The sequence below is a fragment of the Mauremys reevesii genome, linkage group 2 (genome assembly GCF_016161935.1).
Source record: "Mauremys reevesii isolate NIE-2019 linkage group 2, ASM1616193v1, whole genome shotgun sequence".
Lineage (NCBI taxonomy): Eukaryota > Metazoa > Chordata > Testudines > Geoemydidae > Mauremys > Mauremys reevesii.
The window spans coordinates 126,327,817-126,399,905 of record NC_052624.1 but is presented as its reverse complement, the minus strand read 5'-3'; positions in this window follow the sequence as shown (position 1 = coordinate 126,399,905).

Below are 72,089 nucleotides of genomic sequence, written 5' to 3'. Positions count from 1 at the left end.
GGGTGTCTAATTGCAGTTTAGACATACCCTCTATTGCCTTTGCTCCAATTGATCTGAAAGAAGGACACACATTGTAAGCTGTGAATAACTTTACTTAGGAAGTCAGTAAAATTTAGATGTAATGGCTCTAATTAGAAAGAGAAATCAAGAACAAATTTAAATTGTGTGTTCTTCACAGTGTGGGAATGGATATTTATCAATAAAATTCTAGGAGATTTCTTTCCTTAACAGAAAAAAAGAAACAGTCTTTATCTGAAAAGAAATGATCTTACGCTTAGCATCATCACATTATCAGTCTCTGTCTCTTTCCTATCACTGCAGGGGGGTGGAGTGAGAAGTGAGGAAATGCTGTAGGACTAAGGTTTATGCAAAGTCAAATAGTTCTCTCGCAGCTTAATCCTGTAATATCCTCTCACACAATTACTACACCAAAACAATACTTCAAACACTTTGGCCTGAATATATAAAAGAGGTTAGTTTTTCGCTCATGTGATTTCCCATGCAGTGAAAGATGAAAGGAAGGATTTATGTACCACGTGGTGGCAGATAGGCCTAAAGCTCCACGCATGCTTCATGGTTATGCTGAAAGAATTGTTAGCATATAGGCAAGATTCCCAAGAAGCTATGCAAAAATTATGCTGAGAAAAGAGAATGGAACATAAGAATATAAGACCAGCCATACTGGGTCAGATCAAAGGTCTATCTAGCCCAGTATCCTGTCTTCCTACAGTGGCCAATGCCAGGTGCCCCAGAGGGAATGAACAGAACAGCTAATCATCAAGTGATCCATCCACTGTTGCCCATTCTCAGCTTCTGGCAAACAGAGAAGGGACACCATCCATGCCTATCCTGGCTAATAGCCATTGATGGACCTATCCTCTATGAATTTATCTAGTTCTTTTTTGAAGCCTGTTATAGAGTTGGCATTCACAACATCTATGGCAAACAGTTCCACAGATTGACTGTGAATTGTTTGAAGAAATACTTCCTTTTGTTTGTTTTAAAGCTGCTGCCTATTAATTTCAGCTGGTGAACCCTAGTTCTTGTGTTATAACACTTCCTTATTTACTTTCTCCACATCAGTAATGATTTTATAGACGTCTATCATATCCCCATTTCTTTTTCAAGCTAAAAAGACACAATTTTATTAATCTCTCCTCATATTTACTTGTAAGGAATTTACTAGTAAGTAGAAGTCATATTGCTTGTAGAACAAAAATATGTTTAAGAACATGGCATACTTTTATAAACTATTATTAAGGTTGTTTTTATGCTTGTGTGACATTCCTCAGGGTACAATCTGGACTGTTGAACAGCTGTGTCCCCTCAATTCTCCAAACTGGGCTGCTTTTTACACTGCTCTGCTGCAAGAACAGCCACACCTGGCCTCTTCACACACAGCCTCTAGCATGCAAAATCACTCCAATGTATGTTACATTAATGCTCTCCTAGTCCTAGCATTGTTCCTCAGAAATGGGAATCATGTACTGCCCAGCACCCTACTGGATAATACAAGCTCATAGAAAGTTCATCATTTCATCAAGGAAAATGATATGCACCAGCCTTGTTATCCCAAATGGGGTTTTCCCCACCCTTTAATCCAAACACATTGGTTAGATAAAACAGTGCAAGAAGTTTATTAACTACAGAAAGAAAAGAAAGATTTTAAGTGACTACAGGTAATGAGATATAAAAGTCAGGACTGGTCACAAAAGAAATAAAAAGATAAAACACAAGCTAATTACCTAACAACTATCTGAGTGAACTTAAAAGCAAAAGGGTTTTCTAACTATAACTGTACAGAAGTCTTATAGGCTGAAAAGCCTCCCAGTTCAGTTCTTAGAGAATTGTTAATGTCATGAGAAGAGATGAAGGAGGAGAGTGAAGTTAAGTGTTTTTCCCCCTCTTTATAATTTGATTTCTTGTGCTAGAAACATCCTTGCTGAGTCATGGTGGCAAAACAGTCTCTTGTGGACATGAGGTTTGAACCATTCTGGTGATGAAATGTAAATTTCTTGTTCGTGCCTTCCCTCTGTCAGAGAATAGTCACTTAACTAAGTGATAGTCCACTTGTCTGTGTTGATATCTGTCTGGATTTGAAGGGTATAGTGGAATATGACATTTGCTGTTGATTGGATAACATTAGTTACATAATTAACCATGAGACATAGAAAGAGATTAACAAATGATCTATAAAAACCTTTAGAGTTGTATATCAATCCGGGACTGAGCGAGCTGTGGACTGGACCCTGGATTAGTGAGTACCACCTTTCTGTTTGTGATGATTAATCCTGGATGTATAATCATTGATTAATAAAAACCAGATGGACTTAACTTTTGATGTCTCATCGATTAATAATGGAAATAGAACTCATTATTACATTCTAATACACAGAGCCACAGTAATGGCGAAGATGAGCATATTCCACCCATAAAATCTCCTGAAAGGAAAGGAAATTAATTTGTCAAATTACAGTATGCAGGAATTGAACTGTGGGTAGAGATGGAGGGGAATGGGAAAATAAACACACATTTCTGGATGAAGAGAGAAACATAAAGGTTTCCTTCAAAATTTTCAACCTAAACATATACATAAAGACTAGGTAAAATAATCCAATTCTGAATTTAAATCTTAAATCATGTTTTGAAATGATTACATCTGGCATTGTCGGTTGGAATTCACTGAATTCACTGAAAGGAAAAAAAGACTAGAATGAGAAGCAGCAGTGGCAGTAAAAACTTTGATGATTGTCAGGGACACTATAGGAAGCGCATGAGCAAACTAAGTTAGGTGGAAAGCTGGTATAATTTGAGACACAGGCTATTGCAACAGATTAGACTGTGTTATAAAAAGTTTCTGGATATTTTATTTTTAAAATCAGAATAAATCAGTGGCAGCACTTCAAATGAATGGACTTTACGAGCCAGGAGTAAGGTTATGAGAAAATATAGGCCCAAACTAAAATCCTATATTCAAACCCTCTTGAACTTTGAGGGAATTTGAATGTAGATCTAGATTTGCTGCTGTGACCTCTTTCTGTAATCAGTTCAACCAACACCCTTGAACCAAATGCCTATGAACTTTGTGAAAGTTCAGGAACTGGTGTGACCTCTGCAACTGAAGCCCTTCTCTTATAGTGAGTAGAAGAGATATTAATCATGCAAACAGAACTTCCTAAATATAGGCCAGACAAAAGCTTGAATTGTGTATTCATGTGAGAGATGTCTAAGAGGAAAATGTTACTGGACTTAATAGTGAATGTTATACTTAAATCTGAACATACATGCATGCTGAATTATATTTCATGACTGAGAGAAAAAGTTTGTTCTCAGATTTGCACATGGGATTTTGAGACACTACAGTAGGAGTATATCCAAAGTCAGAATTTGCCCTAAAGCTGTATTTCTTTTTTCTGATTTATATTGACTATTTACAGTGTGGGTATCTTTCATAACTGATAAATAAGGCTAAGTTTTAGTCACAGGTATTTTTAGTAAAAGTCATGGACAGGTCACAGGCAGTAAACAAAAATTCATACTCTATACCCCTGACTAAATCTTGGGGGAGGAGGGTAGCACGGGGTTCCGCAGGTGATCGTAGGGGCAGCCGGGGGGGGGGGTTCTGTGGGTGCTCAGGGGGTCTACTCAGGGGGCGTGACCTGGGGGGTGCCACGGCTGCTGAAGGGGGGGGGGTGGAGATCAGCGCATGGCCCGGGACCCCCGCTGGTGCAGGGGGGGTGGGACTGCTGGGGCTGGCAGGCTCCCTGTCTGGCTCCGTGCTTCCCTGAAAGCAGCAACATCCCTCAGCTTCTAGGCAGGGGCACAGCCAAGCTGCTCTTTTCTGCCCTGAGTGCCTGCTCTGCTGCTCCCATTGGCTGGGAATCGCGCCTAATGGGGGCTGCGGGAGCGGTGCCTGCAGGCAGAGGCAACATGCAGAGCCCTCCGGCTACACCTCTGCCTAGGAGCCAAGGGATGTTGCCGCTTCTGGGGAGCTCCCCCCGCACCACAGGTAAGTGCCACCTAGAGTCCTCACCTCCTCCCACACCCCAACCTCAAGCCCTGAGTCCCCTCCCACACCTAAACTCCTGCTGCTGCTGGAGGAGTGCAGGGCGGTGGCCCAAGACTGCCTCAGCAGTGGCTGGTGAGGCTGGCCCAGAGGCTGCCCAAGCTCCTCAGGCAGCCCCCGGGCGAACTGCACTGGCAACTGCAGAAGTCACTGAGGTCCCGGGTAGTCACAGAATCCATGACCTCCATGACAAACTTGCAGCCTTACTGATAAATACTATTCTTGGTTCCTATTAGTCCTTTCCATCTCACCTACTAAGTTACAGAAGTAATAAAGTTGATTAAATATGTATTGCAATGTAAATAACAAGTCATTTCATAGTAATTTTGTGCTAAAATTATTGCAAGTCATGGTAAATGCCTGAACTCATATTACCATGCTGTCTCCTGTTATTTGTGCAATTAAATCATGATACTGCAATGTGATGAGGCCTCTTAATTCCCATTGGCTTCAGCACCTCATAGGGCCAGACCCTTAATTTGCAACATTGCATTTGCTATCTAATCCAAAACATGAAATTAGAATATGAAATGTTCCTGTCTTATTAGGTTTTCTTCCTCATGCACTTGACTGCTTCAAGGCATTTCGCTGATGAAATGAGAGTGTGTGGGCTGTGGTTTACATCAACAGAGTAAAATATTAACTTTCTTTTGAGATTATGTGAACTGTAAAGATTGAAGCTTCAGTTCTTTTATCTGTGTTATATCCCTTAAAGTGGCAGTTGGAACTACAGTAAACACATAATTAAATAAAATAATTTAATTGCAGAAATTTTAGCATTCAGAAGTGCCAGTTGAAAATAAACTGTAAACAAATCTAAATTCTCACAACTCCTCTCTCATCCTTTGTTTGTCTTCTCCATTTAAATCACGAGCTTTTGAAGTTTGGAGTTTTCTCACCATGTGCTTGTGCACTACATAGAACAATGGGTCCCCAATCTCTCGTGAATCGGCTAGGTTTTGGGGCCTGTAGGCACTATAGTAATGCAAGTGACAGTAATTTTATCTCGAACCGTAATAACACTCAAGGGAGGAGGAAGGGGAACCAGAGTCACAGCAAAATAAAGTGCCTTGTCCAAGATAATAGAGCAGATCAATAGCAGAGCTGGGAATTGAATGCAACCCTTCTGATTTGTCAGCCCAGTGCTATTTTTCCTGCATGGGGGCTCAAGTGAGCACACTTATGAATCTTCTCAGCGCAAACAAGACACTATTATTTTAACAACTGTTGAGAATCAGGACCACATGTTTATTTATATAATTTCCTTTCAGATTGGGAGCTATAGTAAGAGAACTGAAAGAAACACATGGCAGAGTGATGAGCATGGCATAAAAGCCTAGGCACATAGGTAGATGGAGTCATGTGGAGTGTTTAAACAACAATAGCAGCATGAAACAAAGAGCTTCTGAGGAATTTGTAATTTGACAGCTCAAGCACAAGCTATTTGAAAGACACAAACAGACAATAAAATGTGTGTACCATGCTCAATCAAATTTGTAAGCTACATTTTGAGACTAGAACTAGGCATATACAATAAATAAACTCATTCCTACTGTCTTGTGCCCATCAGTCAGGAAGAGGAGACATAATGACTCTTTCATGAATGAGTTGAGACCAAGAATTGTTTTGAATAATTAATACATTCGTGACAATTGCAATCCATTCACAATTTGCAAACAGGAAAAAAGAGTTAAAATTCACTTAATAAATTATGAAATATGAAGTATTAGCCAAGCTGCAATAAAGACACAGTTTCAAGAATCCTTCTCATGTACTGGATTTTTTTTACTTGGCCTGTGCTGCAGGGGAAAATATTAATCACATGATGTTGGTTGGCGGGAACCAAATAATAAGTGTTCCAGATAGTATAAATATAAGTCAGGTGACTATGGAAAAAATATCTGCCAACATTCATGTCATTCAGATTCAGCCATCCTATCCCTGCCTTTAGGTTCCCTCCTACCTAGTCAGAAAGAAAATAGAACTTGCTGATGGAACTGCAGGGCCACTTTAAGGTGGTGGGATATAATTGGTTAAATAACCATGTTACAATATGTTAGGATTGGTTAGTTAAATTTCAGTAAAATGATTGGTTAAGGTATAGCTAAGCAGAACTCAAGTTTTACTATATAGTCTGCAGTCAATCAGGAAGTAAGGGGGGGAATGGGAACAGGAACTGGGGGGTGGGGGAATTGGGATCATGTTTTGCTAAGGGGGGGAAATGGGAATGGGAACAGGAACAGGGACACAGACAAAGCTCTGTGGTGTCAGAGTTGGGAAGGGGGACACTAAGGAAGGAAACTGGAATCATGCTTGCTGGAAGTTCACCCCAATGAACATCAAATTGTTTGCACCTGCAGACTTCGGGTATTGTTGCTCTCTGTTCATGCGAAAAGGATCAGGGAAGTGAGAGGGTGAAGGAATAAGCCCCCTAACAATGGTTTTGAAAGATTTTCAAGATTTTAAAAAATTCCACATTCTGAGGAAATGGAGACCTTCGGACTAAAAGAGACAGACACCCCCTAACCTGCAGCAAAGCCCAAAGCCTTGTACTTACCTAGGACATGGGATATCTGGGTTAAGTGCCTGTTCTGCCTGACTCAATTTTTAATTTTCCACCAAAAAAATTAAAGGAAAAATTCTCAACCTCTCATCTTATAAGTTTAATAATACCTGCAAGTGCAGATCTGATTCTATTGTACAGATGGAGACAACAGCTCAGATACAAATATTTCATTTGGCCCTTGAACCAAGCTGAACTTTGAAGTCTGGTTTACTAGTCACAGCTCCTTACACCTCTGCCCTCTGAAAGACAGCATTGCTTCTATTGCTGCTGCCTCTTTGTCCTCTGCTGTTCTCAACTGAACAAGCTCCAGTATTTTAAAAAAACACCTCAGTTTGAAAAATTAGTCGAGCAACGTAGCAAACAGGGGACTGCAAACAGGGGAGTTTGAGAGAGGGAGTCATAATATAATCACTATAGTTAGGAAGTAAAAACTATTTCCCCATGCTAATTTTTCCCCTACTGTTACTCACACCTTCTTGTCAACTGTTGGAAATGGACCATCCTGATTATCACTACAATTTTTTTTCTCCTGCTGATAATAGCCCACCTAAATTGATTACTCTCATTACAGTTAGTATGGTAACACCCATTTTTTCATGTTCTCTGTGTATATATATCTTCCTACTGTATTTTCCACTGCATGCATCCAATAAAGTGGGGTTTAGCCCATTAAAGTTTATGCTCAAATAAATTTGTTAGTCTCTAAGGTGCCACAAGTACTCCTCATTCTTTTTGCTGATACGGACTAACACAGCTACCACTCTGAAACCTTAGACAAGTTAGATGTCTTCAAATCACCAGGGCCTGATGAAATGCATCCTAGAAGACTCAAAGAGCTGACTGAGGAGATATTTGAGCCATTAGCAATTATCTTTGAAAAGTCATGGGAGACAAGAGACATTCCAAAAGACTGGAAAAGGGCAAATATAGTGCCCATCTACAAAAAGAGAAATAAGGACAACCCAGGGAATTACAGACCTGTCAGCTTACCTTCTGTACCCGAAAAGATAATGGAGAAAATAATTAAGCAATCAATTTGCAAACACCTAGAAGATAAGGTGATAAATAACAGTCAGCATGGATTTGTCAAGAACAAATCATGTCAAACCAAACTGATAGCTTTCTTTGACAGGGTAACAAGCTTGTGGATAGGGGCGAAGTGGTAGATGTGATATAGCTTGACTTTAGTAAGGCTTTTGATACTGTCGCACAGGACCTTCTCATAAACAAACTAGGGAAATACAACCTAGATGCAGCTACTATAAGGTGGGTGCAGAACTTGTTGGAAAACTGTTCCAGGAGAGTAGTTATCAGTGGTTCACAGTTAAGCTGAAAGGGCATATCAAGTAGAGTCCTGCAGGGATCAGTTCTGGGTCCAGTTCTGTTCAATATCTTCATCAATAATTTAGATAATGGCATAGAGAGTACACTTATAAAGTTTGCAGACGATACCAAGCCAGGAGTAGTTGCAAGTGCTTTGGAGGATAGGATTAAAATTCAAAATGCTCTGGAGAAATGGTCTGAAGTAAATAGGATGAAATTCAATAAGGACAAATGCAAAGTACTCCACTTAGGAAGGAACAATCAGATGCACACATACAAAATGGGAAATGACTGCCTAGGAAGGAGTACTGCGGAAAGGGATCTGGGAGTCATAGTGGATCACAAACTAAATATGAGTCAACAGTATAACGCTGTTGCAAAAAAAGCAAACATCATTCTGGGATGTATTAGCAGGAGTATTGTAAACAAGACACAAGAAGTAATTCTTCCACTCTACTCCGTGCTGATTAGGCCTCAACTGCAATATTGTGTCCATTTCTGGGTGCTACATTTCAGGAAGATGTGGAAAATTGGAGAAAGTCCAGAGACGAGCAACAAAAATGATTAAAGGTCTAGAAAACATGACCTATGAGGGAAGACTGAAAAAATTGGGTTTGTTTAGTCTGGAGAAGAGAAGACTGAGAGGGGACATGATGACGGTTTTCAAGTACATAAAAGGTTGTTACAAGGAAGAGGGAGAAAAATTGTTCTCCTTAATCACTGAGGATAGGAAAAGAAGCAATGGGCTTGAATTGCAGCAAGGGCGGTTTAGGTTGGACATTAGGAAAAACTTCCTGACTGTCAGAGTGGTTAAGCATTGGAATAAATTGCCTAGGGAGGTTGTGGAATGTCCATCATTGGGGATTTTTAAGAGCAGGTTGGACAAACACCTGTCACGGATGGCCTAGATAATACTTAGTCCTGTACTAGATGACCTCTCGAGGTCCATTCCAGTTCTATGATTCTATAACCTGGGTAGCAGTGACCATGAGATGGTCGAGTTCAGGATCCTGACAAGAAGAAAGTGTTGGAAAACTGAGCAGGCTTAATGAACTAGATAGGATGGTAAGGGACGCGGAACAACCTATGTCAGCTTTTTGCTTATTGGCTTGTTTTGGCTCTTAGGTATATCCAGCTGTGTTCTCATATATGCTTCCAGATATATAGAACAAAGGGTCAACAACTGTATCTTGTTACCCCTTCAAAATGATAAATGTATTCTTAATAGATGTATTTTGTTTCCTTCATTAAATTGATATATGTATCCTGTGTACCCAATTAAGCTTTAATTGGCCCTTATGAATGTATGTACATGTTCAATGGGTCAGCAAAATGACGTAAAAGGATGTAAACTGAGTTGTTTGTTACTGGTTATAAAAGAAGGCTGCTTGGCCATGAGATGTGTGTCTCCCCTCTGGCACTAGCCGATGAGAACACCTGCTCGGCCGACCGATCAATAAAGGGAGTGGTACTCGTCTCCTTGTCCTCCGTGCCTCCTTGGTGTAATTAGGTAAGCTCCGGGGGGAAACGAGCCCTATTTGGCTAACAAAAGGAGAGCAGCAGCAGAATATGGACTTCAGAAAAGCAGACTTTGACTCCTTCAGGGAACTGACAGGCAGGATCCCCTGGAAGGCTAATATGAGGGGAAAAGGAGTCCAGGAGAGCTGGATGTATTTTAAAGAAGCCTTATTGAGGGTGCAGGAACAAACCATCCCAAAGTGCAAAAAGCATAGCAAATATGGCAAGTGACCAGTTTGGCTTAACAGAAGTCTTTGGGGAGCGTAAACACAACAAGGAAGCTTACAAGAAGAGGAAACTTGGACAGATGACTAGGGAGGAGTATAAAAATATTGCTCGTTAATGCAGAGGTGTAATCATGAAGGCCAAAGCACAATTGGAGTTGCAGCCAGCAAGGGATGTGAAGGGTAACAAGAAGGGTTTCTACAGATATGTTAGCACTAAGAAGAAGGTCAGGGAAAGTGTGGGACCCTTAATGAAAATGGGAGGCAACCGAGTGACAGATGATATGGAAGAAGCTGAAGTAGTCAATGCTTTTTTTGCCTCAGTCTTCACAGACAAGGTCAGGTCCCAGACTGCTGCACTGGGCAGCACAGTGGCAAGGACATGAGCAGCCCTCAGTGGTGAACGAACAGGTTAAGGACTATTTAGAAAAGCTGGACATACACAAGTCCACGGGGCCAGTTGCAATGCATCCAAGGGTGCTGATGGAGTTGGTTGATGTGATTGCAGAGCCATTGGCCATTATTTTTGAAAACTCGTGGCGATCAGGGGAGGTCCTGGACAATTGGAAAAAGGCAAATATAGTGCCCATCTTTTAAAAAAGGGAAGAAGGAGAATCCAGGGAACCACAGGCCAGTCAGCCTCACCTCAGTCCCTGGCAAAATTGTGGAGCAGGTCCTCAAGGAATCCATTTTGAAGCACTTGGAGAAGAGGAAGATGATCAGGAACAGTCAACATGGATTCACCCAGGGCAAGTCATGCCTGACCAACCTGATTGCCTTCTATGATGAGATAACTGGCTCTGTGGATATGGGGAAAGGGATGGATGTGATATATCTTGATTTTAGCAAAGCTCTTGATACGGTCTCCCACAGCATTCTTGCCAGCAAGTTAAAAAAAGTGTGGATTGGATGAATGGACTATAATGTGGATAGAAAGCTGGCTAGATCGTCAGGCTCAATGGGTAATGACCAAAGGCTCAATGTCTCATTGGCAGCCAGAATCAAGCAGTCCTGGGGCTAGTTTTGTTCAACATCTTCATTAATGATCTGGATGATGGGATGGATTCCACCCTCAGCAAGTTTGCAGATAACACTAAGCTGAGGGGAGAGTTAGATACGCTGGAGAGTAGAGATAGCTTCCAGAGTGACCTAGACAAATTGATTGATGGCTAAAAGAAATCTGATGAGGTTCAACAAGGACAAGTGCAGAGTCCTGCACTTAGGATGGAATAACCCTATGCACTGCTACAGGCTGCGGGCCAACTGGCTAAGTGGCAGTTCTGCAGAAGGCTAACGGCATATTGGGCTGCATTAGTAGGAGCATTGTCAGCAGATTGAGGGAAGTGATTATTCCCTTCTATTCGGCACTGGGAAAGCCACATCTGGAGTATTGCATCCAGTTTTGGGCTCCCCATTACAGAAGGGAGACACTAAGGAAGGAAACTGGAATCATGCTTACTGGAAGTTCACCCCAATAAACATCAAATTGTTTGCACCTGAATTGAAAATATTTATTTTTAGAAGATGCTGCTTTACATCCTCTTTTTTTAACAGAAGGTAATATTGCTGTTCCATCCACAGCATCACAATGGGAAATGAGGAGCTCTCAGAATCATTAATGTTAATTTTTAAAAAATCTTGGAAAACTAGGGAAATTTCATAGGACTGGCACTGGCAAATGTAGTTCCAATATTTAGAAAGGATAAAGAGGATTACTCCAGGAATTATAAACTGGTTAGCCTGATGTTGGTCCTGGATAAAATAGTGGATAGGTTAATTCAGGACTATATTAGCAAAGAATTAAGAGTCTAAAAATATAATTAATGCCAGTCAGCTTGATTCAATGGAAGATAGGTCTTATCAACCAATCCTGTTGTTCTTTGTGGACAAGATTACAGGTCCAGTTGATAAAGGCAACTGTGTTGATATAAGAACAGGAGTACTTGTGGCACCTTAGACACTAATAAATTTATCTGAGCATAGCTTTCATGGGCTACAGCCCACTTCATTGGATCCGATGAAGTGGGCTGTAGCCCACGAAGGCTTATGCTCATATAAATGTGTTAGTCTCTAAGGTGCCACAAGTACTCCTGTTATTTTTGCAGATACAGACTAACACGGCTGCTATTCTGAAACCTGTGTTGATATAGTATAGTTGGATTTCTCCAAGTCATTTGACTTAGTATCACAAGACATTTTAATTTAAAAACTTGCATTACATGGAAATAACAGGGCATAGATTAGACGGATTAAAAATTGTCTCACTGACAGATCTCAAAATGTAGGTGTTAAGAGGGAGAAATCAATGTGCAGGGCTGTTTCCATCAGGGTCCCTGTCAGGGTTCCCTCCCAACTCTGAACTCTGGGGTACAGATGTGGGGACCCACATGAAAGACACCCTAAGCTTATATTCTACCATTTTAGGTTAAAAAGTTCCCCAAGGCACAAATCCTTCCTTGTCCTTGGATGCGTACTGCTGCCACCACCAAGTGAGTTAGACAAAGATTCAGGAAAATAACCACTTGGAGTTCCTGTTTCCCCAAAATATCCCCCATGCCCCTTCACCCCCTTTCCTGGGAAGGCTGGAGGGTGAGCAAGGTGAGCACAGACCAGACCCTAAAAAATTCTTTAAAAAAACAGAACTTTATTATAAAGAAAAAATAAAAGAAGCACCTCTGTAAAATCAGGATGGAAGGTAATTTTACAGGGTTATCACAACACAGAGGATTTCCCCTCTGGGCAAAACTTTATAGTTACAAAAACCAGGATAAACCTCCCTCTTAGCACTGGGAAAATTCACAAACTAAAACAAAAGATAAGCTAATGCATTTCCTTGCTATTACTTACTATTTCTGTAAAATTAGATGCTTAGTTCAGATATGGCTTAGGGAGATGTATTTTCCCTGCCCTGGTTCCTCGTTGACCCGGAGAGAAGAAAGAAACCCAAAACAAAAACCCTTCCCTCACAGATTTGAAAGTATCTTCTTCCCTTATTGGTCCTTTTGGTCAGGTGCCAACCAGATTATTTGAGCTTTTTAACCCTTTACAGGTAAAGGAGGGATTAACCCTTTACAGGGTAAAGAGGGATTTTATGCTACCCTTAGCTGTATGTTTATGACAACCCCATGGTTCTTAAGTAAACTCTATTCAATATTTTATCAACATTCTAGAGGGTGCTATAAAATTTTTGCTTGTGGAGTTTGAGGATTACACAATAATTGGTGGAGCAGTAAAAAAGGAGGACAGATTACTGTTACAGAGTGCTCTGATTTATCTGCAGATATCGTCACAATGTGTTTTAATACAGCCAAATGTAAGTACCTACAAGTTGGGAGACTGTCTTGAAAAGAAGTGATGCAGAGAAGGACTTAGGGGTCATCATTGATGATTGCTTCAACATGAGCTCTCAGTGCAATGCTGTGACAAAAAAAAGCTAATCCGATCCTTGGATGTATAAAAAGGGGAATATCACATGGAAATGACACCATTAGTAAGATCTTTACTGGAACACTATGTCCAGCTCTGGTTTCCACACTTCAAGAATGATATGGAAATACTGGAGAGAGTTGAAAGGAGGGTCAAATAATGATCCAGGGAGCGGGAAATAAGCCTTATGATGTGAGGCTTAAGGAGCTCAACTTATTCTGCTTCTCAAAGAGAAGGTTGAGAGTTGCCTTGATCACTGTGTATAGGTACTTACACCTTGAAAAGATATCTGATAGTGGTGCTGGTGAGGGGTGCTTTTCAGTCTTTCTGACACAGGCATAATAAGATCCAATTGCTGGAAGCTGAAGCTAGATAATTTCAGCTTTGAAATAAAATGCAATTACCTAGTAGTAAGAGTAATTAACAATCAGAACTATTGATAGGCAGCCTATCAGGGGAGGTTGTAGACTCACCATTACTTGGATTGTTTAAAATGAGATTAGAGATCTTTCTAAAATATATGCTTTAATTCAGGTTCTGGGAGAAATTCTATAGCAGGTTTGTGTGCTGGGAGTTGGAATGAAGAGTCATAGTGGTCCCCTCTGGCCTTGGGATCTGTGAATTTATGAAACCCACTGTTCGTTCCCTTCCTTCACGGGCCATGGGGAAAACAGGAAGTTCTGCATTGCCCTCAACATGCTCATAACACTTGCAGCTCTTCATTAACACCATGACTATAATTAAATCTAATATTTCAGGATGTCAGCCAGTTGCCTAGGACGGTCAGGAAGGATTTTCTCTCAGTGTATAATTGGCCAGATATATCCAGAGGAAAGTTTCACTTTCCTCTGAAACATCAAAATTGGCTACAGTCTGAGATGGGACAGTGAACTGGATAGACCAGTGTTCTGAGGTGGTACAGAGAATCCACTTTCTAGAAGGCTGGCTGGTGTGTCTTGCTCCCCTGCTCAGGGTCCTACTGATTGTCAGAGTTGGAGTTGGGAAGGAATTTTCTCCCAGGTCAGATTGGCAGGAACCTTCCTTTTTGTTTGTTTTTCCTTCCTCTGCAGCATGAGGTGTGTTTGAGCTGCTAGAATCATCTGGGCATATCTCACCTACTCAATGCCCTGCCATTACAGAATCCTCAGGCATTGGTGGCATCTCAGCCTCTTCTGATCTCTGCCTGTGTCACACAACAGTTTAATCTCCTGAGGACAGAAGTGCTTTAATCTAACACAAATTACTGGACTCAGCGGGGTGAAATGTAATGGCCTGTGATATACAGGAGGACAGACTGGTTGATCTTCCTTCTTGTCTTAAACTCTACAAAATCTTTTAATTCAGAAACTGTGGAAAAGAGGTGTCTAAATTCTTTTCTTTAGCCACTATCCAGAGAAGTTTAATTTGAAACTAACTACCAGTTTTGCTCTTTCAAATACTTTCGAAATTATTCCCTCACTACAAGAGACAAGCTGTACCGGGAAATCATAATCAGCAATCAAATTTCAGGTTACCTTGTAATCTGAGGCCTGAAAACTATGTGAGCTTTGCTGTTCTATTTATAAAAAAGAGTCCCGAGTTGAGATCCCTTTTTTAGCACATACTACAATTATAATTCCATGATTTTGACATTTCCACCCTGTGTGGAAATAGAGAACCAATTTTCTGGAGTTTTTGTGCTAAGATTCAGAGAATTGTGCATTCAGAAGCAGTACAAAATGTTATTTGTTGATTGATTGGGGAAGTGGGAAATGACTGTTTAGTACAGGTCACAAGGAGTTAGTCTGCAGCTCTTGTTAATGTTACAGGGGAGACATGGCTAAATTCCAGTGCACTGTTCTGAAAATGTATCCTCTGCTTTCTAAAATACACATAGTTAGCTGTATCATCTTTGTTTCTGGATATTATTTTGACAGTATTATACAAACTGAAAGCTATTTTGTCACACCTGTTTGAGAGCTAATAATTTCATTTTGCTCAATATGTTACCAGCATGTTGTCTGAAGTACTTTAATCAAGTACTTGATGCATACGCGGTAAAGGAAATTAGGGTTTGGGCAACTCAGTTTAGTCAAATTTCTCAGTTACTCCAGCACTGAAGATTCAAAACTTCCTGTGCACTGATTTGGGAAACTTTTGAAGTTTTTATTTAATATAGGCAGTCAGAACTTGGTGGGACTGACAGGGACTTTGGGTGCTGGATGGGGAAATCATTCCAAAAAGGCAAATTTCAACTGAATATTTCCATTATGGCTTTCTAAAAATTAGACCTCTTGTACAATACATAGTACTAAAGAAAACGATACACTAATAATCTTGAAATGTACATAAATATATCATTGCATATATATACACACACACACACACACACACACACACACACACACACACACACACCCCAAGTAACAGGTTGCAGTTATTTATTGTGCATTGTAGTTAGGGATTATAGTGGATCACAAACTAAATATGAGTCAACAATGTAACACCATTGCAAAAAAAGCAAACATCATTCTGGGATGATGGAATGTTGTAAGTAAGACACAAAAAGTAATTCTTCCACTGCTCAGGCCTCAACTTGAATACTGAGCCCAGTTCTGAGTACACTTTGGGAAAGATGTGGATAAATTGGAGAAAGTCCATAGAAGAGCAACAAAAATGATTAAAGATGTAGAGAACATGATATATGAGGAAAGATTGAAAAAACTGGGTTAGTTTCATTAGGAGAAGAGAAGACTCAGGGGGGGGACTTGATAACAGTCTTCAAGTACATAAACAGCTGTTATAAAGGGGGTGATAAATTGTTCTGCTTATCCACTGAGGAAAGGACAAGAAGTAATAGCCTTATATTGCAGCAAGGGAGATTTAGGTGAGACACTGAAAAAAGACTTTCTAACTGACAACTATTACGTAGGGAGGTTGTGGAATATTTGTTACTGGAGGTTTTTAGGGGCATGTTAGACAAACATCTTTCAGGGGTCTGGACTAGATGACCTACCAAGATCTCTTCCAGCCCTACATTTCTATGATTCTATTTTTATGTAGGTTTATCATCCCTTGTTGGGCAGAGTTTGCCCTATGTTCCAAAGTTCTCTAATGCTTATGAATAAATGAATACAGGACACATAAACATTGCCCCGCCACTGCGGGTGTCCTCCAGGAGCTTGTCAACCATTACTTCTTGGTGGACGTCTGGTGTGACCACCACCTGGACGACGTCTCAACGTTTACCTTCGTCTGAGTGGAGGCCCATCAGTTGCACCACTCCCGGTTGGACCACATTTACTTCTCATGCTGCCACCTTTCACAGACCCACTCCTCCAGCATCCGGCCGGCCCCATTCTCAGATCACCACCTAGCAACCATGACGGCCTCAATCTGCCCAGAGAGGCTGGGGCTGGGCTATTGGAACTTTAATAACAGCTTGTTGGAGGATGTGGGCTTCATGGTGTCCTTCTGGGAGCTTTGGCTGGCCTGGCAAGGGCAGAGGCACGCCTTTCCCTTGGCGCAGCTGTGCTGGGATGTGGGGAAGGTGTGTGCCCGGCTCTTCTGCCGTGACTATACCCAGGGCACCAGCCAACGGAGGGATGTGGCGATAGAGCAGTTGGAACAGGAGGTCTTAGAGCTGGAGAGGTGTCTGGCTGCCAGCCTCAAGAAGCCATCCCTCTGCGCAGCGTGCCAGGAGAAGTGGGAGGAGCTCCGGGCCCTCAAGGACCATCAGGCCCGGGGTGCTTTTGTTTGATCCCGCATCCACCTCCTTCGGGAGATGGATCACGGCTCCCGCTTCTTCTACGCCCTGGAGAAAAATGAGGGGGGGCAAGAAGCACATCACCTGCCTCCTGGCAGAGGACGGCACCCCCCTCACGGATCCAGCAAAGATGTGCAGGAGGGCCAGGGCCTTTTACGCAGGCCTTCTCTCCCCAAATCTGACTGATCCTGACGCTTTCAGAGTGCTCTGGGATGGACTCCAGATGGTCAGTGTACACGACCAAGACCGGCTAGAGCTGCCTCTCACTCTGGCTGAGTTCTCGGAAGCCCACTCCGCATGCCCACCAATAAATCTCCAGGCATGGATGGGCTGACCGTGGAGTTCTACCGTGTGTTCTGGGATGTCCTTGGCCTGGACCTTGTCACTGTCTGGCAGAGTCCTTGGAGAGCGGGGTCCTCCCCTTGTTCAGGCGAGCCGTGCTTGCCTTGCTCCCAAAGAAGGGAGACCCCCATGACCTTCGGATTTGGCATCCCATCTCACTCCTCAGCATGGACTACAAAGTTGTAGCGAAGGCCATCTCGCTGCAGCTGGGGTCTGTGCTGGCTGATGTGGTCCACCCTGACCAGACCTACACCATCCCAGGCCATACCATCTTTGATAATCTGTATTTGGTCCGGACTCTTTTGGAGCTCGGGTGTCGGGATGGTCTGTCGTTCATCCTTCTGTCCCTGGATCAGGAGAAGGCATTCAACAGGGTGGACCATGGGTATCTCCTGGGCACTCTGCGAGCGTTCGGCTTCAGACCCCAGTTTGTGGGTTTTCTGCAGGTGCTGTACGCCTCCGTGGAGTGTCTGGTCAGGGTCAACTGGACCTTGACCGAGCCAGTCAGCTTCGGGCAGGGAGTATGGCAGGGGTGCCCCCTCTCAGGCCAGCTGTACGCTCTGACGATCAAGCCCTTCCTCTGTCTCCTCCGCTGGAGGCTGACAGGGTTGGTGCTGTGGGAGCCAGAGCTGCGACTGGTCCTGTTGGCGTACGCCAATGACATGCTCCTCGTGGTCCAGGACCCAGGTGACTTGGTGTGGGTGGAGGCTTGCCAGGCCGTCTACTTGGAAGCCTCCTCCACCCAGGTCAACTGGGTCAAGAGCTCTGGCCTAGTGGTCAGGGACGGGTGCCAGGCGAGTTCCCTCCCACCCATGCTTCAGGCCATCTGGTGGAGCGTGGGTCCGCTGCTCTATCTTGGCATTTACCTTTCTGCCGTGCATCTGTCTCCACTGGAGAACTGGCAAGGTTTAGAGGACAGGATGGTAGAGCGGCTCTGGAGATGGATAGGACTACTCCGGTGCCTCTCACTCTGAGGGAGGGCACTGGTGCTCAGTCAGCTAGTCCTGTCCATGCTCTGGGACGGGCTCAACACCCTGGCCTGGCCGCGGATTTCCTGGTCATCCTCCAGAAGTCAGTTCTGGAGTTCTTTTGGCCAGGATTGCACTGGGTTTCTGCAGGGGTCCTCCACCTACCCCTGGGGGAGGGAGGACAGGGCCTGAAGTGCCTACACACTCAGGTCCACGTCTTCCTCCTCCAGGCCCTGCAGAGGCTCCTTTATGGTTCCGGTAGTCTGGCGTGGAGCATACTGGCACACACCTTCCTGCGCCACTTCCGAGGGCTCTGATATGACAGGCAGCTCCTTTATCTCCATCGGAGCAGTCTTCCGCGAGACCTCTTTGGGCTGCCGGTTGTTGTCAGACACTACCGGTATGGTGCTCTGCTCTATTCAAGTTGATAACAGTTGGCTGAGTGTGTGTGTTCCCTCTGTGTGCTGCCCCAGCTCTGCCCAGATCCCTGACACAGCAGACCCCTAAGAGAACCTCCAAGGACCACAGGTACGAAGGCACCCAGCCAGGTTTAATGCTGAACGAGAAACAGTCTCTAGCTCCCCGCATTAGATACCTACAGTTATGCTAGTACATATGTGCTCCCTGAAAATGGACCGGCTCGGTCAGTGGTGGGACTTTCCATTGCCCCCAAAGGGATGCATTCTTATACACAGGTACAAACAAGTTACACATCACTCCTGACATATTGAGGTACAATCCCTCTACGTAGCAAGGTGCCGCCTCTCACCTTGTACATGTTGGTTCGAACAAAACAACTCTATCCGTCATATTACCCTTTTGGCCCTGTCTTTGGGATGGGTCAACCTGTTCCTTGTTATCTGTGTTGAATGCACAAGTATGCAAATGTTCTGGTACCATAAATCTCTAGTATCCAATACATTGTAGGTATGTGTTTATGCAACATCAGCCCTTTCCTTGCCAGCTTCTGTGAGCAGGGCCTGCCTCTGGCTCACAGCTTAACTTTGCTTTATGTTAGCAAAGTCTTGACCATTACTTTAGTCCAGGCCTTAGGCCTCTTCCCAGGCCTCTGAAACCAAGGGTTTATGTTTCAGGGCCTCATCTTACTATGCTAGTCTTCTACCAGGATCTCCTCCAGACCTGGAAACTGGTTTCAGCCACCAGGTCCGTGGCGGCTGCTGAGGGGGCGGATCTCCTCACGGAGCCCCTGCTATACAGCCCCCAGCTCCGTGTGCAGGTGGCGGAGTCCCCCTTGGTGCGCCACAGGTTGGTCCTAGCAGAAGTCACCAGAGTTAGAGATCTCCTGGACTACGACCGGGGAGACTGGCTGGATCCTCTGACTCTCGCTCGGTGCATGGGGCTCTCCAGACCTTGTACTCCCTGGTGTGTACTTCAAGAGGTGAGGGCCGCTTTACCACCCACTGCTCGGGTCTTCCTTGACTGGATCCTGCTAGAGGGTGCCCACCCTCCACCCCAGGCCCTCTGGACCTTTTCATCGGGCCCCAGCCCCATGGACCTGTCAGGCCATCCCACCCCTTTATCGTGAGCCAGCTGCACGAGTTGCAGCTGGTTCAGTTCCAGACCGCACCACGAAAACATTTGTACACACTCGTGCTCCACACCCTTCATGTCCTCACCCTCGCTTCCCGCCCCGTCATGAAATGGCGGGACCTTCTGCCACCTCTGGAGGGTAAGGAGCCTTGGTGGGCCAGCCTATATTCCACCCTGGTCCTGAGGCCCACCGGGGATGTCAGCTGGCAGATCCTTCATGGAGCAGTAAGCACGGGCATGTACTTGGAGCAGTTCACTCCCCTCCTGGACACTGCCCCTTTTTGCGGCATGAGGGAGACCCTGGCGCACCTATACCCGGAATGCACCAGGTTACAGCCCCTATTCTGGCTCCTTTGGGATATATTATTACATTTTTGGTTGCACTTTCCCCCCTCACTTGTTCATCTACGCATTCCCCATCCGTGGCCCCACTAAGTCATAGGACCTCCTTGTCAATCTCCTCTTGGCCCTGGCCAAAATGGCCATCTACAAAACCAGGGAGAGGAGGTTGGCCGACAGAGTTTCCTGCAACTATGGGGCCTATTTCTGCTCCTCCGTCTGTTCATGCATCCAGGCAGAGTTCCTCTGGGTGGCATCCGCTGGTTCTCTTGACAGCTTTGAGGAGCAGTGGATAATGTCTGGGGTTCTCTCCTCGGTGTCCGTCAGGTTCCCTTTGTTTAGCCCTGTGACCTCACTCCCATTCCTGTTATCTCACTAGTTGTCCCCAGCAATTATTTGGTATCACAGACCTGTGGATCCTCCCCTTAGGCTCCGCCAGCCCACTTCCTGGATACCAACAGGACTACTCTGCTGTATCCCACTGGCCTGGGTCTACCACATTACATTATAAATACATACATAAAATATTCATTCTGTGGTGAGCCAAAAACTTATCCTATTCACCATCACCATCCATCTGGCATCCATCTTAGACCATCTTTCAGCATTAAAACAAAAAGTGTTCCAAAGGCATTCTTTTAGTGTAACACATATATTGTACCTTCTCAGTCTTTCCTGGAGCAGATCCCTCCACTTTGATTCATTTTACATTTTATTCTGGTTAATTTGTTTTATTTATTATTTTACTGTGCTTTATACATGTATACAAAATAGTTGTGATTTTTTTTACAGCACTCCATAATGGATGATGTGTCTAAGTCCCCTAGACTCTGTTGAGACATCTCAACAATGTATTTAATATATACTTCAGGAGACACTTTTTCTTTCATCTTCCTCTGAAAGATCAGAGATTTTACCACCGTGGGAGACAGGATACCACATGGGACCAGTGATCTGAGGTGGTACAAAGAATCCTGTATCTTAGGTGCCTGGGTGGTAGGTCATGCTCTTATGGTCAGAGTTAAACTGATCACCAGATTTAGGGTCAGGAAGAATTTTTCCCCCTACTTCAGATTGACAGGGACCTTGAGCTTTTTGTCCTGCTCCATAGGATGGGGTCAAGTATCAAAGGGGTAGCCGTGTTAGTTTGTATCCACAAAAACAGCAAGGAGTCCAGTGGCACCTTAGAGACTAACAGATTTATTTGGGCATAAACTTTCATGAGTAAAAAGCCCACTTCAGATGCATGGAGTGAATATTACAGATACAGGCATAGATATACTGGCACATAAAGAGAAGGGAGTTACCTTACGAGCGGAGAACCAGTGTTGACAAGGCCAATTCAGTCAGGGTGGATGTGGTCCACTTGTAAGGTAACTCTCTTCTCTTCAAGTGCCAGTATATTTATGCCTGTATCTTTTCACTCCATGCATTTGAAGAAGTGGGTTTTTTACCCACAAAAGCTTATGCCCAAATAAATCTGTTAGACTTTAAGGTGCCACTGGACTCCTCGTTGTTTTCATAGGATGGGGTGTAGTTCGTTTGCTGGGCTCACCTGGACATCTCATCTAATCAATTCCCAGTCATTACATGGGCCTCAGGCTTTGGAGGCACATTGGTCTCTCCTGTTCTCTGGATGTGACACAGTTTAGTATACCATAAACTGAAATGTTTTGATCTAAACTAAACTCCACTGGAACTATTTGAAAGATTAATCAAAAGACTAATCAAAATTGACACGCTCCCATGGAACATTTAGCTTCCAACTAATCAGTATTTTCTGACAGAAAAATGTTCTGTTGGAATATTTCCAACCAGCTCTACTTATCATAATCTATAACACCTTTGAATGATGTGCTTATACAAATCTGTGACATACTTTTCATGTCTGTGACATGCTTGTAACATCTGTTAATCATTAACCTTCTATAAACTACTTATAAATATAACTTTAATATGAAGTGTGACCATAATGGTTTGGAGAAAGAACAGACTGGGTGGCTACACTCGTTGGCTGTGTCCCTTTGAGTAACTCATTATTTTCTGTAAGGATGGCTCAAATCTGCATAGAAAATGTGGACAATTTACATGTAGATAACAAGATACTCTGTGGGTGATGTTAGCAGCTGCTAATAAAAAATGTTAATGAATTATCAGTTCCTTGTCTGTAGGTAACATGCAGACAGAAACTGAACATAAAATGATCCATCTTGGCATAATAATTCAAAATATGATAAAGATGGGTGGGCACAATTAATGTTTACATTATAAATGATGAGTTACAAAACCAAGCAAACAACCCCTCACTCTTGGGATGTTGATAAAATAACACCTTCTGTTCACTATGGCACTAAATCACTAATAACTACTTTCTCCACAGACTTAAATTGCTTAAAACAAACAATAAAAAACTTTGGGACGGGGACAATTTACAGTATCAAGCCCATCAGGACAGAAAGGGGGATGGATTTTTGAAAGTGCTCAGCTTTGGTCAATATGGCTGCCCTCTTGCTCAGGACTGTGCAGCCTAATGGCGAGACACACTATGGCTGCTCTCTCACTCAGGGCTGTGTAGTTCTAATGGCCAGAGTCGATGTAACTGCCCTTTCCTTCAGGGTTGGGTGGCCTGATGGCCAAATGGAAGGAGTCCACCACCTGGGGTGTGTGGGGTGGTCAGGGTTGGGAGACCTTGGCCCTCCCTGTTCCACTAGGTACCAGCCTCAGGCCCTGTCAGTGGCAAGAGTATTTGCCACTGAGGCCACCTGGATCCAACCTAAATATGCTGCCTCCACCTGCCTCTTTGGCCAGTCCCTCTGGGATACTTCCTACGCTATTTCATTGTGCAGTGGTCCGGCCATTTCTGGGGTCTCTGGATTCCTCAACTGGGCAATTCTTGGGGCTCCCCCCCTCTGGGATATCCTCCCCCGTCCTATTGTACCTCTGGTTCTTGGATGGTTTGTCTCCCACGGTCTGGGGATCTGACAGTTCCCAGGCTAGAGCCAGGAACCTGCATCCTCCCACCTCAGTGGTCAGCCCCAAGTGAACTGAGCTGTTCCCTTTTATAACTGGGTTCCAGCCAGAGCATGCCCAGCAAAGTTGAGGGGGTGTGGCTTCCTTGGGCCACAGAGTAGGGTTAATATTTGCTGAACCAGTTAATATAAATAGTATATAGAGATATACCTATTTCATAGAACTAGAAGGGACTTCGAAAGGTCATTGAGTCCAGTCCCCTGCCTTTACTAGCAGGACCAAGTACTGTCCCTGACAGATTCTCCCCCCCCCATTCCTAAATGGCCCCCTCAAGGATTGAACTCACAACCCTAGGTTTAGCACTGAGCTATCTCTCCCCCCCTCATATGGGGTAAGCATATCCCATCACACCTCCTAAGGCAATTGTTTAGCATGCATTGCTTTTCATAGCTGTACTTCCTTATATTTACCAAATTTGGACATATACATTCTTGTCCAAATTCATTACCACTACACCTCTGTTAGTATTATTTATATAGCTATTATAGACCAGGTTAAAGTCTTTTTGGGAATAAGGTGCCTACAACCCAGAATCAAGCTCTAATGGGCTTCACAAAACCTTCTCTTAACTGCCACTAAACTCTGTAGGTGCCTAAACTTACTTGGCACCTACGTTTTTACAATAAAAGCTCCCTAAACCCTAGCTTTCTGCATCTGGATACATGCACTGCAGCTCCATGCCAGGCATCTGGATACCTAAACCTCAGTGCAATCTATGTGTGACCGCACCTGAAAAGTTTCAGAGTAGCAGCTGTGTTAGTCTGTGTCCGCAAATAGAACAGAAGTACTTGTGGCACCTTAGAGACAAAGGGCTTGGCTACACTTACAAGTTGCAGCGCTGCGAGTTACAGCGCTGGTCATGCAGCTGTGTAGGGCCAGCGCTGGAGTGTGGCCACACTGACAGTTACCAGTGCTGCAGTGTGGCCACACTTGCAGCACTTTCCAGCGCTGTATTGAGAGGTGCATTGTGGGCAGCTATCCCACAGAGCACCTCGTCCCGTTTTGGCGCCGTTTTGGCGCTGAGTATTGTGGGAAGGGAAAGGAAGTGTGTGGGTCATTCCGCTTCCTGTTCCAACGCCCCGTGGTGCATCGCTTCACATCCCAGCATTCTGTCTTTCCGGCAACATTTGGCGCCATTGTGAGTGTCTTTCTGCTCTGTGTGTGAATCGCGATTTCTGTGGGAAATGGAGCCTGAGCTGCTGAGGACTGTGCTGATGAGTGTCGCCAGCACAACACGTTTGGCAGTCGAGCTATTCCTTCAACTCCAAAGTGACAGTGAGGAGTCTGAGGATGATATCGATATGGATTTGCCTGCCGCGTGTGACACTACAGTGCTTGTGGCATTCACGGAAATGCTCAGCACCGTTGAACGCCGCTTTTGGGCTCGGGAAACAAGCACTGACTGGTGGGATCACATCGTCATGGAAGTCTGGGATGACGAGCAGTGGCTGCAGAACTTTCGTATGAGAAAAGCCACTTTCATGGGACTGTGTGCTGAGCTCGCCCCCACCCTGCGGCGCAAGGACACAAGATTGAGAGCTGCCCTGACAGTGGAAAAGCGGGTGGCTATTGCAATCTGGAAGCTGGCAACTCCAGACAGCTACCGGTCAGTCAGGAACCAGTTTGGAGTAAGAAAGTCGACCGTTGGAATTGTTTTGATGCAAGTTTGCAAGGCAATTAATCGCATCCTGCTAAGACAGACCGTGACTCTGGGGAGCGTGCAGGACATTGTGGATGGCTTTGCACAAATGGGTTTCCCTAACTGTGGAGGGGCGATAGATGAGACGCATATTCCTATTCTGGCCCCCCCCCCACCTGGCATCAGAGTACGTTAATCATAAGGGGTATTTCTCTATGGTTCTCCAGGCTCTTGTGGATCACCGTGGGTGTTTCATTGACATTTACACAGGCTGGCCTGGAAAGGTGCATGATGCACGCATCTTTCGGAACAGTGGCCTGTTCAGGAAGATGCAGGCAGGGACTTTTTTCCCAGACAGGAAGATCACAGTAGGGGACGTCGAAATGCCCGTTGTGATCCTTGGAGACCCCACTTACCCGTTACTGCCTTGGCTCATGAAACCCTATACAGGGAAGCTTGACAGGAGCAAGGACCGGTTCAACTACAGGCTGAGCTGGTGCAGAATGACTGTGGAGTGTGCTTTTGGGCGTTTAAAAGCCCGCTGGCGTTCCCTGTATGGGAAGCTAGACTTGGGGGAAAGCAGCATCCCTGCAGTTATATCCGCTTGCTGTACCCTCCATAATGTTTGTGAAGGGAAGGGTGAAACATTCAGTCAGGCATGGACCACCGAGGTTCAAGTCCTGGAGGCTGAATATGCACAGCCAGAGAGCAGGGCTAATAGAGAGGCCCAGCACAGGGCTGCAAGGATTAGGGATGCCTTGAGGGAAGAATTTGAGGCTGAAAGCCAACAGTAATGTTTGCTGCCTTGCATGGGAGTGAATTGCACTGTTTACACTGTTATTCTATTATCCCTAAAATGATTTGCAGTGCCTCTTTCTTTACTGGGCTAAGGTATCTTTCACTATCTGCTATAATAAAGACAGTTTTCAAAGCCAAGAATTGTTTTATTGAAAAGAAAAAAACTTCCTTGACAGACAGAAACACAACATTTCATGAACACAAGAGGACAGGGGTGTGGGTTGGTGAACTGCACAGTCACAAGTTTGCATACGTCCTGTCTGGAGTGCTGTGCAATGAATCCTGCACTTCAGGGTGCATAAACTGCATGGTGATGGGGGTTGAGTGCAGAGGGAAAGGGTTGTAGTTAGCAGGGCTGGTTGGTGAACGTACAGGTGTTGTAAAAGCAACAAAGAATCCTGTGGCACCTTATAGACTAACAGACGTTCTGCAGCATGAGCTTTCGTGGGTGAATACCCACTTCTTCAGATGCAAGTGGTGGAAATTTCCAGGGGCAGGTTTATATATGCAAGCAAGAAGCAAGCTAGAGATAACGAGGTTAGTTCAATCAGGGAGGATGAGGCCCTGTTCTAGCAGTTGAGGTGTGAAAACCAAGGGAGGAGAAACTGGTTCTGTAATTGGCAAGCCATTCACAGTCTTTGTTTAATCCTGAGCTGATGGTGTCAAATTTGCAGATGAACTGGAGCTCAGCAGTTTCTCTTTGAAGTCTGGTCCTGAAGTTTTTTTGCTGCAGGATGGCCACCTTAAGATCTGCTATTGTGTGGCCAGGGAGGTTGAAGTGTTCTCCTACAGGTTTTTGTATATTGCCATTCCTAATATCTGATTTGTGTCCATTTATCCTTTTCCTTAGAGACTGTCCAGTTTGGCCGATGTACATAGCAGAGGGGCATTGCTGGCACCAAGCATTCTCAAAACTACAGTACCCGCACGAGGAAATAAGGAGACAGATCAACAGAGCCAGACGTGTACCCAGAAGCCTCCTACTGCAAGACAAACCCAAGAAAGAAACCAACAGGACTCCACTGGCCATCACATACAGTCCCCAGCTAAAACCCCTCCAGCGCATCATCAGGGATCTACAACCCATCCTGGAGAATGATCCCACACTTTCACAGGCCTTGGGTGGCAGGCCAGTCCTCGCCCACAGACAACCTGCCAACCTGAAGCATATTCTCACCAGTAACTGCACACCGCACCATAGTAACTCTAGCTCAGGAACCAACCCATGCAACAAACCTCGATGCCAACTCTGCCCACATATCTACACCAGTAACACCATCACAGGACCTAACCAGATCAGCCACACCATCACCGGTTCATTCACCTGCACGTCCACCAATGTAATATATGCCATCATATGCCAGCAATGCCCCTCTGCTATGTACATCGGCCAAACTGGACAGTCTCTAAGGAAAAGGATAAATGGACACAAATCAGATATTAGGAATGGCAATATACAAAAACCTGTAGGAGAACACTTCAACCTCCCTGGCCACACAATAGCAGATCTTAAGGTGGCCATCCTGCAGCAAAAAAACTTCAGGACCAGACTTCAAAGAGAAACTGCTGAGCTCCAGTTCATCTGCAAATTTGACACCATCAGCTCAGGATTAAACAAAGACTGTGAATGGCTTGCCAATTACAGAACCAGTTTCTCCTCCCTTGGTTTTCACACCTCAACTGCTAGAACAGGGCCTCATCCTCCCTGATTGAACTAACCTCGTTATCTCTAGCTTGCTTCTTGCTTGCATATATAAACCTGCCCCTGGAAATTTCCACCACTTGCATCTGAAGAAGTGGGTATTCACCCACGAAAGCTCATGCTGCAGAACGTCTGTTAGTCTATAAGGTGCCACAGGATTCTTTGTTGCTTTTACAGATCCAGACTAACACGGCTACCCCTCTAATACTTGTACAGGTGTTGGAGGCAGCTGGTGGTGGTAAGAACCTGGATGCTGGGGAAGGGGGGTTTGAACTGACATTGGTGCACAAGGCAAAAAGCTTTGGGACGGGGTGGGTGGGGGAGTAGCACGGTAGTGCTCTGCTTGCATGGCAACGAGTAACTCGATAGAGTCCGCTTGGCGCGACAGGATGCTTAGCAGCTTCTCTGTGCTTTTCCTCTTGGCCACTGCATTTCTCTTGCGGATCCTGCTTTCCTTGTCTCTCCACTCCTGCAAGTTTTTACTCTCTCTAGCAGAGTGAGCAATAACAGTCCTCAGCATGTCTTCCTTGCTCTTTCGGGGATTTTTTCTCAAATTCTGCAGCTTCTGTGCTGTGGTACATCTGGTCAGTCCAGCAGTCAAGGTCACTTTAGAAAAAAAGAATTGACAACATTTAACAGGGAAGCATTGTGTTCATTATCTCAAGACTGAAATTCCCACACACTGAAGGAGTTCTTAGTCCTCTCTTTAGCATTCTTTTACCACACACAACACAGCAGAAGCCACAAAATGGTGAGTGAGGGGTGCTTATAGAGGGAGAAGTGGGGCTTGAGTGATAGAGGGGTGCTGGTTGCTTTGGGTAAGCTTCAGTGATAGGGGGTTTGAGTGAAGATGCAGCTGCAGGGGTGATCTTCACTATCTCCCTATCTCTATCACTAGCTTCACTAAAGAGTCTCCCAATATTTTTCACAGGAGTTAATCCTGGAAGATATCTCCTTGCTGCGAGTCACTAGGGAACAGCGGGAGGCTCTTCTACAGCAATGTGGATTCCGCCCTGGACCCTATGCGGGTTGCCTGTGTTCAGCGATGGTCCGTCCCCCCCCCACGGCACAGTGGCGCGGACGCGTTAGCCTGACTGGGACAAGGACAACAGTGGCTCTCCCTATAAACCTGCGCAGGCATATTGCCCATGCTCTGGCTGAAACTTTTGCTGAGATGTCGCGGTAATCGTCTGCAGTTGTGATAGACCACATCAATGGGCTATTCCACATCTAGGCTGGCATGCATACAGCCCGAACCCCCCTTCCTCTCCAGAAACATTTCCACCCAGAAAATAAAAGCTGCTTACCGGTAACCCGCTGCTCTGCTTGTCCTTCTGCAACTGCTGGCTGCTGCGATTGGGTACTTTCCTCCTGGCTTGAGAAGAGCTCCTGGCTGCATGCCTCAAGGGACTCTGGGGTGTCTTCTGGGGTGTCACTCGCGTATTCCTCCCCACCCCGCCTCCGCCTCCTGTCCCCCACCCGGCTCAGAAGTGTCCATCGTGGTCCTGGGATTGGCAGTGGGGTCACCCCCAAGTATCGCGTCCATCTCCCTGTAAAAACGGCAGGTCGTGGGGGCAGCTCTGGATCGGCGATTACCCTTGCGGGCTTTGTAATAGGCACTCCGCAGCTCTTTAACTTTCACCCTGCATTGTAGTGCATCCCGATCATGGCCCCTATCCAGCATGGACCTTGATACCTGCTCAAAGATATTGTAATTCCTACGGCTGGAGCGCAGCTGGGACTGCACAGCTTCCTCCCCCCAAACACTAATGAGGTCCTGCAATTGGCCAGTGCTCCATGCTGGGGCTCATTTGCCATGTAGAGGCATGGTCACCTGTAAAGATTAACTGATTGCACTCCACACACACCTGGCTGCAGCAAACAGGAAGGAGATTTTTAAAATTCCCGGGGCATTTAAAGGGCGGGTCACCTGAGGCAAGAGCAGTAGAGTGCAAACTGATGAGCAGAGTGGCTGAACAGGAATTCTGGGATAACTCCTTATTCCCTGGAGGACAATTAAAGCACTGGTGAGTGTCCACACCTGCTGAGCAGCGCTGGATCACCAGCGCTGCACTCCTTATACCCCAACCCTGACGGGTTTTCAGCCAGCGCTGCAACCAGGGAGTTGCAGTGCTGGTTGTGCCCTGCAAGTGTGGACGGGGTGTAATTGCAGCACTGGAAAGCCTCCACCAGCGCTGCAACTTGTAAGTGTAGCCAAGCCCTAACAAATTTATTTGAGCATAAGCTTTTGTGGGCTAAAACCCACTTAATCGGATGCATGCAGTGGAAAATACAGTAGGAAGAAATACATATATACACACAGACAGAGAACTTGAAACAATGGGTGTTACCATGCACACTTAACGAGAGTGATCAGTTAAGGTGATCTATTACCATACAATCGCATTTGCTCCAACCCCTCAGACAGACAAACATCTACAAGATCTCTATCAAGTGTTCTTACAACTACAATACCCACCTGCTGAAGTGAGGAAACAAATTGACAGAGTCAGAAGAGTACCCAGAAGTGACCTACTACAGGACAGGCCCAACAAAGAAAGTAACAGAAGGCAACTAGCTGTCACCTTCAGCCCCCACCTAAAGCCTCTCCAGCGCATCATCAAGGATCTACAACCTATCCTAAAAGGACAATCCATCACTCTCACAGATCTTGTGAGACAGGCGAGTCCTCGCTTACAGACAGCCCCCAAACCTGAAGCAAATACTCAGCAGCAACCACACATCACACAACAAAAACTCTAACCCAGGAACCTATCCTTGCAACAAAGCCCATTGCCAACTCTGTCCACATATCTATTCAGGGGACACCATCATAGGACCTCATCACATCTGCCACACTATCAGAGGCCTGTTCACCTGCACATCTACCAATGTGGTATATGCCATCTTGTGCTAGCAATGCCCCTCTGCCATGTACATTGGCCAAACTGGACAGTCTCTATGTCAGGCCTGCACAACTCGTAAAGCGGCAAGGGCCATATTACGCCAAAGAAAACAGCTGAGGGCTGAACTCCCCCGGCCCTGCTGACTCCCCCCACCCCAGCATGGCTAAGCCCCCCTGAAACACAACACCCCTCCCAGCACCACCTGCCCTGCAGAAACAAACCCTCCTTCCCCAGCGCTGCACCACCGAAACAGCAGTATTGAACCTTGGTAATACACTACCTTAGGGGCCCACTATAACATAATTAAGGTAAAAGAAAATGTCTTTTTGCTAGAAGTAGAATAAGATCTTCCCCCACTTTGTAATCAATCGCCCTGTTGAATGAACGAGGTGTGAATGAGGAGGGTGGGAAGGCAGCACCTCCAGACAGCTGCAACCCTTGGAGAGGGGATGGGAGCCAGACCACAGGTCAGCCACCAACTTGCAGCTCGCCTCCTCAGGCCCCCTTCCCCGCCACTGGCTCACCTGCCCCCTCGCCGCTGCCCACTCACTTGCCTATTCATCCCCTGCGGGCCGCACAGTGAGCCCCCGCGGGCCGCATGTTGTGCAGGCCTGCTCTATGAAAAAGAATAAATGGACACAAATCAGATGTCAAGAATTATAACATTCAAAAATCAGCTGGAGAACATTTCAATCTCCCTGGCCACTCGATTACAGACCTAAAAGTCACAATATTACAACAAAAAACCTTCAAAAACAGACTCTAGCGAGAGATTGCTGGATTGGAATGAATTTGCAAATTGGACACCATTAAATTAGGCTTGAATAAAGACTGGGAGTGGATGGGTCATTACACAAAGTAAAACTATTTCCCTATGTTTATTTTTCCCCCATATGGTTCCTCACACCTTCTTGTCAACTGCTGTAAATGGGCCATTTTGATTACCACTACAAAAAAGTGTTTTTCCCCCCTTCTCCTGCTGGTAATAGCTCACCTTAACTGATCACTCATTATAGTGTGTATGGTAAAACCCATATTTTCATGTTCTGTGTATATATATCCTCCTACTGTATTTTCAATGGCATGCATCCGATGAAGTGGGTTTTAGCCCATGAAAGCTTATGCTCAAATAAATTTGTTGGTCTCTAAGGTGCCACAAGTACTCCTGTTCTCTTCCTGCTTGAAAAGTTTGTGAATCTAGCCCTCAGTGTCTTCAGCATGAAAGGAAAAACTATGGGGAAAAAGAATAGGAGAAAAAAAAGGGACAAATTTATTATTTCAAATTATGCAGATGGGTGTGGATGATCTTAGCTATTTTCATAATAGATGTATTTCCTAGACTAACCGACCTTGTCGACACAATTTTCTTACAGTCTCAGAATGGCTTGAGAACCACTGCAAGAAAGATGTTTGATGAATATTTCTGTGACAAGGGCTAGATATAATCAAAGGAAAGAACATCCACAAGCCTATTTTATTTTTAAAAAGATGAATTAATATAGAAAAGATTCACTATTAGCAAATCTGTGTGGTTCTGCCTTTGCTTTTGTTATAGTGGAGGTAGTCCAATTATTAAAATTGGAAATATTTAAGCAAAATCTGGTGTTTTTAATTTGTGTATTTAAATGTGTTAAGAGGATTAGACAATTGACAGCCGAATAACCAGAAAATGTCGTTACACGTGAATACTCAACATTAACTCTTACCTTCTTCTGCATAAGAATCACAACAGTCTTACTTTTTTTTTATTCTTACCACATTCCCAAATTTTTGCTCCTTGCCTCACAATCATATAAACTTGTGCAGTTTCTTACTGTTACACAATAAAGTATGTGTAACAGAGAACATGTTAAAATCAGTGATAGTGAAAGTATACAACATATGCTTATTTAACTTACTACACTGGCGTGTGCTCATTAGCAGCAGTATTAACTATTGGTGTATGTATATTTACACTCTGCATACATATGTTAACACTTAAGTAACATGAACTGATTCAACAACTACAGGACTATAAGGATGAATGTCATCACTGTGAGAAGGCCAAGAGAAGGACTTTGAGTCACTTGAATTGCACTTAAGCTCTATTTTTGAGGACTTAATAGTGCTGCTGAATTTTTTTTGGTTCAATCTTCCATATCTCTCTCTTTGTGATTTCAATGAGCTGGGAACATGACTGGGCTATGAGAAAGGACTAAAAGCTTCAAGATTTTACAGTGTAATCTGCCACTATTATTGAGCACATTTACATATTTAGCTTTGGAAAAGTACAGTATCAAAGCATTCTCTTAGTTACACTGGTGCAAACCCTCATTAATTTAACTTAAATGGAATTGCATGGGTATAATGGAGAAGAGAATTTGGCTTATAAGGCTTTGCACAGATATACTAGACCAGTGGCTCTCAACCTTTCCAAACTTCTGTACCCCTTTTAGGAGTCTGATTTGTCTTGCATACCCCCAAGTTTCACCTCACTTCAAAACTACTTGCTTACAAAAATCAAACATAAAAATACAAAAAAAGTGTCACAGACCACTGTTACTGAAAAAATTGCTTAATTTCTCATTTTTACCATACAATTATAAAATAAAGAATTTGAATATAAATATTGTATAGTTTATACTGCTCTATATACAAGTCTGTCTATGAAATTTTATTTTGTAGGTGGGAGGAGAGGATGAGGTTCCTTTGCTGTGAAAAGCACTAGTGGCCTCACAGAGGAGGCATGTCTGGTCAGGAAAGAGCCATGCCCCATCATGCCTCCAAGCACTGACACTCAGGTGATGTGTCTTCTTCTACTAAGAGGTAAAAATGAGCCTACACAAATGTATATTTGCTTCCATAGATATTTAATTTTCCCTTTAGTTTAACTTGTGAAGACAGAAATATAGTTTTATGATTGAGCCTTAGAGGCACTCTCAAATAATATATATATGTGTATATGGGCATAGATGTATAATATGTATGTGTACATATGACAACTTTATATCCAAGCATAACAATCCTTTTCCAATCTGGTATTGTGGTTTGACCTTTGTGGTACCACAGATACCCTAATAGGAGTGTGTGGCTATTTACAGTTGCAACCTGTATTATTGGTAGTAGGCTGAGTGTTTTGAAATACTGGGATAGGTATTATTACAGTGTGATTTACAGTGCTATGTATATGAGAAGTAAAACAGAAATTTGGAGTAGTGACATTACAAATAAGGCCTTTATATATAAATTCTTGTGATTAGTTACTACACAGTACTGTCCATCCGTATTATAGGATACCCTTACTGCTGGTTATCACCCTTTGGTAAGCTTTGTGCAGCAGGAAACAGGAATGGCTAGCTTTTCTGTTCTAATACACCAGTAGTTGATGTAGATTCAGTTTCTTATGGATGCTGTTTTCCAGATAACATACTGAAAGGACAGTAACTAATTTATCAAATGTGCCATGATTTAGTATTGGTACCTAGACACTGAACAAGATTTTGAATAAAATGTCCCCCACTTAGGATGCAGTGTCACTGACCCCAAAGTGTGCCTGGTAGTACCAGTCAATATGTTTGCCCAATATGTAGTTACTGTGTAACTTCATTTCTTTACCACTTTGTTTTTTCTTGCCTTCATGTTCTTTGCTGCCATTCTTTTGTTGATTTTTACCCGTGTGTTGGTTAAACAGCTTAGCAATGTTGTACAACATTTACAATGTGCATAATACAGTTGCTTTTACACAGTAGCCAAATTCAAATTAAATGAGAGTTTAACCTGGTCCAGCTAGTGGTTTCTAACTGATAGACAATTAAATTGTCTATATATGGTAGACTGAGATATAGTTGACAAGTCTTATTTATAAAGCACTTTTTTCTTTTCTTGATGCTTGGGGGTTTCTTCACTGTGTATTGATATCTTCTGATGTCTTTGGGAGCTGTGGGATATAACCTTAAGACTTTAACTAACAAGCTGTTTATTTGTTTTACATTTCTTCTTATTTTCAGTAACCCAAATTTTTATTAACTTATTAACTTAGTGTGTTTAAAATATAATAGGGACCAAGTCTTATAACACAAGCTATACTTTTGCAATTGTTGTATATAGACATTCATTTTTCAGTTGAGGTGAATTACTAATAATTTATCCTTAATATAATGTTTAACTGCTCAGATAGATGTGCACAATCTACTATGAGAAAGTGTATTGCTTTTCCCTGCTGAGCCCTGTTTTAGCAAAAGAGTTATTAGAATTCTTACCCAAGCTTTTTAGAGTTAATTTGCTTGATAACAAGTGAAATTTGTATAACTGTTTAGAGGCAAACGTTAACCACTATTTCCCTTTAACATAACTTGAGAATAAAAATTAAACCAAAATTAATCTTAAATACAAGTCTATGCAAATATTTTGAGGGCATTATAATTTTGATGACACTTGGCTGTGTTTGGAAGACAAAGGTAGAAACCTGTTGAAATTGTTTGGTTAGCTTTATGCATAAATTGTTTAACATTTTTGCTATGACATTCTTAACTATATATTTAATATATAATAAGGTGCAAACAAGTTTATAAAAACCCAAAAAAGAAATTTACATTTTTGTTAATATTACCTTTTCCTTAATGTTGAGGTTTCCCTTACATTTCTCTTTAAATAAAAAACCTGTGATTAGTAAAATAATATTTGTTCGCACTTGCATTATTTGTTGAGGCAGAAACATATGTACATATATTAATAACTGAGACCTTTTTGAACTTTGAAATAAGTGGCAACACTTACATTAAAAATGGTATAAAATCAACTTGTTGCAACAAAATAAATAGCTACAGGACAACATACATGACATACAGGACAAACTTACAAAGGACCTAGGGGTTACAGTGGATGAGAAGCTGGATACGAGTCGACAGTGTGCCCTTGTTGCCAAGGCTAACGGCATTTTGGGCTGTATAAGTAAGGGCATTAACAGCAGATTGAGTGACGTGATCATTCCCCTCTATTTGACATTTGTGAGGCCTCATCCGGAGTACTGTGTCTCATTTTGGGCCCCACACTTCAGGAAGGATGTGGAAAAATTCGAAGGAGTCCAGCGGAGGGCAACAAAAATGATTAGGGGTCTGGAGCACATGACTTATGAGGAGAAGCTGAAGGCACTGGGATTGTTTAGTCTGCAGAACTGAAGAATGAGGCGGGATTTGATAGCTGCTTTCAGCTACCTGAAAGGGGGTTCCAAAGAGGATGGATCTAGACTGTTCTCAGTGGTACAAGATGGCAGAACAAGGAGCAATGGTCTCAAGTTGCAGTGGGGGAGGTTTAGGTTGGATATTAGGAAAAACTTTTTTACTAGGAGAGTGATGAAGCACTGGAATGGGTTACCTAGGTAGGAGGTGGAATCTCCTGACCTTAAAAACCTCTAAGGAAGGCTTGACAAAGCCCTGACTGGGATGATTTAGTTGGGAATTGGTCCTGCTTTGAGCTGGGGGTTGGACTAGATCGCCTTCTGAGGTCCCTTCCAACCCTGATATTCTATGATTCTAAAACCAAAAGGTAACAGTTTTATTTATAGCTATACAAAATAAGGCATTAAGAACTTAGTTATTAAAATAATGAATTTTTAATAGGGTTAAACATTTAAATAAGTTTATAAGCTTGTTATTTAAAACTTTAACAATTAATTTTTTGCCAAATTTGTTGTATTAGTTTAGTAACAAAGCATTTTTCAGTACTTTATATTAAACTTTATTTTAAAACACTGCTATACAGAAATAAGGAAAGCCCATGTTTCAAATATTAGTCAGTAGTTAGGATTAGAAGCAGAGTCTGCATTTCTGTTGCTTGGCAACCATATCTTCAAGAAAGTTAGGACTAAGTCCAGCTCCTGCATTCCTGAAGGGTTAAAAACTTTACTTAAAATAATTAATTTACTGGATTTAGTTAATCTTGTTTTTTCTTTGTTTTGTTTTATTTTTAATTGCTTTATCTTTTGGAGATTTCTGTAAAAAGTTTAACTTAACTTTCAAAAATGAGCAGAAGTGAGGAGAGCCAGAGGAAGAGGGGAATCAACCTAGGAAGGTAGCGAGACCTGAGCCAAGAGAGATTAACTCTATGAAATTATTTTAAAGGTATAGGCAGCAGCAGCAAGTTCAGCAAACTGAAAAATGATAAAGGAAAACTTCACTGGATATGTAAAAATATTTGAGAAAGAAGATTATATTTTTAGCTCTGAGCAAGGAGTGGGGCTCCACGGGGGAAAGCAGTTGGCAACCTGCACAGTTGGGAATCCACACCCCTGGTATTTATCCTGGCTTTGAAAGGAGAGTGGGGGGTCCTTAGCTGCTCCTGCAAAACCTGAATTTGTTCCTCCAGTGTCTGTTGCTTTTGTCTGCATGCCAAATGGATTGCAAGAGTGCCCTTTTTTGCTGCATTTAATTGTTTGAGACACTCCATGTGTTAATGCATTAATTCTAGGTGTTAACCTGCCCAAATTTGGTTTTTCACTTTGAAATTCGTTATTTACTTCCCTGCAATTGAGTCACAGCTTCTGTCTCCTAATGTGCTTTGTGAACCATTCCATTTCCCCCCCCACTTCATCTGATTTACCAATTCAGTGAAAGTATTGTTTGCTACTTCTCCCTCCTGTGCACTTACTTCTCCCATTCCGACAGGCACCAGTCTAGGTCTCGATTTAAGTTTTATCATTTGGTGGTGGTTGCAATGCAGTAGACCCCATTTCATCTTGTAATTTTGCTAGGGCCACCTTTTTCCATTTCTGTCCCCATTCTTCAGGCATAGGGCCGCTACCTGAAGCCTGCTGTTGACCACAAACATTTATAACAGGGGATGGCCTCTCTTTTTTGTAGGTTTCTTACCATGGTTTCCAATGTTTTATTCTGTTCCTGTGCTTGCTGTCTCTGGACTGCTTGCCACCCTACGAGAAGAGTGGGAGCATTCCAGGGCTCTGTAGCTTCTCCTGCTTCTTTTAACTCTTTGGTTCTGTTACTTGCCCCACCAATTTTGTGGCATGTTGTTTTAACCATTTATCAGCCATGGCTATAGTTTGCAGGATTCTACATTTCAAGGCTACAGTCTCTGCCCTAGCCTTACAGATTCAGTTCTATGTTTATCCCCCACTACATATTTTAAATACATATGGACTTATTTTGCTAGCAAACCAGCACATCCATAATTTATGAAACTGAGGATTTTCAGGGAGGGATCAAGTGGGGTTCCTACATGTAGTTTTCTGCCATGTTAGATTGTGATTACTACAGAGGACAGCTTGCTTACTTACCAGATCAGTGGTCACCAGTGTAGTTAGATGTTTGGCTGCATGTGTTCCCTCTGTATTCCACCCCAACTCTGCACAGATAGCTGGTACAGCTGACCTTGAGTGAACTGCCCAATGACCACAAAATCCATTATGGCATAAAGGTACTTGTTCAAGTTTATTGTCAATGAAGCATGGAAATAGCACCTGGCAGACACTACAAGGATACTAAGACATGTATGCCCGTGATAATGGATGCAGCTCAGTGAATGGTGGGACTTTCAATTCCCCCTCAGCTGGCCAAAGACACTCTCTGTGAGACTCCATTTTATGTACCAATACAAACAAGTTACTTATTGCCCTTCTGAAGTGGTTAGTTACTGCCCCCTGAGGTGGTTAGCTACCACCCATTACCTTGTACATGTTGGCTCAATCAAAACATCTCTGTCCATCACACTGTCATCCTGACCTTATCTTTAGGAGGGGTCAGTGTGATCATATCATGATTAGTATGGGGTGTTCTCGTACCACCCTTCGGGAATGAATTTGCATGTGTTTTCTGTGCCTAGCCCTTTTTAGGAGTGTGTGTTTCTGCAATATCAGCCCTGTTCTTGCCAGAGTCTGTGAACAGGGCCTGACTAGTTCACAACCTGTCTTTGTTTTATATTAGCAAAGCTTTGACCACTACTTTAGCCCATGCCTGAGGTCTCATACCAGGCCTCTGATACAAGGGCTTATGCCTCAGGCACTCTTCCTACTATACATAGGCAAGAGAAGATTAACTTCAAAGCAAAGGTCCACATTGACTATTCTTCCTCAGGGGAAGGCCCTGCTATAACATTTTCTGTGAGGAGGCTTGTCAGCCTGCCAGAAGAGCTATAAAAGAGAAGACTTTGGCCTGGTCCTGCCATCTCAGGTCCACTTAAACTTTGACAGAGAAGGTCTAAGCCACAAGACTGAGGTCTCCAGGTTTACCTGGATTTACCCTGGAATTCTCATGGAGGAACTTGAGCAAACTTTACACCTGAAGTGCCTATTGGACTATAACCTTTTAAATTGATTCCAGAAAGACTTTTGCAAATCAGCAGCCTCACCATCTCTGCTATAAAACTGACCTGAGGACATTACACACATTTCTAATGTGACAAAGCTCTGTCCTTGTCTCCATGTGTCCCACATTTCCTGGGAAATTTCACTAGCCTCAGAGGCTCACTGTGACCCTCCACATAGCCCTTCTCTCTAGAGACAAGGGTCACAGCCTACTGAGCCATTTTCATCATAAGCCAGCAAAGGAGGTGAGGAAAAACTATCCTCCCTTGCACAGTCTCTGTCTCCTGGTCTCAGTGATTAATCAGGGGGCAAAAGGGGAAGTCTGGGCCCACCCTCTACTCCAGGCTCCAGCCCAGGGACCCTAATAGTATCAGCTATGGTAGCTGATCTTTTAGAAACAGGACACGTACAATTCCCTGGGCTACTTCCCCACAGCAGCCCCCAGTTCCTCAAGCTCCACTTCACCCTTACCTCAGGGCCTCCTTCCTTGTACCTGATATGGTGTGTACTGCTCAGTCTCTCCAACAGCACAACTTCCTCCCACAGCTCCTGACATGCACTTCCCTGACTAACCAGGAGGTTTTTAACTAGTTTCAGCCAGCCCCTGATTGGCTTCAGGTGTCCCAATCAACCTAGCTGTCTCCACTGCTTTCTGGAAGGATCTTAATTGGCCCCAGGTGTCTTGATTAACCTGGAACAACTGCCATTTGGTTACCATGGTAACAGAGATTTGTTTAGCCTGGGGCTAACATACCTGTTTCTCACTCCTTTCCTATAGCCAGCTGGCCTTGCCCTGTCACAGTATGTATATTGATCTTTTAACCATATATAACTCTCTTTACTTTTTCTTTTATTAATAAATCTTAGGTTTGGTTAATAAGGATTAGCTCTAATCATGTATTCATGTGAGATCTGAAATACTCATTAACCTGGTGGGCAATGTGTCCAGTCCTTTGGGATTGGTAGAACTTTAAGTCTGGTGAATAAGTTTTTCAATAAACCCTCATTATATTAGACTTGGCTGTCTAGATGGGAGGCAAAGGCTGGATTGCGTAATGGGGACTGTATTTGACTTCTGTATTTGACCAGTTGGTGTTACAGAACTTGTTTGGTTACTGGCTTGGTGAATCTAGTTTTAGAATAAATCACCAATCTTGGGGATTGTCTGCCCTAATTCTTGCACTTTGCCCTGAGCTGGCATTCTCAGCATGGCCCATCCAGGCACCATGGTCATACCATTGTTACAACATCAAGAGTCAGATTCTCAGCTCATATACACTGGCACAGTTTCATTGACTTTAAAGAGGTATGCTGAATTACACTAGCTGAGAATCTGATTCATTTTCATTATAGCATTTAAGATTCTGCTGTTTCAAGGTGTCAGGGGAAAGCTTAGGCACAGACAAAGAAGCCAGGCTGCACTTCCTTCCAAGCAAGGGATCATCACAAGGCTTTGCACTTGAAGGTAGTAAAAAAGATTCAGGGGGTTATTTAAGTAACAAGGGGCATCAAATCCCATTTTTATTTATGGTACCAATATTCCAAAGGGCAGTCTTTGATGAAGCTGGGGTTATGAAAAAATGCAGTATATATATATATATTTTTTTAAATAAATACATTTTTAGAAGTTGTATCACTATAACATTTCATGCAGGACCGGCCTTAGGGAAAATGGCACCCTGGGCAAACTTGTATTTTGGAGCCCTGTCCCCTGCTGTCTCCCAGGGCTCCCCTGCATCACCCCCGAGCCCTGCTGCCTCCCTGCCCCCCATTACCCCAAGCTTCCTTCCACACCTTCACATGCCAGGCCCGCCACACTCCTTGTCTCTTGACCATGGTGCCCCCCTGACCATGGTGCCTACCCTTAAGCCCAGCCCTGATTTCATGCAAAGCTTCTGCATAGGGCACTCCATCCAGATTCTGCATGCCATATTAATTAAGCACATTATTCTGGTTTACCACAAAGATAGAAATCATACAGCAAATTAATTTTACATCTGATTTCTAATGACATAACATAGCATGCTTTTCAACTGGAGGTTCAATATTGTAAATGGTTCTGGAGTAGATTAATATTGAATAGGGATTTTAACATTTTATTATACAGTCCCTTGGCCCCTTAGACGAAACATAGAAATACCTAACACTTCCCAATACATTGTGCTATGATACTGTCAAAGGCAGTGCCAAGTGGTATCAGGCTTTCGGATAGTCAGAAACATGGTACTTGGAATTTGATTTACAAGAGAAAGATCATTCCTAACAGATCTGTTCAACATTCATGAAGAGACAAATCCTGAAATCCTTGCTCAATCTTTTCTTAAAGCAAAATTCCCAATGACTTAAACAACAGTTTTGACCTAGTGAGGACATTATGATTCAGACCTAAGAAAATAACTAGAGATGGGTCACAAACAGAAGTTTGGATTCAAAACCCTTTTGAAGTGTAGTTTGGAGAGTGGCAGGCAGGGAGACAAATGCTGAAATTTCAATCCCCAGCATCTAAACTACTCCTACTGTTTGAGCTTTAGTTTAAATCAGTATGTCCTGGTCTCCTCTGCTCAGGAAAAGGAAGGGTTTGAGGCATGGCCCAGAGGTGCTGGTGTCACAGCACCAGTAGATTTGGGAGGTCCAAGGCCAGTGACTTCAGACATCTTCTTCTGCCCTTTTAGAAGGCCATTGGCCAACAACAGGGAACTTTCATTTCGTCTTTCTGTTTGTTGACCTTTAGTCAGCAACTTAAATGTTAGGCAGGCTTTCCAGTCTCTCAATTATAAGAATATGTCAAATGTCCAAGCTTTAGATTAGATTAAAACTGACTTTTGATGATCTAATTTTTGAATGTTGATCAAACATTTATACCTTCTTTTTCAGTAATCCTCTTGCCTCATTTCTGTGTTTCCATTTCCCCTTATTCCCCCTCTCCTTTTAGTGCATCCTTCCATTCTCTTGTTCCTTTTATTTTGGTACCAGCTCTTTCATTTCCTACTCATTTTCTGTTTATTCCTTCTCACTCTTTTTTCCTCCTCATTCATTTCCTGCTCTGAAGTGGTCCATGTACCAGCCAGAGGAACTGGAGTTATCATAATACTGCTTGAAAAAAATTCAGTAAGCACTTCTGTATTACATCCAGTCCAGAAATGAATTCTTGGGGAAGGAACAGAAAGGCTCCAAGCAAGTCACTTCAAAAGCTCATTGGTATATACATTAAAGATCAGGCGTCCACTGGGAATACAAACAGATATATTGAGGCAAATGGGAACAGTACAAACAACCATTTTTAATGTACTGCACAGTTACTGAATTTTCTGGCAACTGCACAAGAAGTATATTGTACAGCTTACTACTGAATAATCACTGGAAAGAGCTAATAGCACAGTAGAATGTAGCATCTTAATTTCACATAACAGTTAACACACAGGCCAAACAATAGAACAGTAAAATGTCTTGTGCTTACCTACTTTGGTTTCCTTTTTGCCTTTCTGACTTTTGAGAGCCCAGCTGGTTGCAATAAAAAGGAATATTTCTTCAAGCATCTTAAAGATGGGATTTTCAATGTTTCCTGAAACCCTCAGTATCACTTTTATAAGTCACATAACATAAAGTACTCTTCTGTCTTTGCAATCAACATGAAGGGGTATTGCTGATCTTAATACTTTTGAAGGCTAATTCTCATTTATTCCTAAACCACCATAGACCGTGCCCTGGACTTCTAACATAATTATGATGGCCAAATTAATTGAAAACAATTACTGAAATGAGTTATCGCCAGTGGTTAAAAAGAAGAACTTAAGGTAAACCACATGCTGCCTGCTAATTTCAAATGAAGAAAGCTATAGCAGGCAACTTTAAAGAACTGAAGTACTTTCACAACACAGTGATGCCAACCTGAGAAAGAATCTGGCTCCCTGAAATTTAGGGCTACAGGGCAGCATTTTCTTTTATGTGATGGCTCAAACATCAATTGACATTAAAAACTATATTTACAAGCATAATTCACAATTAATATATACCTAGAACAGCTGATATTTTAAATAGAAATACAACATCCTGCCAGTTTAGAAAATGTTGCTTCATGCATGTTGCCCATACAGTCATTCACGAGTGATTAGTGAATGGAATTATTCACAAGAAGAAATTTTTTATGATTCTCACAGGAGATATTTCAAAAGCAGAACAAACTGTATCTGCTGCATAATTTAGAAAGGTGATTTGTGTCCATGGCATAATTACCCTAAGTAACCTGACACAAACAATTGTTGTAGAATCATAGAATCATAGAATATCAGGGTTGGAAGGGACCTCAGGAGGTCATCTAGTCCAACCCCCTGCTCAAATCAGGACCAATCCCCTGTAAAACCTTTTCAGCATGGCAAACCAGTCAGAAACATCATCTCATAGATAAAGCAACCATTCAAGCTCCGACAATGGATTTGTGGTTCCTGTGAATCATCACAGTATTCAAAGAATTAAAACAAATACTGTTCACACAATCAAAATACAAACTTTAGTGTTCTCATTTGATGTATCTTTTGAGAACTTTTGACTTTATAGCACTCAGTCAGTTTCAAAATGTGCACAGAAAGCTGCAGATTGTCCAGGCACTTTGGGAAAAGAATTTCCAACTAGGAATATGGATAACATTAGAATAGTTAATATTTGAGAGGCTGGAATGCTGATGTACATGGAGTGTGACATCCACATGTCACCGGCCCACTCCATGTCTGAAATAGGGGTCACTCTGTCCTTTTACAAACCAATTTCATTCCCGCTGCGGGTTTGTTTTTCCCTAATAACCACTTTGTCTTGCTATCTCACTGTACTGAAATAGCACAGAGTCAGTGAATTAATGAGAGGAGTTGCCTCTTGAAAAGTGCACACAATGCAATGGAAAGGCTAGCAGAGGGAACTTTGTGGCTGTACAAGCAATGAAAAGGGGTTACAATATTTTTTTAAAATACAGTTCAAAAGAGAAAGAGAAACTGATCAGAAGTCTGAAACTGACTCAAAAGATGGAGAAAGATCTGGAGGAAAAGAGATAAGAAAGGAGAGGAAAATTATTTTTGTTCCCTATCCCAGCAAAAATCATCATTAAAACCCTACTCATCAGACATGTCATGTAGAAAACAAACTATTTGAACAGTTGAACAGTTCAGCTATTTCAGACCAAGCTGTTGGTTTGGTTCTCAACTGTTCTCATCTGGATGGTATAATTAGCCCTTAGTACCTCTACACTTTTTCTCACTTTTTTCATACTTTTAGAAATATTCAAATTATGTCCCTTTCCTGGTCAGCTGCTCTATGAAGATTGTACGGTTTCAGCAATGTTTCCTTCAGGCTTTTCAAACAGTTGTGCAGTTCAGCTATTTATCATAGTGGTGGTGGACAAGGAGGTGCCAAGTTTGCAGGGTGGATGGGAAGTGCATAACTGTGGCAGATAATCAACAATAGTTTTTGCAAGTAGAGTCATGTTTTTCCACATATACAGAATTTCTTTGCTAGCTACATGACCATAGATTGCTGAAATACAAGGGTCAATGAAAGGGCTAGGAGCAAATTAACTGAAATATAAAGACCAGATTCATGGCTGCTCTATTATCTTTACTACAGTGACAATAATTGAAACATTTTGAGCACAACAAAGGCATGATTTCCCCAAAATTTCAATATGGCAAAAGTATTTGCTCTGTAAAATAATTTGCTCAGTTTTGAAGGCCCTGGAATGTGAAAGATCAGTACTGATTGTGATGGTTATTCAAGAGTAGAGGAAGGCTGTTTGGGTGGGGAGAGTGGGGAAGATTGTGGAGAAAGGGAGAGAACAGGGTGTGTGTGTCTGGAGCTCCAGACAGAAGGGCTGCAGCAAGCAGGCCCTCACAGAGTGAAGCAGCCGAGAACCTGCCTGAAGCCTGGGAGGGACAGAGCGGCAGATTGGGGACACCCCAGGACAGGAGCCAGGAGGAACACTGTGCCAGGGAGGAATCACCTGAGAAGGACAAACCAGAGATGGATGGACCCAGTATCACTGCTGCCCAGAGCTGTATAAGGCGGTGAGTACCAGGGCTTGTGACCTTGCACTAGAAATAATGAGGGAGGTTGTAGCTAGCTAAGTGGAGAGGTTGTAACTGTGTGGGTTTGCAGAGAGCAGCAGAAGAGGGCAACTTTTTGTTGGGGAAAGTTTGTTTGGTGCCAAAGATGCCCAGGAGCACCCAAGACTCACCACCGGACTGGAACTTTGCCCAGGACTTTTGAATTCTCTGTGCAGATGCATTGCTTGGTATCTGCCCTTTCAGACTCTGTTACCACTGAACCTGTGGGGCCTTGTGTTGAATGTAACCCTGTTTTACCACTCCCCCTAGATTTCCCCCTGTTGTTTTTCTCCTTTCATCACTCTGTAAATAAATATTTCCCTTTCCTATATTTATTGTACTCTTCTGGTGTGGGTGTGTGTTCATGCTGGGAGGGGAGGGATGTTTGAAACAGTTGCCCCTGGGGTGGAAGGGACTTTCCCTGTTGTGTTCCTGCAGGCTCCTTTTCTTGGCCAGCGCTGCCTACAGAGCAGACTCTATCTGGGCCATGAGGGCACTAAAGTTACATATAAATATATGTTTTACCTGGGGTATGTAAGACTCAAATGGTGTTGTGAGTTTCCCACATGTTATCTCCCTGCTTCAGATATCAAGGAGACACATGCACACTGCTCCCTTCCCTCCCTCCCCGCATTTCATTGATGGGGCTGAGAATCCAAAATGAAATTGGCACTGGAAATAAAAAGCAAGACTGAAGCAATTTTAGATAAAAAATTGTATTCCAATTCCAATAGCAATCTCATCCTCTTGCAAATGTAAGGTTTCCTGAATGTTTTCATAATGATTTCTAGCCAGTTGATGAATCCTGGAATTTTAATTAAAAAAAGCTTCAGGTCTGTACCTTTGAATAATTTAGCTAACTATGCCCTTGAGGCCAATGAATGTTTAAATAAACATGTTGTGCTCCTAGAAATCAATTTCCAGCCATTTGTAACATGGCACAGTTCATAATTAAAACAATCTGATACATATTTGAGCATACATTTTGTCTTAACCTCATTTTGAAAGCTGTCAAAAAGCAAACAATTCGTGCAGTGCATTTAACATTCAGGACCAAGAGTTATTATTAGAACATGGAGGCAAACAGATTGCTGCAACATTGATAAACGGAATATTTTTTATTTTAAAGAGAAAAAGTATGTGTGTGTGAGAGAGGAGATAGGGGTTTGGTGGGAGGGTTCGATAGGGTTCCAGAGATGAGGGGGAGAAAAGGATGTATGTAGAAATAATAAGCCAGATCCTTACCCAGAGCTACAGCTGGTCAAAAGTTTTTGCACAAAAATATTTTCTGCTGGTAAATATGATTTGTGGAAATTAACATTTTTGGGTATTGACATTTTCCCAAGTAATCCCCAAGGAGTTTACCTTGGTTCCTGGGTCTCTGTGTGCTTGTAGCACAGGGAGAAGCAAAGTCCCTGGGAAGAAGAGGAGCCTGGGCAGACTCAGAGTCTGAGAGGCAACTAAGAAAGAGAGAGAGAGGAGAGACTATTTTGAGCAATAAGACCCTCCTTGGCTCGGGGGAGAATAGCAGGGTACCTGGATGGCCACCAGCTCATGAGCTCAGAGGAGGGGCCTTGTCTGTGAAAACAGGAGCAGAGTCAAATAAATGATAAGTAAAAGACCGGAAAGAAAAGCTAGCCTGCCCAATAGGAAGGTCCTCAGTGAGATCCCTGCCCAAGGGAGCACTATGAAAGAGAAGAAGCATTTTTTGAGGGTCTGGAGCTGGCCACTGTAATGGCAGAGCTTGCTGTGGGTGAGCTTGTGAGTCCCAGGCCTGCATGCAGGGTCTCCCTGAGAACTGGCCTCTGGAGACCTGGAAGCAGGATCCCTCAGCTTATCCTTTCCCTGATCAAGGTGACTCCCTATGTATAGTATCAGAGGGGTAGCCGTGTTAGTCTGGATCTGTAAAAGCAGCAAAGAATCCTGTGGCACCTTATAGACTAACAGACGTTTTGCAGCATGAGCTTTCGTGGGTGAATACCCACTTCTTCGGATGCAAGTGAAGAAGTATGTATAGAGCAGGAGTGACCAGCCTGTGGCTCCGGAGCCACATGCAGCTCTTCAGGAGTTAATATGTGGCTCCTTGTATAGGCACCGACTCCGGGTCTGGAGCTACAGGTGCCAACTTTCCAATGTGCCAGGGGGTGCTCACTGCTCAACCCCTGGCTCTGTCACAGGCCCTGCCCCCACTCCACCCCTTCCTGCCTCCTCCCCTGAGCCTGCCATGTCCTCGCTCCTCCCCCTCACCCCCAGAGCCTGCATGCCACGAAACAGCTGATCAGGCGAGGTGCGGGGAGGGAAGGGGAGGTGCTGATCGGTGGGCTGCCAGTGAACAGAAGGCACTGGGAGCGGGGTTGGGGAACCGCTGACATATTACTGTGGCTCTTTGGCAATGTACATTGGAAAATTCTGGCTCCTTCTCAGGCTCAGGTTGGCCACCCCAGTATAGAGTTTTCTTGGAAAATCATACCCTTCCCTCGCCTGGCATCAGGCATCATACCCCTCCCCCCCAGCTCCCTAGGTAAATCAGTTACCATGTGGCAAGTGCTTTTTGGCTGCTAGTTCAGGGTTGCCTACTTAGAGTGTATCTGAGCACTAGGTCAGGAGATTAGATTAGGAGATTAGGTTTTCAGTAGAGATATTATAATTTGCACCTTGAGCCCGCTGTGATCAGGGGAAATCCTGGAAACAGAAGCAGCCTGACTCCTGCATGAAGAAGTGTCAGCCCTTCTGCTGTTAGTGAGGAGTGCAGATTCATCTTTGAACTTGAGGACCATCTGCAGATTTGTGAGTGCACCATCCTTTAGTTAGTCAGGGAAATTGTTTGGGAGACCCCCTACTCCCTGAACTGTGTCCTCAAGCCAGGAATTAAAGGTTTAGGGATTTTATTACCTGCTGCCTATTAAATCCATGGAGGCACTTACCATGTTATCACGTGTGAGTCTTTTGGGCTGTACTGAACCAAGTCAGCCAAGTTGCTTATTGCTACCCAGACGATATCGTGCTGTCACAGGTCACCAAATGCCCCTACAAAGTACACAGCCCAGTGGGACACTACATTTTGCTCTATATTAGGTCATGTAACAGGGGAGATTCATTAGTATTATCAGCATGGGCACTGGTGATCCTAAGAATAGTGTTTTACCCTGTTATGTTATATTTACTTCCTGTTTAATATAATTACTCTGTTGAATATATTCTATGTGTTTGTGTTATTTCTTGGGAGTTTCCAACTATCTGGCAAGTAAGTGGGGATTACCCTGTAGTTAGAATTTTCCTTCTGAGCTGCCCTGGTGACCCTGCTAGGAAGGACCAAAAGGGGTGGAGGCACTGCCTAATAAATTCATACAGGAAGAAAATAAATATCTTGCTGAGCTGGAGGTAGGATCCAGATGAACCCAAGCCTGTCCATCAACATCTGTAAAGAGACTGGCGTTAAAGGAGGTAACCAGGTGGATGGAGGGCTACTCACTGAGCAAAATTTTTCAGTTTTCCATAGGGAAAATCAAGGTGGAAATTTTTGTTTCAAAATGTTGAAATGTTTTGTTTCAATCCAAAATGTTGAATATTTTCATGTAGACATTTCCAAATTGAAATTCTTCAGAATTTTTTTTCATAACTTTTTTGATATTTCAGTTTTTTTGCCTGATTGGGGATGAAAACAAATGTTAAAACATGAGAAGCTGCTGAATTCGAAATCTCATTTTTCTAACATCTCTACCCACAGTGTCAGGAGAAAAACACAGTAAAGCACTGAAAATATTATGTGTATTAAAATCCAAAATGCTGTAAGCAATGTACATTTGACTGCTCCACACGATGGAAATAGTAGTCTGGACGTGGGTGGTAGGGTTACCAACTGTATTTGCAGAAAACCGAACACCCTGGCCCTGCCCCGCCCCCTGCCCACCCCTTTCCTGGGGCCATGCCCCTGCCCCACCCTTTCTCCAAGGCCTCACCCCTGCTCAGTCCATACCCCCTCCCTCCATTGCTTGCTCTACCCTGCCCTCACTCACTTGTTCATTTTCCCTAGGCTGGGGGAAGGGAGTTGGGGTGCAGGAGGGGGTGAGAGCTCAGGCTGGGGGTGTGGGCTCTGGGGTAGGCCAGGAATGAGGGGTTTGTGGTGCAGGAGGGGCTCCGGCATGGGGGGTGGGGCCAAGGGGTTTGGAGTGTGGGAAGGGGCTCCGGGCTCGGGCAAGGGATTAGGGTGAAGGGTGAAAGTTCCAGGAGGGGGTATGGAGTGTGGAAGGGGGTTCTGGGCTGGGGCAGAGGGTTGGGGTATGGGAAGGAATACAGCCTCTGGGCTGGGAGTGTGGGAATCTCGGGTGGGGCCAGGGATGAGGGGTTTGGGATACAAGAGGGAGCTCAGGGCTGAGGCAGGGAGTGTGAGGTGCAGGCTCTGGAAGGGAGTTTGGGTGTGTGACGGGGCTCTGGGCTGGGGCAGAGGGTTCGGGTGCAGGAGGGGTTTGGGTTGTGGGCTCCAGCTGGGCAGCGCTTACCTCAGGCAGCTCCCAGAAGCAATAACATTTCCCTCTGGCTCCTAGGTGTAGGTGCGACCAGGCGGCTCTGCACACTGCTCCTGCCTGCAGGTGCTCCCACAGCTCCCGTTGGCTGTCATTCCAGGTCAATGGGAGCTGCGGAGACAGGGCTTGGGGCAGGGGTTCCACAAGGAGACCCCATGGACACCCCTGCACCTAGGAGCCAGAGGGCAATGCCAGCTGCTTCCAGGAGCCACGCAGAGCCAGGAATGCAGCCTGCCTTAGCCCCGCTGCGAGTGGCCAACTGGACTTTTAATGGCCGGTTCAGCAGTGCTGACTGGAGCCAGCACGGTCAAAAACCAGATGCCTAGCAACTCTTATACATATGTGCCGGAAACGTGTAATTAAAATGTATTTAAATAAGTCTTGTCCGGGGAAGTTTGATCAACAGTTTTCCAGGTAAAGGAAAAGGGCCAGTGTCTCAAGCCAGTTGTGGCCCAAAGACAGTGGGCTATTAATTTGTATCAGACATTGCAGGAAGATCAGTTGCAATGTAAAAATCACAAGCAGGGGAGAAGCCAGTATGGTATCTACATAAGGCAGCATGGGGAAAGGAACTTTTTCTGCTGATACACTTCAGAAGAATACATTTCAAAGATCTACTGAACTATAAAGAGAGGGGGAGAGAACTCCTACTTAATCCTTTATGTGAGGAGTCAAAGAAACCAGCACTCTGAGCTCTGTGTGTTGGGACGGTCCTGGCTAACGAATGGGCCAGCCATGCTGGAAGTATGACAGAGGTGAGAAAAACTTCATTGAACAAAAGATTCTACTTTGTTAAGTGGAGTTTTAGTCTGAGGATTGTGTTTTTACTTTTGTTAGTTTGTAACCATTTCTATCCTTATTCCTTATACTTGGTATCACTGAAACCTATGTCCTTTTGTTAATGACTGTTTTACTTTTCCTATAAAACAACTCAGTGCTTTGATTGAAGTCTGCGGTTTGTCAATCCCAGTTAGTTAATAAAATGGTGTGTACTGTCTCTTTAAAGGAGGAGCAAACCTGATAAAGTTTTGTACATGCTACAGACAGAGGGGTTGAGCACTGCAAAGAAGTTTTTGGGGGGAGAACTCGGGGCTGGAAGGGTTGTTGACATCCTGCTGCATACTGTAACTAGAAGATGGAAGCCAGACTGAGGCTATTGTGCTGTGAGCAAGCTGTTGGTATCAGGTCTCTGAACCAAAGCTGCACAACACAAAGGAACCCAGGGTTACAGTAGAGGTAGTGACAAAATCCCTTACTGGTACGGATTGAACATCAGAGCAGCTCTCACACACATGAAATAGTGCAGGTAAAACAGTGAAAAACAATAATAGGGGGATATCCTTGTAGACATAGTAAACTATAGTGGACAAGAGGAAGAAGATGATTGCAACTTGGATTTCAAGTTTAGTCCTGGTACCACAAGCTTTTCCATGGTATGCTTGTGGAATACTAAATCCATTCAGAGCCCCCTTGAAATCTGGGCATATTATTTTTCAGGACTAGGGCCTGATTGATTTACATTTATTTCAAATTCATATATTTGGAAATGTGTTACAATATAGGATTACAGTTGCTAGGCCTATAGAAAGAAGTGTGTTTTTCTATATGCACAGTAGTTAGCAATGACTTTATCTAACAAATGGATCTGCAGCCCTAGAATTCACCATTGCCTGTTAATTCTTCTCAGTAAACTTTATTACAGTTTCTTGTGACATAACATACTAAACAATATAAAGTCCTTTATAGATATTATAGCCATTATCTATACACCATTATAACATGTGAGTGAGACAAGGTGGGTGAGGTAATATATTTTATTGGCTCAACCTTTGTTGGTAAAAAAGAGGAGATTTTGAGCTTCACAGAGCAACACTTGTGAATATTTTAATGTCTTTTTAAAACAAAAACAAAAAGATAAAATGTAATTATTTTCCTTTAAAACTGGGCTTAGTAAAGGTAAAAACTTTTGATGGTAAGATTAAAATTTTCAAATTTAGTGTGCTCTTTGTAAAGGAAATTACAGGCATTTATTTATATTTTGAAAGTCTAATGTACTCCATAGTAAAATGCATGTTTTGTATCTTGTATTTCCCCTGCCATTTTATAGGCAACAGCTCTGTGGAAACTTGATATAATTACAGTTTCATAGCTCAATTAAGCATGAGTCAGTCTAAGTATTCCCTTAAAAACAAAATGAGATTACTGTAGTCTCCAAAACAGTATGGATGTTGTAAAAAAATGTATGTTGAAGTGGCATTCTAGTTTAATTCCTTGTAAAAACTCAAATGCTTTTGAAAATATAATAAAATGAAGATTAATGTATATTGCCTAGAATTATAAATAGAAACCTAAATTGTTCTTCCTGCCATGCTGTATTTTAGTGTTGACAGCCTATTATTGAAGAGATCTAGGTGTAACCTATTCTTTTTTGCAGCTTTAGCTTTTTATGCCAACCTCATCTCTGGCATAAATGAGGACACATTTACTTTTAATAGATTATAAAGCCAGAAGGGATTACTATGATCATCTAGTCTGATCTCCAAAAGGCTGAAGGAAAAACAGAGGGAGAAGTGACTTTCAGAAGGTTGCAACTTTAGATTGGAAACAAAGGTGTGATTAGAACTCAGCTCTCCTAGTCCAGTGTCCACACCTGCTGCAACACATCACCTGCTCTATGAGACCTGCTGTGCCTCCTATTCAAAATGGACAGTATCAGTGTTGATAGTATTGATGTTAGACTTCACTGACAGGTGCATTTAGAATATCCCCTCCCTCAAAATGTATATAAGTCAACCACCTTTTTGTAGTGAGATGTCTTTCTTCTAGTTCAGTGGTCCCCAAACATTTTACCTTGCGTCCTCATTTACCCCGTCTGCTCCCCACCTAGGCTGCGGTTGGGAGCTGGGTCCGGGAGCAGGGGCCATGATCGAGGCTGCGGTTGGGAGCAGGGATGGGGACTGCAGTCAGGGCCAAGGCTGCTATGCCCCCCCCAAAAAATGTTCCTCTACGCCTCTCTAGGGGCAAATGCCCCAGAGTTTGGGGACCACTGTTCTAGCTGCATCTTGTGGACTCGCTCCACTAAGTTAAAGTACAATGGTTGCCCTTAAAAACTTGCCAGGTTATCCTACAATAAATAGAAAGGGTTTTCAAAAAAAATTGGAAGTCTAGCTAATAAAATGATTCATGATCAAATATTTGAAAAGACAAATAATTCCAAAAATCAGAGCATGCCTATTAACAGAAAGATTTAACCTTTTATAACAAGCAGCAAAGAGTCCTGTGGCACCGTATAGACTAACAGACGTATTGGAGCATGAGCTTTCGTTGGTGAATACCCACTTTGTCAGACGCATGTGTAAGTAGATACGACATTAAGGAGAAAACTTCATATTTGTAACTGGCAAGCAAGTCACATTATAAATAATAAATCTCATTTTAGATGTCGTGAGGGCATTCGTATGGTTGACTTTCCAAAATACCAGGTAAAAATGCAAATTGCAGACAATGTCATAAAAACACATTTTGCTGAAGTATGCAGAGCTTGCATATATTTGAATAAGCATAAACCAGAGTAACTCTAACTTGCGAAGTGATGTGGCTCCCAAATTGTCTGTGACCACAGAACTGAGCAAGACTCCAGATGTGATTTAACTATAAATGGAACTGGAACATTTTAATAGGCTCCGGTTCCCCATATTAACATTCCTGATTCGCGGCCATAAACTTTATTTTCAAGTATACATGCAATTTGATGTAAACCCACGTACTCTTGGAGTTTATCCAACTAACTTTTTCACTGCTGGAGTCACAACATTTGTAGGGTCAAAGGGAAATGTATGTTTCCTCTTCAAGTTGCCTCGTGTTACATATATTTGGACCCAGCAGAGAAAAGAGATAGATACAGAGGGAGCCGACAGAAACACAGCTGTCTGCTGTGAGCCAGTGGAGACTTTATTGTTCTGGCAGCAAAACTGAAACTGAAATCAAAGTGAGGCTGTGCCTGAGTGAGCACAGAATGCCTCACCATTTAAAGGGATAGGACATCACAGCTAGGATGACAGCTAAGGAGCTGAAGATTTCACAAAGAAGTGTTTCGACATTTTAATGGCAGATTTTACTTTGACATTACTCTGGGAAAAACATGGGATGGATGTGGTGTGGGAAAATCAGGATGTGTCTGCAAACTTTAAAAAATCTGTGCTGAAAACAGGACTATTATCAGAAATCATTTGCACAGGAACCACATAGTAATCAATTATCATTATTGTACTAGGCATGGTCATTCATAACCTGCCTATTCCAATGAATGTTGAGAAGTAGGTGAGCCCTAAGTGATAGGTAGTACTAGCTGCTAAAGATCTGTATCAACTTTTTGCTATGTCTTTCTGCGTTTTCAGCCAGCACAAATACCACATTTCAAAATTCACTTTTGTGGTTGTTTATTGTGTCCAGGTCTGTCCCCCACATTTTGATGATCTTTCAGCATTTTGTCAGTGATTTTCTGTTGTGTTAGTTTAGGAATGGCTAATTTGGACCGTATCAGTGAAAAAAATTGTATTATGGTAAGATCTCCTAAAACTATTCAGTATGGTTTAATATGTTACTTACAAATATTTATTGATTATGTTTGTATTTAATTAACAAAAGATATGTGTGCACTACTGGAAGCTAAATGTTAAACATAGTAGAAAATAGGTAGATTATAGTGTTTCTGATTAATAGACACAAAGACTCAACCATAGACGATCACACAGACAACTGCTTCAACTACTGCAAACATCCCCTCTCTGGCACATTCCACTTCACATCTATTCAGAATGCTACTATCAAAATCACCTTTCTGATTGTCACTCTGACCACATCCCACCTCTCTTTGCTTTCTTCCCTTCCTTGGTTCCCTCTTCTCCACCACATTGAACACAAGTTTCTCATCTGTATCTTAATGGCCTTCTTCAAGTTAGCCTTGCCCTACCTAGCTGATGTACTAACCTCTGGAACCTTGATCCCTGCTGTCTCACCACCAGTGTTCCCAGGGTTTACTACCGACCAGTCAGCTTTCTCAAACATTTTCATGTCTTCTCCTTTGCAACCCCATTGGATGGGGAAAATTTCACAGCAAATTTCAAATTCTCTTTTAAATATCTTCTGAAAACTTACCTTTGCCATGGTGCTCATGAAACTATGCCAGCTGATCAAAGCTAAAATGTGAGCTTTAACTACTGCTCATTGTACAACACTTGTGGTTTCTTTAACTTTGCAATCCTCTCACTCCTCCATTCTGGTTTCTCTCCTTCATTTTTTGTGCCTTTACATAATACTGCAAACTGTGTAATTTGCTTAAATGTCAGTACAGTGCCTAGCACAATGGGGCCTGGTTGGGGTCTATTGGTGCTACTGCAATCCTAATCCTAATAATTTCTGCCATAGCACCAATAGACTGACCCAGAATGAGAGCTACACATATGTATCAAAAACTGATCCAGCCTATAACTAAAAATAACAGCAAATATAAAGTGTCAGTTTTAATTCCTTTTGTAATGCAATCCAGTTAGCAGCTGCTAAAAATTCAAAAGGCCATCTATCAAAGATCAGATGAAACTTTTGCAGCAACCAAGTTAATAAAAACAACAGATTGTAAATGCTGAACTGATTAAGAAAACATAATTCAATTATGAAAGTAAACTGGAACTTTATCAAACTCTTCCCTAGCATTGAAGTGTTGTGTTCATAGAATTTAGAAAGAGACAGTTTAAAAGGCTTATGTATGACACAATCATGACTTCGGAAAAAAAAATACTGGAACAAATCCAATTGCTGGATGGTGTTAGAGTTCAATCTTTTCCACATACTCAGAAACCAATGAATTGAACATCTATCACTTGTCTAAAAATGATAGTTAGGCAATCAAGTAAATTTTCTGCACTCACAAGGAAGGGTTTAACTATATTCATGGGGACATATCTCACAGAGTTGTTCCAACCGAACCAGATTATACAAATCCTTCAATGTTCTGATCTCTGCACCTTTACCCAATTTGTGAAGATAGTTCTCCATCAGGATGGTGACTTCCATATATATCACACCCAGGGTCTTTTGCACACCCCAAAACCTTTTCCTAGAAGCCTCAGGTGTCAATTCCAACTTAAGAAATAGTTCATAGTCATGAACTGTTCATAGTCACCAGTATCAAGTCAGTCCTTCTGGTTGTACGCCGCTATAGCTTTGGGACCAAAGTAAGAGGGCAAGTCAGTGAAGCTAGTCTGGAGGATCAACCATGTTTAAATAGCAAACCTTCTCAAAGGCACTGAGGTAGGCATCTACATCCCACCCCCTTAAACTGGGGCAACAGTTTGGTATCTAGGCTCCCTGCAGAATTGGCATCCTGGGATCTTTCCCCACTTACCCCTCTGTGGGTCCTCTTGCTCCTCCTCTTCTCCATACCTAGTTCATGCTTTCACTGCTTCTCATGGTCAGCTCGCTCTCTTTTCTGGTCCTCTAGTTTTTTCATTCTCAGCTCCAACTCACTGCTTCAAATCTATTGGCGGGGAACCATATCATAAGGACGCTCTGCTGGAAGGGGAACCAGGTCTTGAGGGCATTCTGCTGCTGCCTCTGTCACTCTCGGACCCTCTCAGAACCACTGCTGGGTCTGGAACCTGCTTCACCAGCTGTGCAATCAGCTACACCTTGTTGAACTTTCTTAACCTTCTCTCCCTCCACAGGTTTAAAATGCCCTTCTTAGAGAGGTGGATATACACCATTTTCTTGCTTTTTACTTTTGACTAACTTTATTTTATGGTTGCAAGTCACTTATTGCAAAATACTATTTGTGCATTCAGTATCCTCTGGTTACCATCAATTGGCATGGATCCACGGGAATGGTGCTATGTTCCTACCTTTGGAGCAGTATCTTAAAGGAACCCCATTGAGGTGCCAGACCCCAAGTGTCTCACTCTTTCTTCAAGGAAGGCAACATGGCCTCACTGACTCCTGAGATTGAACCTTTGGGCTTCAGCACTTTTATTTCACACCCTAAGCTCTGTTCAGTGAGTCCAGTGAGAAAGACTCCTAGAGAGACTTGTGAACGCTTTAGAGATTAATGCATTTCACTAAGTATATACAATGCCACTCAAGCAGCATTTTCAAAACAGTAGGGTTCATTAGTCAACTGGAACACAGAATAGGAAGTCCTTAGCCTAGAGAAATGAAGGTTAAAGTATAGTCCATTCTGATTAGCCCAGATCCCCAGCCAATCTGCTGTGAACTCCATTTTCAGGCTCTGTGTGTCTCTTTCAGGCCTGGTCTACACTACGCGTTTATACCGAATTTAGCAGAGTTAAACCGATTTAACCCTGCACACGTCCACGCAATGAAGCCCTTTATATCGATATAAAGGGTTCTTTAAACCGATTTCTGTACTCCTCCAGTACAGTAGTTTATTAACTACTCCCCAACGAGGGGAGTAGTGCTGAAATCGGTATTGCCATGTCGGATTAGGGTTAGTGTGGCCGCAATTCGACGGTATTGGCCTCCGGGCGATATCCCACAGTGCACCATTGTGACCGCTCTGGAAAGCAATCTGAACTCGGATGCACTGGCCAGGTAGACAGGAAAAGCCCCGTGAACTTTTGAATTTCATTTCCTGCTTGCCTAGTGTGGAGCGCTGATCAGCATGGGTGGCCATGCAGTCCCAAATCTAAAAAGAGCTCCAGCATGGACCGTACGGGAGATACTGGATCTGATTGCTGTATGGGGAGACAAATCTGTTCTATCACAGCTCCATTCCAGAAGACGAAATGCCAAAGCATTTGAAAAAATCTCCAGGCTATGATAGACAGAGGCCACAGCAGGGACTCAACACAGTGCTGTGTGACAAGCGTAACAGAAAGCCAAAGAATCAAATGGACATTCATGGAGGGAGGGAGGGGAGACTGAGGACTCGAGCTATCCCACAGTTCCTGGAGTCTCCAAAAAGCATTTGCATTCTTGGCTGAGCTCCCAATGCCTGAAGGGTCAAAAACATTGTCTCCAGTGGTTCAGGCAATATGTCGTCAATTTACTCCCCCCTCCCCCCCCTCAAAGAAAAGGGAAAAAAATAATTTCTCGCCTCTTTTCAATGTCACCATATGTCTACTGGATGCTGCTGGTAGACGGGGTGCTGCAGCGCTAAACAGCAGCATCCTCTCCCTGTTGCAGATGGTACGGTATAAAATGACTGATAGCCTTCCTCGTCATCATCCTGTGAGTGCTCCTGCCTGGTCTCGGTGAGGTCGGCCGGGGGCGCCTGGGCAAAAATGGGAATGACCCCCGGTCATTCCCTTCTTTAAGCTTTGTGTCCTGGAGATTCAGTCCTGGCAGATGGTGCAATAGGGCTGGTAACCATCCTCATCATAGCAGCTGGAGGCTGAGCTCCTCCCCCACCCCCCCATTTAATGAGTAATGGAGATGTCCTGCCTGGAATATCATAGCAGCTGGAGGCTGCCTCCCCCTCATTTTATCTCACTAAAAAGTCAGTGTTTCTTATTCCTGCATTCTTTATTACTTCATCACACAAATGGGGGGATAACTGCCACGGTAGCCCAGGAGGGGTATGGGAGGAGGGAAGCAATGGGTGGGGTTGTTGCAGGGGCACCCCCTAGAATGGCATGCAGCTCATCATTTCTGCAGGATATCTGGGGCTCTGACCCGGAGCGGCTGTGCTCTCTGGTTCTCTAGTAGACTTGCCCCATATTCTAGGCAAGACTGACTCTATTTTTAGACAAAACATAAAGAAGAGAATGACCTGGGAAGTCATTCCCATTTTTGTCCATGCGCCCCTGGCCGACCTCAGCAAGGCCAGCCAGGAGCACCCATGACATCAGCAGATGGTACAATATGACTGGTAACTGTCATCGCCAATTTCCAAAGCAGCAGATGGTGCAATAGGGCTGGTAACTGTCTCTGCTACCTTGCAAAGGCAAATGGATGCTGCTGTGTAGCACTGCAGTACCGTGTCTGTCAGCAGCATCCAGTACACATACGGTGACAGTGAAAAAAGGCTAAACGGGCTCCATGGTTACCATGCTATGGCGTCTGCCAGGGCAATCCAGGGAAAAAGGGCATGAAATGATTGTCTGCTGTTGCTTTCACGGAGGAAGGATTGAGTGACGACATTTACCCAGAATCACCCGCGACACTGTTTTTGCTCCATCATGCATTGTGATCTCAACCCAGAATTCCAATGGTTGGGGGAGACTGCGGGAACTATGGGATAGCTATGGGATAGCTACCCACTTTGCAACGCTCTGGAAATTGACGCTAACCTCGGTACATGGACGCACACCTCCGAATTAATGTGCTTAGTGTGGCCACGTGCACTTGACTTTATACAATCTGTTTTTAAAAAACGGTTTATGTAAAATTGGAATAATCCCATAGTGTAGACATACCCTCAGTCTGACTTCCTTAGTCAGGTCCCAGGTGAGAGAATTTAAGCTTATTCTAGATCTCACACTTATCCCACAGACTCAGACCTCTCAGTCTTTTGTCCTCAAACGGAGTCTGCTCAGCTTCCCTGGTGAGAAGTGAGGAAATCCATTAGTTATTGGATCTTGCTTTGTCTCTCTGCCTCCTTGTTGATCTGGGTCAGTTTTAACGAGTTCCTTAATGACTTTTGTTCCACCCAAACGGAGAGGTGACACACACCTATTTCTCTCACAGTATCCTCAGAGCAAACTGGGTTGCAATGCACTGTATAGGGGAAACCAAGGCACACAAAAGAGTCATAAAAATTTTACAAAAATGTCCACTTCATCACAGTGTCTAACTTCTGTTCAGGAAAGCCTCCCTAATTCAGGAGCATGCTTAACTGGAACCGTTGTGCCTCAGATACCCCTTTGCAAAATGGTGATAATGACATTTCCTTTTCCCCTCGCATTGTGTTTAGATTTAGATTAGGGGATGTCTCTGACTATATGTTTATCCATCGCCAAACATAATAGGGCCAATATCGGTTAGGGTGTCAATGTGCTACTACATGTATGTGACAGGATCCCTGGGATACAACCTTGAACTCTGGAGCTGCTGTGCTTCCGTAACTCTCCAGCCTGTGTTGTCTCACACAATGCTATGCCAGTGACAACCACCTCCAGGAGCTGTGATTACTCAGCCATCAGCATGTGAAGCCCTACATACAGCTAAATTGCATGAATGCTCACTGAACCACTCATGAATCATATTGAGAGAGGCATCAGCTACTCACCCCAACCTCCAGCCTTGCACTCCAGAAATATACTGTCTTACATTGCTCAAGACTCCCTTGGGCAGTGCAAGCTCATTAATTAGTTCTTCACTCCAATCAAAGGCTAGTTGGATGTGTAACAGCCCTTGTTAACCTAAGCTGAGATTCTCCAAGCACTTCAACCAAAAACACGTTGTTTTAGATAAATTATAAAACAGATTTATTAACTACAGAAAGATAGATTTTAAGTGATTATAAGTAGCAGGCAAAGAGATTACAATTGGTTACCTAAGAAACAAAAATAAATTTACAGTCTAAATTCTAACTTTAACAGACTAAGCAAGATTTGAATCAAACAGTCTTTCACCCTGATAGAAGTTACAGGCACCTTATAGTTCCTAAGATACAGACTGAACTCCCTTCCACCCTGGGACCAATCTCCCTAGTTCAAAGTCTTTGTCTCCCAGACGATCTTCCAGCTATTGATATGGGGGACGGAGGAGGAAGAGAGGCCAAGTGATGAAGTCACTGTCCTTCTTTTATGCTTTCTTCCAGCTGCTAGAAAGATCCCTGCTGTGACGTTAGTTAGGCCGCCCTCATTGCGTACATGCCCTCTCTGAGCTGCCTTTAGGACAATGAATTCTTCTTGATGGGCCATCACTAACTGTCTTGCCAGTGATGGTTTCCCCTTTGTTGTTACTGAAAGGCCAGGTGTGGGCATCTCCCAACCTCACAACATATTTCAGTAACACATCTAGCAATACTTCATACCTTCACATACAATGATAATACATACAATTCAACAGGATATTAAGGTTAATCAGATCAAGACTCTTACATGAAACCTCACAAGGCATACTTTGTACAAAACATATTATAATCACATTACAATGGTGAATAAGGGAGTCCAGGGTTCTACTTTGAGGCGCAGAGTGTCACAATGTAATCATCAGAAATCATAGCCCATAACCCTGGAGTGCTGAATTAAAGTGGCTTCAGGCATTATTGCACAGATGAACTCCTTTATGGCATCCTGTGTGTAAGAAATGCTGACAGACTCTTACTTAAATCTCTTTTCCAACGTGATCAAAGTCTCTTTGCTTGGTTAGAATTGTACTGGGCTTTAAGTCTAGCTACCCAAGACTGCTGCCCTTAGAAAAAATTAGGAAAAAATCAGCAAGTTTATTGCACATGAAATTGTGTTTCTGAGAAAGAAACGATTTTATAAAAGCAGCACTGTGATAACTTTACAATATATTTATCCTATATTGCATTATTAATGGATTTGTCAAAGTAATTGTTTGCTATTCTATCCAGAGTCAACCAGTTATATTTCTGCTACAGTACTTACAATATATTTTAAAATCATACCAATTTGATCACATTTGGAACTCTTGTGTGTTTTCTTGTTATTGTCATTTAGTTAAAAGTGATAGTCTCTACTTTTAATTAAGATGAGCCCATAGGGTTCATAAGAAAAGGAAAATAACCAGCAAAACAAATGTATTAATTATTAGCTAGATAATAAAGCTAACATGCAGTCTGTCAAATGTTTTTGGACAAATGGTTATTTTTTTCTGAAAAAAAAAACCCTTTAAAGAAAATATATAATTAAGTTGTGTAACAAATTTAATATCAAGAGATAAAAAATCTAATCCGTTATTTGTTCTGGAAGCAGATATCAACATGTTTTGCTTTGCTGGAGCAGTAATGCACTATCCCCATTAATGTTTAAAGATTAAAAGGTAGCATTCTGGAGCTGCTACATCTAGGGCCTTTTCCTGAGAGGAGCTGGGTGGTCTAACTTCACAAATAAGTCAGTGGGTCTAACTCTGCTCCTATGGAAGCTAATAGCAAAACTCCCAATGATTTCTTGGGAATGGAAAGAATCCAAATGGATATTGAGAGCTTTCAATATCTCTCAAGAGCTACTTAGCACCTTGCAGGACTGAGATTCCCAAGTCTAAAGTGAATTTCTGCAGGATTATATATATCAGTGCTCAACACTAGGCAGTGCATCTGTGGCTGATTGTTTCTACAAATTAGAGATCAGAACCTGCAAATACTCCACACTCAGTCAACAGGAGTTCTGAGAGTAGTCTCTTTGTGGAATTGATCCCTATGTCTAGCACATTTTGCAAATATTAATTATTCTATAAACTTATTTATTGTATTAAACATGAATTTTCCTGACTTCCTATTTCCTAAAAGACAATGCGTATTTTCTGTTACTTCTGTGAGTCCTTTATAGCATTCAGTCTGGGTCCATAAGAATAACAAGGGATCCATGAATAAAGAAAATGAGCGGAACCAGAATTTTTAGGAGAAGCAAGAGTTGTCAGGCATTTCCTCCTGTACTGAATTACTTTGATTATGACTGACAGGTACTGTAGGTCAAAGAGCACACTCATTTTTGCATACCATTCATAATTCAGACTTGATTTCTTCCTACTCTTTTCCCTCTAAGCAGCTTTCATTTATTGTTGCATGCATTATTTAATAAGAGAGCTAAACCTATCAGAATACACTCAAATTCTTTGATCTCCTTTAAACTTAGTTTATTTAATATGTATTCTCTTTAGTCCTAGAAATCCAACTACTCATTTTCTTTTCAGTTGGAAAATTTTCATGCTGTAAAACCAATCCTGCAAGATGATGCTGAGCAACCTCTGAGTGGTCCAGAATACCTGCAGTTCCCATTTACTTCAGCACAAGAAGATATTCAGCGCCTTGCAAAATTAGACCCAAGTTCATTTTATAACAAATTATTTTTCATATCATATTTACAATTATTAGAGCTACCTATTCCAAAGAATTCCAAAATCAACATAATATTAAGATCATACATCATATCTGAGAATATACTGAAAGTTGAAAAAAAATTGCCCCTCTAATAACATACAACACTACCATCCACTCATAATGATTGTGACAGACACAGACTGGTTGGGTGCAGGAGTCTGGTCCTGTTGGTATCCAGGAAGTGGGCGAGCGGAGCCTGCCCACTGCTAAAGGACTTCCCCCCAGCCTAAGGGGAGGAGCCACAGATCCATGATACCAAATAATTGCGAGGGACAACTAATGAGATAACAGGAACAGGAGTGAGGTCACAGAGCTAAACGAAGGGAACTGAACGGGGACACCAAGCAGAGAACCCTGGACAGCACCCACTGCTCCTCGAAGGTGTCAACGGAGCCAGCGGACATGCAGGAGTCTGGTAGAAGGAAAACATACTGGACACTGGATGAATAGTTTTCTGTTCCCTGAGTGACCAGTGCAGGTGTTGCCCCAGTGCAGTCAGGAAGGTGCTAGAAGCAGTTAAGTCAGGCAGACTCCATAAGACACCTGGAACCAATTAAGAACTGATTAGAAGCAATCAAGGGAAACAGGCTAATCAGATCATCTGAAGCCCATTTAGAACCATCTGGGACTAGTTTAAAAGGAAGCTCCTTCAGAGAGGCTGGCTGGTAGGAACTGGGAGTAAGTAGGTGTGTTTTATAGATTCATAGACTCTAGAACTGGAAGGGACCTCGAGAGGTCATCGAGGCCAGTCCCCTGCCCTCATGGCAGGACCAAATACTGTCTAGACCATCCCTGATAGCCATTTATCTAACCTACTCTTAAATATCTCCAGAGATGGAGATTCCATAACCTCCCTAGGCAATTTATTCCAGTGTTTAACCACCCTGACAGTTAGGAACTTTTTCCTAATGTCCAACCTAAATCTCCCTTGCTGCAGTTTAAGCCCATTGCTTCTTGTTCTATCATTAGAGGCTAACCCTAAGTTTTCTCCCTCCTCCTGATGACACTCTTTTAGATACCTGAAAACTGCTATCATGTCCCCTCTCAGTCTTCTCTTTTCCAAACTAAACAAACCCAATTCTTTCAGCCTTCCTTCGTAGGTCATGTTCTCAAGACCTTTAATCATTCTTGTTGCTCTTCTCTGGACCCTCTCCAATTTCTCCACATCTTTCTTGAAATACAGTGCCCAGAACTGGACACAATACTCCAGTTGAGGTGGGAAGACTGGAAGAAAGAAGGTGTGCAGTGAAAGAGCTGGGAGGACGAGCATGGTCAGGTACCAAGGAGGGTACTAGGAGGGTCCTTTTGGGGAAGTAGCTCAGGGAAGGGCTATAGCTCTGGTAGTATAGGGAAAAAATACCTGTTGCTGGTGCCACTAGGGTCCCTAGGCTAGAACCCGGAGAAGAGGATGGGCCCAGGTTACCCCCAACCCTCCCTACATCTCTACACAAATGCTCCCTGAGTAGGAAGACAGGGACTCAATAAGCTGTAACCCTTGCCTCTAGGAGGGGAGAGAGGCTACATTGAGGGTCACAGCAAACCTCTGAGGCAAACTCTAACTGCCTAGAACCACAGGACCCCCCGAGGCAAAGCTGGAGCTCTGCCACATGGTCTAGAATGCATGTATATCCTTTCATGCCTCAGGCACTGGTGGTACCTCAGTCTCGCCTGTCCTCTGCCCATGGCACATGGTTTTATCTCCTGAGGACTGAAATGATTTGGTTTAGATAAGGTCAATGGGCTCAGTGCAAGAGTGACTGGGTGAAATGTAATGGCATATACAGGAGGTCAAACTAGATAATCTGCTAGTCCTTTCTGGCCTTAAACTCTCTGAAACTTTAAATTTGAATATTAGACCCAATCCTGCAGGTTTCAGTGAATCCTTTTTCAGACAGAAGGTGGGGATTTTCAAAGGAGCCTAAGTCAGTTAGACTCTCAACTCTCATTGACAGGTGGTGGGGGATGGGCACCAAATCCCTTTTAGGTGCCTTTGAAAATCTCAGCACAATCTCTCATCGAAAGCAATAAGATTTTTGCCTCAGTTGAACTGCAGGAATGGGGAATATTCAGAATAAGCAAATTTTATAAAGGGTGAAATTATTTTAAAACACTTATAATGGAGCAATGTGTATCAAGATTATTGTTGAGTATTCTTGATCTTCCAAAAAATATTTCCTGATTAATTTTCAATGCAGTTGCTCTTTCCCGAGACTTGCATTTACATTCACCCATGGTACTGACATTCCTTGTAAATTCCTGATGAATTATCTGACACCTGAAGAACTTAATTGATATGTATAATTTGGACATCATATCTATGATATTCCCATGCATCTTGTTACTTGAACTGAGGAATAAAATATTATTTTGTTCTTTTGGCTAATAAACATTTATAGAAATTTTCAGAGAAAAAGCTTTTAAATACATATGTATATGAATCAAAACATACCACTGTTATGGCAGAGGACATCCCTGCACACTCCATTGTGGTCAGGCATGCCACTGCAGTTGAGCCCTGCCTTGATTTCCCCTCTCCTAGGTATAAACAAATCCAAACAGACCTTCAGGTACTAATGAGCACTCCCTTTGGAGGTTCTTGTTTATTAACTGAAAAGACCAACACAAAACAATAGGTTGAACCTTTGCTCCACTACTCCACAGGAAAACCCATTGCCTTTGGGTTAGTCAGTCTTATGCCTTGGTCCTTTATCCATGGAGCACTATTGTGCTGAATTCCTCATAGACTCTGAGGGACATTCTGATGACTGACACTTTTTGCTTGACAGTGTGTCAGTCTTTGTTGGATAAGCTATCCAGGAAGTCCCTTGACCAGTTCCTTCTCCCGGGCAACTTTTTCCATGAGCCCCTTCTATCCAGAAGCACCTTTACCCTGGGATACCTACCCAAACTCAGTTAGGGTAAACTTTGTATTAGGGCCAGGTACTCATTTACTACTTAACCATTCAGCAGTCACCAAGGGCAGTCAGTTACTCCCAGATGGGCCTGGACAAAGCAGTTACAGGCAGACTGACAACTCTTAAAACCCTGTGACAGTCACAATATATGAAATATCCATAGTACTGCATTAACTATAGCTTCATGCCTACAGCCTGTCAGGAAGAACATTTTGTGTCACCACTAGTTTGCTTCTATTTGTCATTTTCTTCCCCTGCACTTGGCAGATTGTGCTGTACAGTCACTTTGTGAGGTGGAGCAATATCTGCTAAGAACTAGGAGGAAGCTACCATCGTAATAACTTTCAGTTGTGCCTCAAGTGGTATTTAAATTCAAAATTCTAAAGGCAAAAATAGGTACAGTGCAATAATTCACTGTCCTATGTCATCTTTTTTTTTCATTTTTAAATTTTAAAATTTGCATTGACTTTGGACTGACTTGTACTCTCAGTTACACTGGTATAAACATGAGGTAGCTGCATGGAAGTCAAGAGAGTTATTGCGGATTTAAGAATTTGGTGTGGGATTTTCAAAATGGCATAGGTGAGTTTAGACTTGTGCTCCTAAATCACTTAGGGCCATATTTAAAAAGGATTTTAGGTGCCTAAAGATGTAATTAGGTATCTAAATACATTTAAAACTCTAGCCCTTAGAAAATTTGGAAAATCTCACCTGTGGTCTTAAATCAGGCTAACAAAAATAATTTCATTCTGTACCTCTCCTGAGTGCAATGGTGAGTGCATACACTCATTATTCCATTCATTATTTCCATACAGATGCCAACATATTCAAAAATAGTTGCCAAAAGTAATGTTCCTACAGCCATATTTAGGGCCTAATACAACTCCTATTGAAATCAATGGAAAGTAACATTTTCTACAATGTTGTTTTTATACATCTCAACATATTTCATAAGAGCTAGAGAAAAGCTGCTGCTTTTTCTCCTCATGTAAATCATGTTATTCTTTTCTTTTGGATACTTTCATTGATATACAAGTTCTATTTTGTTTTGGGCTTTTGCATTCTAAATCTTCTGACGTTGTTTCTTTTTAGAAGATCGTGACCGTTTCAAAAGAAAAATCTGAAAGTATGTTTGAGAGCAATACATTTTTCTCACTGATAGTGTTCATTTACACAAGAAAAAAGTTATTGGCCCAATACTGTCAAGATTTCCCATAGAAATCACACAGAAAGTGGCACAATAAGCTCCTCTGAACAGATTTGCTGTCAGTTTATAGATCTGTGGCACAAAGTCAGATATAGCTCTTTAACCTTCAAGCAGTTTGACCTAACTCTTGGAATTCCAGTGTTGTGCGCACTTTTTCTCTGCTGTATCACTTTAATATTTTAACCATTAAACCCCTCTGACGTTTTTACTTCTGCCTTTTCTCTTCAAGGGATCTCATTAATATCATTCTCATGAATTATCAGCATGCACAGGAGAGCTCCAGATGATTGTGCTCTATTTCCTGGCACACAGTGCAGTACTTGCATTATGCAACAATGTGACTGTTTTCTAGCTTGAACCATGGTGATTACAACAACTTGTACTTTAGCACAGCTGTGTCTGAAATATTGATTAAAGGTTTGCAAGCTATTCCAAAATAAAATTCTCAGTATAAAAAAAACTATCAAGCACATTCTTCCCTTTGTGTGTTCACAGGAGTGCAGTCCACCCCAAAAAAGGTCGGAAAAGGCAGGGAGGAGGCTAGCCAGATGCAGAGAGGGGAGCAGGCTGGATATCTCCCTTCTTATAAGGGAGCTTGAGGGTACCCAGAGTTGGCTGATGATTAAATTCCATAATCTCCTTCACAATGCATTCTTGCACTATTGTCCCTAGCTGGATGGAATGTTAGAAATGCTCAAGTGTTTGTGATCATCCTCTTCTAGTAGTTGCATCCTAAAGAGACTGTTAAACTGTAATACTGTTATACAAACTTCAGTGTTTCACAGGGTACTGCTTGAGGGTAATAATCTATTTAAAATATTTATCAGGTGAAACTTTATTCTTCTCAATACTCCTTTAAGCCACTTAGAATAAGAAATGAAGCAAGTTCTCCAGATTTCTCATCCCCTGCTCTAAGTATATAGCCATGCGGTCTCTCTTTCAGCTACTTAAAAAATAATGGAACAAATTCTTCAGTGATGTAAAGTCATTAAAATCAACAGACCAGATGCTGTTTTTTTACATCCAAGTAAATAGAAACTCCAGTAAGTTCCTCTGAATGTTGACCATTATAACTGAGGGCAGAATCTGGCCGTATGGTTTTACAAAAGAAATACATTTTCTTTTCTTTTTTTTAATTGTAGAAACTATGAAACAGGATAAACCAGCATAAATTACACTATTACTAGAGCATGAAGAAGCAAATGTTCCACTCTGTCCCTAATATCTCCCACCAAAAATGAAAGCAACTAATCAGCCTAAGTAACTATTATTCTTTTGAAGTCACCAGAGATCACATTAGTCAGACATTTTAAACTTAGGATATGTCTACACTACGGGATTATTCCGATTTTACAGAAACCGTTTTTTTAAAACAGATTGTTTAAAGTCGAGTGCACGCGGCCACACTAAGCACATTAATTCGGCGGTGTGCGTCCATGTACCAAGGTTAATGTCGATTTCCGGAGCGTTGCACTGTGGGTAGCTATCCCGTAGCTATCCCATAGTTCCCGCAGTCTCCCCCGCCCATTGGAATTCTGGGTTGAGATCCCAAAGCATGATGGGGCAAAAACAGTGTCGCTGGTGATTCTGGGAAATTTCATCACTCAATCCTTCCTCCGTGAAAGCAACGGCAGACAATCATTTCGCACCCTTTTTCACCTGGATTGCCCTGGCAGACACCATAGCGTGGCAACCATGGAGCCTTGTTTTGCCTTTTGTCACTGTCACCGTATGTGTACTGGATGCTGCTGACAGAGGCAGTACTGCAGTGCTACACAGCAGCATTAATTTGCCTTTGCAAGGTAGCAGAGATGATTACCATCCCTATTGTACCTTTGCCATTGCAAATTGGTGATGAGATGATGGTTATCAGTCATTTTGCACCGTTTGCATTTGGAAATTAGCAATGATGGTTATCAATCCTTTTGTACCATCTGCTGCTGTCATGGATGCTCCTGGCTGGCCTCACTGAGGTCGGCCGGGGGCGCATGGACAAAAATGGGAATGACTCCCTGGGTCATTCCCTTCTTTATGTTTTGTCTAAAAATAGAGTCAGTCCTGCCTAGAATATGGGGCAAGTGTACTAGAGAACCAGAGAGCACAGGTGCTCCGTGTCAGAGCCCAAGAGATCCCGCAGAAATTATGAGCTGCATGCCATTCTAGGGGGTGCCCCTGCAAGAACCCCACCCTCCTCCCCCAACCCTCCTGGGCTACCATGGCAGTGTCCCCCCATTTGTGTGATGAAGTAATAAAGAATGCAGGAATAAGAAACACTGACTTTTAGTGAGATAAAATGAGGGGGAGGCAGCCTCCAGCTGCTATGATAGTCCAGGCAGGACATTAAAGGGTGTGGGGGGGGGTGAGGAGCGCAGCCTCCCGCTGCTATGATAGTCCAGGCAGTATAGAATCTTTTCTTTAGACATGAAAGGGAGGGGGCTGATGGAGTTCAGCCTCCAGTTGTTATGATGAGGACAGTTACCAAGCCTTTTATACCATCTGCTGGGAATGACCGGGAGTCATTCCTATTTTTACCAAGGCGCCCCCGGCCAACCTCACCAAGGCCAGCCAGGAGCACTCACAGGCTGATGATGATGATGGATAGCAGTCATATTGTACCATCTGCCACTGGGAAGGGGATACTGGTGTTCAGCGCTGCAGCACCCCGTCTACCAGCAGCATGCAGTAGACATAGCGTGACATTGAAAAAAGGCGAGAAATGATTTTTTTCCCTTTTCTTTCAGGGGGAGGAAGGGTGTAAATTGACAACATACACCCTGAAAGACCTGGGAAAATGTTTTTGACCCTTCAGGCATTTGGAGCTCAGCCAAGAATGCAAATGCTTTTTGGAGACTGTGGGGACTGTGGGATAGCTGGAGAGCTCAGTACCCCCTCCCTCCCTCCATGAGCGTCCATTTGATTCTTTGGCTTTCCATTACGCTTCTCACGCAGCACTGTGCTGAGTCCCTGCTGTGGCCTCTGTCTATCATAGCCTGGAGATTTTTTCAAATGCTTTGGCATTTCGTCTTCTGTAACGGAGCTGTGATAGAACAGATTTGTCTCCCCATACAGTGATCAGATCCAGTATCTCCCATACGGTCCATGCTGGAGCTCTTTTTGGATTTGGGACTGCATTGCCACCCGTGCTGATCGGAGCTCCATGCTGGGCAAACAGGAAATGAAATTCAAAAGTTCACGGGGCTTTTCCTGTCTACCTGGCCAGTGCATCCGAGTTCAGATTGCTTTCCAGAGCGGTCACAATGGTGCACTGTGGGATACCGCCCGGAGACCAATACCGTTGATTTGCGGCCACACTAACCCTAATCCGACACGGCAATACCGATTTCAGCGCTACTCCTCTCGTCGGGGAGGAGTACAGAAATCGGTTTAAAGAGCCCTTTAAAGCGATATAAAGGGCCTCATTGTGTGGATGGGTACAGGGTTAAATCGGTTTAACGCTGCTAAATTTGGTTTAAACGCATAGTGTAGACCAGGCCTTAGTTGTTGATAGCAGAATTCTACTATGCTTTCCTGGATCAGGTTGAAGTGGGAGCAGTAGATATCTCAGAATTGTCCCTGAATTAGTGATTAAAGTAGGGGAAGAGGGATTAGAGGGCAGTGCCAATACACTCACTCCTCATTTCAATTGGTAGGAAGGGGGCCCACCATTTTCTCCCTGTATCCAATTTCAACACTGTGTGACTTACTACCTATCTGGGTAGACTGTAGCACTGTCTAGCAGTATTCTTAGGTAAACAATCCCTGATCACACTGCTCAGGGACACTATTATAAGTATGGTTTTGGCTAGTGTGGTTGGACAGAACCAGTGTGTACATGACTGCCAGGAAAACAAGGACTGAATATAGTAAATTTAAATTTCTTGTTACGATTGGACAGTGATAATGTGTATTTCTGACTAGAGGCCAATGGATGGTCAAGGATCAGACTTGTTTAAAGTGAGCTCGAGAAGTCAATGTCCTTGAATGAAGTTGTGGCAAATCCTTAATAATCTGACATCACTACCATATAGTCACAATGAGAACCTCTGACTCTGATATATACAGTGAGAATATATCACTTAGTTTCATTTTTCTTCTATGTATGATAGCATTACATTCTCTAGCTTCTACAACTCTTTTTCAACATCTTCAAACAGTGCTGAATAGTGTACCAGATACCTAGCTTCTAGCAATAATAAAGAGGAAGACCTCCTGCATATGCTAGATGTGAGTTGATATCACACTATGAACAGAAATGGGGTTTGGAGAAATATACAGGCCCAGGCATATTCACTGGAGAAACTGAACTGATCTTTATTGCAATGTGGCTGAAACATCACTTGTCCTGGAGTCCTTAACTCAGCATTGTCAACCTCAAGAGATCAAAACCCATGAGTTGGACCTCAAAAATCATGAGATTGTTTTAAAGGACTCTATGGGGGGGGATCTTTTTTGTGATTTTTGAACTCCCCCTGCCCATCACTGGTGCATGTGTATGTGACAATTAGTGTTGCCCACTGTTGTAGTAATCTCAAGGGTCAAAAGGGTTAAAGGTGTTATGCACTCTTTCACTGTCCAACCTAAACATTGTGATACAAAGAGGTTCCGGGTTTTTTTCTACAGAGATCTTGGTTTACTCAATCTCTTGGCAAACACCCAAAAGTATTCATTCTAAAAGTTGAAAGTGTATTGATCATACACAAGAAAACAAACATTTATATTGAAACTGAAATTGAGTGATCATACAAAACAAATAATCAAAACCTTTAAAGTCTCTCTCTCCTTTTGGAGGCAAAATATCAGGGTCTCTTATTTTCAGAACAATCTTTCTTTGAAAAAGAAAGGGTTAATTTTAATTCCGGTCCTGATGTGTGAAGGGTATTCACTTCTGCTAATTCTGACAAACAGACACTAGGTGGAGGAGAGATAGGATAGAAAAGGTGTAGAGAAAATGGCTTTTGTTGATGTCTTTGGAGCACTGGATGGCTGGTCAGTCACAAATAGGTGCTTTGGCTGGCAGATTGACCATGGGACTCTAGTTCCCATTCTGGTCAGAAATGCCATCTGATTGGGTTCTTTCCTCTTTGGACAGGGCAGGCTTGGGTGGATGCGGTTTAGCTGATTTCAGGATTTGATGCAAAGCTGATAGAGAGCTAGGATAGGAGGAAAAAATAGTGGGGCAGAAAGTAACACAAGAGGGAAGGGTGGCAAAACAGAATCTTTCATGCCTTTGTTGATGCTGGCATTTAGATACCCCACAGATGGACTGAGGACAGGATATCATGATATTATGATTTTCAGAACTCACAAGTGAAAAAGTTCTTTGTATCAGAGAAAGACCAGCTGGCCTCCCTCCTGTCTTGTTTTCTTGCACTAGTTCATAACAATGACAACCTATTTTTTGTGGTTCATTTCCAAGAAGACAAAAAGTATAGGTTATTGTAATAGTTTATGAACTTTCACATACTTTTTACCGTTAAACTCAGTCCTGGGGCTGGTTTTGTTCAACATCTTTATTCATGATCTGGATGATGGGATTAATTGCACCCTCAGCAAGTCCGTAGATGACACTAAGCTGAGGGGAGAGGTAGATATGCTGGAGGGTAGGTATAGGGTCCAGAGTGACCTAGACGAATTGAAGGATTGGGCCGAAAGAAATCTGATGAGGTTCAACAAGGACGAGTGGAGAGTCCTACACTTAGGACAGAAGAATCCCATGCACTGCTACAGGCTGGGGACCAAGTGGCTTAGCGACAGTTCTGCAGAAAAGCTGCTCTGATTGGCTGTTAAGGCATAGGAAGTGGTCAAGTGGGGCATGTGAGGCAGCCAATCAGAGGTCTCAAATTTGCTAGAGGGCTGGAGATTCTGACATCTCTATCAGATGGGGTTTAGCCCATCCAAAAC